This window comes from Candoia aspera, chromosome 4 (assembly GCF_035149785.1).
Source record: "Candoia aspera isolate rCanAsp1 chromosome 4, rCanAsp1.hap2, whole genome shotgun sequence".
Taxonomy (NCBI): Eukaryota; Metazoa; Chordata; class Lepidosauria; order Squamata; family Boidae; genus Candoia; species Candoia aspera.
The window spans coordinates 81970423-82032892 of NC_086156.1; the positions used below are offsets into that span (position 1 = coordinate 81970423).

General features: G+C 39.4%; 1 protein-coding gene across 2 annotated transcripts; it reads right to left on the reverse strand.

Moving 5' to 3' along the window:
• Positions 1–31751: 31751 nt before the first annotated feature.
• Positions 31752–58141, reverse strand: COPZ2 (COPI coat complex subunit zeta 2). Of its 2 annotated transcripts, XR_010067810.1 has the most exons (10): positions 57844–58141; positions 56608–56676; positions 52434–52515; positions 51202–51293; positions 50717–50772; positions 48255–48332; positions 46907–46958; positions 46664–46791; positions 36364–36402; positions 31752–31823 (listed from the first exon to the last, which is right to left on the reverse strand). XR_010067810.1 is itself a non-coding variant. In XM_063300783.1 (9 exons), the coding sequence occupies exons 1-9, from the start codon at positions 57979–57981 to the stop codon at positions 31776–31778; spliced, it is 654 nt and encodes a 217-aa protein (XP_063156853.1). In that variant the 5' UTR covers positions 57982–58140; the 3' UTR covers positions 31752–31775. The 2 variants fall into 2 exon arrangements, 1 of the variants encoding a protein (XP_063156853.1); XM_063300783.1 differs by lacking the exon at positions 46664–46791 and having other exon boundaries at positions 57844–58140.
• Between the last annotated feature and the right edge of the window lie 4329 nt (positions 58142–62470).

A 62470-nucleotide genomic window follows, 5' to 3' on the forward strand; every position in this document is an offset into this window, starting at 1 on the left:
TCTAAGCTGTAGCTTGTTTAGTTATATCTGGCCCTAACCAACTGCCTACCCTGGGGTCACATCAGAGATTGAGGCTTGTATGGCACAGTAGATTGCTCTCATTGTGACAAATAATGAGGTACAGCTCACTAACTATTGTATTGCTTTCTCTGTTTTGTCCTGGTACAAGGGACTATAACTTCAGTGTCTCCTCCCTCACTCTTTGCCATCCCAATTCTTTGCCTCCTTCCTTGCTAGAAGCAGAGACAGTTTTTTCAGCAATAAACTGCTAGGGCAAAAGAAACACTACAAGAACATGTTTGTGTACAATCTTTCCCTGATCTTGTACTTATCTTATGCATCAAACAGACTTTTTTTTGTAAAAAGCAGCAAATGTCATGTACTGTACATGTAGTTGTTATACATTCCTTCTTTGATTTTCAGGAAAAAATAGTAAGCATTGATAACACACTTGTAAAACCCCTTCAGGGATTTGCACATATGTGTGATGGTGATACACAAGTGCTAGCCAATAGGTGCTTTCCCCTGCTGAACTTACTTTCCCATCCCAGCTGAACTATTGTGAAAACCCACATAACTAATTTTGACAGAATTCCCCCCATGAGAGAAAAACATATGTTTGTTCACAGAACACCAGAAGCACAATCAAATCAACTCCACTCCTTTTAACATTTTATGATTGTATTTATCCTTGGACAGGCATAAGAGATAGGAAGGCTTTTTTATTCCTTTAAAAAAAAAAAGGTGAGTTGCTTTCTCTTCCTTTCTATACTAACAAGAGTGGATCTGCTGTGCTTTGCTCAAGTAAGATGGGCTGCTATACACAGTGCTGGCCCCAGAGGAGGAGAAAACTTCACCTGCTCGGAAGCAATTAAATTACCAATTAAGAGCCTTCCATTTGGTTGAGACCTGCCAAGGAACATGCACTATACTCTAATTGCATTCCTGATAACAATTTCACACAATTAGTTGCCCAAACCCAGCATAGCACAATGGACTTGGGGTCCCACTGCAATCTGGCCATCTGGGTATTCAATTAAGTGTTCCACTCCTATCCACTTTTCCCCCTCCCTCTGAAACTGTATGGGTGAGTGAAAGGTTCATATTTATTCATTTATTCTTACTTCTTTCTTTCATTAAGGTTTTGTATCTCTCTTTCTCTTTCCCTCCCTCCCTCCCTCCCTCCCTCCCCTGGATTTTGTTTAGAATAGTTGGCATCCTCTGGTTGTATCCTTTCACGATTATCAGCAAAGACTTTTTTTCCAAAGGTTTTAAAAAATGTATAATTTTACATGGAATTTATGAGCACACTAGCTGTTAAACTAGATGGTATCCTAACCTAATGTCATTTCAGAATGAATCTCTATAAGGAAGAGTAATATATGTTGCTTCAGGTTCCTTTGACATAGTTGATGCTGGTGCCAGAACCTCTAGCAAACCCGATAGTGTAGCGCTGGCTTTATGTCATGTCTAGCCCCCAAATAATCTTCTGCAGTCCTTCTTGTTCCATAAAAATAACTAGGTTTTTCTCCTTAATCTTATATCAAACCTTGATGTGTAAACTTTATTGTACTTCCCACCCAACCCCACTTTACAGGAAGATGTATTCATACAACCAGGCCAGTCTAGTTCAGTCATTTTTAGATTCTTGGGAGGTGCCTGTATATTATGCAGGGGAGTCAGTTATTTATTTGCTAATGATCTTCAAAATATTCCCTTCACCCCACTATGGAAGCCAACACATTTCAGTAGTCAGCCAGGACAGCATATAGAGTCAGGCAGCATATTGCTCTTATATTGAGATAGCAAGGGCTGAGTTATGCTAAGAATCCCTAGGAAGAAATTCCATGCTTCTCTTGTGATTATTCCAATATTCAGACTGTGTTTTGACATTTCTCATCTATCATAGTACAAGTTCCACTAATATTGTGTGAGCTGTATGGAATGTGGTTGTGCAAGTGTCACAGGTTCATATTGGATGCTATCAAAAAAATCAGTTCCTCCCTTTTTTCTGTCTGTATCATTATCTAAGCTTCTGTATTTTTAAAAATTAAATAGATTTATAGCATTGACCTCATACACTGGATTCTTTTTCTTCTAAAAATTAGTACCCATTCTTGGCAATGGGATATATTAATGTATGCTCCCAATGGTTGTTCTGGGCCTTGAATTGTCATGACACAAAGCTGGTATAGACATTTAAAATGCTTGAGGAACATGTTTATTCTGCAACAGATCTATGTACGAAAATGTGTCTTCTTTGTGAAAGTACCCCAAGCAATCTCACAATGCTATGCTTTGTATTCAATACCTGATATTGCTAGTTAGAGCATTTACTGTATGTCTCAAATGGGTAAGTCACAGTATTGAATTAAAAGAAGGAATGAACCAACTTCACACACAGGGAGTTGGCTAAGTAATTTTTGACCCTATACCGTAATTGTCTTATCCCCCAATCCAGCCTCCCCCTTATATATAGCCACATATATTTCTTGGTTGTAAGCACATGTTTTTCCCCACCCATCCCTGCATTCTTTCTTCTACATTCCTAATAGAACAGATAAAAAAAAACTTGCTTGCCAAAATTAGGTAAATATATACATTTTAAGCATGATATTTTCCAATTTAAACTCAAATTATTCATGATTACAGAAATAAAATCAAATTGGTTTTACAGTCCTGTTCTAAACACATTTTTAACTTTAAAAATGTAGTTTTCTATAACAAAAAGTGCTCATTCCTAAGTAAATGTGGTTTTGAATAAAAGATTTTACTCATGAATACGGAAATTTTTGTTACAGAAAGTAATGTATTTCAAGAGAAAATAATAAGGGTATCTATCTCCACCTAATAAATAACATATTTTTAAGATACCAGTGGCTTCTGCCATATGTATGACAGGCAAAGAGCAGGTGCTAGATCTCTGTCTTCATTACCAGCTACTCCTTAGATAGTCTCTTGTTAGGTTTCTTGGTTGCAGGTCCCTGAACTTCAGTCCCCTGTAATCCCTAACTGTAGTACTGCACAGATGCACATTTTATATTTCTGGATTGCAGCAGTAAAAACAGTTTGGATAAATGAACCTCCCCTCCATACTAACAAACATTTGCTGGAAAAGCTAGCAACTTCATCTGTCTGTGTTTCCTATTCAGAAAGCAAAATGATCTGACTTGCAACACTTTGCAGGCTACAGAGTTGATGGGAGAGAAAGGGACAAGAAAAAAATATAGCAGCTGTAAAAGAATCAAATAAATAGAAAAAAAGGAATCAAATACATTTCCAGCACTTAACAACTACCAACTGTATATATTTATAGTTTCTTATTTAGAAAAAGTTGCTTATATCTAGCAATGAAAGCTCACAAGGATACCTTTATTCCTACAGTACTTCTGGAACTACAAGAGTCAGATCTCTTCTCTGTCTCTTACACCTCCTTCTCAACATGGTTTATTTCCATTGCCTCTCATCTTGCCCCCCTGGTAACATTTACTTTGCCTTTGCTTTCTTAAGCATATACAGTGCAGCTGCTTAAAGATCTCTAAATCTCTGTGTTAAACAATACTTAACTGCTCAACAGATGCCCCAGTGCACCTTGGGACAGCCGGATTGCAAAATACAGTCATGGCCATAAAAGCAATGGAAGTCAGCATCACTTTGAAAAGTTTATTCTAATGCATATATTTAGCACCCACCTCCCAAGTGTTTTTTAAATAGATAGATAATAAGAAATTTGCTCCTCATAAGAAATAAAATCAAAATTGTGTTCAACAAATATTTAAAATTAACAAAACATGAACATGCTTCAACTCCTGTACTTATGTCATCAAAAGAGAAGTATACTCCTCAGTGGCTACATAGTCCATCAAAAGTACCGAGAACCTTGTGCAGGTGAATTCAACCTTGTTTAAAACTGTAATAATTAGGTTTCCTCTTTCGACTGGAATATGATTTGGAGAGTGTTGTGGATAACCTTCATATAATTTTGCCAGTGGGAGAATTGAGAACCCTTCAATGGAGAGATCTATTAATTCTTTAACTATTTATTAAAAATTTAAGGTTCATATTCTAGGCTAGAAGTACAAAAATGCAGTCTGGGGACTGCATGAGATTTAGAAAACTGTCTAATGTGGCCTATGATGTCCACATTGCTGAATCCTCCACTCAGTCCATCTAATGATACTATTTAGTGATGGTTAAATCTTTTTGGGAAAAAAAACAAATATGGAAGGATATATATAAATAAATAAAACAAAATACTATAATTTTGCATTATCTTATAGGGAAAGAAAACTATTTAAAATGTTCATTAAAAAATAGACATGGCACCATCTACTATGGGCCTTGGCTGAATTTGCTTTTGGAGTTTGGCCCTTGACATGCCTCCAAGCCAATGGAAATAGGGCACTCCTGTGGTAGGCTTAATCCCCACTGAATTACTTTTAGGGGGAAATGAAAGAGCACACTGAAGCCATCTCAGATAGCTCTGAGAAAGTTTTTGGACAAGACAGGAGAACTACTACTACTACTACTACTACTACTATTATTATTATTATTATTATTATTATTCTTTTAACTTTCAGGGCTGAGCTCTAATTCTGAATGTAAGTTCAGGAATGAATTTCTAGGTCTAATTAATCTCCAGTAATCATCAATCTTCAATTAAACCTCAAGATCCACCAGGTCTCTATAACTTTCATGACAGGAATCAAACCAAGGGGACTTTTTTTCTGGAGCTGTAAGAGTTTTTATCAGTTAACTGGATGTTTTCTGCACACCTTCCACACACAAGGTATTTCACAACACATATCCCAAATCCTGAGTAAAGCTGAAGTGGCAGAGGGTCAGTCTGGAGGAAGAATACAGAGGGTGAAGAAAAAAAATCAACAGTCTACCCTCTTTTATTCTCACAAATCTCCAAATTTAAGTTGCTTTTTAATAGAAGCAGCAGCCGTCAATCTTCTAATTAGGCCTTGACCCTTGTCAAAATTGGCCTGTGTATCTCCAAAGCCAGTAAGGTAATGCTCAAGATCCTGCAACGTAGACTTCAGCAATTCATGGAGAGAGAATTGCCAGATATACAAGCTGGGTTTAGAAAAGGTAGAGGAACTAGGGACCAAATTGCCAATATCCACTGGATAATGGAAAAAGCCAGGGAGTTTCAGAAAAACATCTATTTCTGTTTTATTGACTATTCTAAAGCCTTTGACTGTGTGGACCATAACAAATTGTGGCAAGTTCTTAGTGGTATGGGGATACCAAGTCATCTTGTCTGCCTCCTGAAGAATCTGTATAACGACCAAGTAGCAACAGTAAGAACAGACCACGGAACAACGGACTGGTTTAAGATTGGGAAAGGAGTACGGCAGGGCTGTATACTCTCACCCTACCTATTCAACTTGTATGCAGAACACATCATGCGACATGCTGGGCTTGAGGAATCCAAGGCTGGAGTTAAAATTGCTGGAAGAAACATTAACAATCTCAGATACGCAGATGATACCACTTTGATGGCTGAAAGCGAAGAGGGACTGAGGAGCCTTATGATGAAGGTGAAAGAAGAAAGTGCAAAAGCTGGCTTGCAGCTAAACCTCAAAAAAACCAAGATTATGGCAACCAGCTTGATTGATAACTGGCAAATAGAGGGAGAAAACATAGAGGCAGTGAAAGACTTTGTATGTCTAGGTGCAAAGATTACTGCAGATGCTGACTGCAGTCAGGAAATCAGAAGACGCTTAATCCTTGGGAGAAGAGCAATGACCAATCTTGATAAAATAGTTAAGAGCAGAGACATCACACTGACAACAAAGGTCCATATAGTTAAAGCAATGGTGTTCCCCGTAGTAACATATGGCTGCGAGAGCTGGACCATAAGGAAGGCTGAGAGAAGGAAGATCGATGCTTTTGAACTGTGGTGTTGGAGGAAAATTCTGAGAGTGCCTTGGACTGCAAGAAGATCCAACCAGTCCATCCTCCAGGAAATAAAGCCAGACTGCTCACTTGAGGGAATGATATTAAAGGCAAAACTGAAATACTTTGGCCACATCATGAGAAGACAGGACACCCTGGAGAAGATGCTGATGCTAGGGAGAGTGGAGGGCAAAAGGAAGAGGGGCCAATCAAGGGCAAGATGGATGGATGATATTCTAGAGGTGACGGACTTGTCCCTGGGGGAGCTGGGGGTGTTGATGACCGACAGGAAGTTTTGGCGTGGGCTGGTCCATGAAGTCACGAAGAGTCGGAAGTGACTAAAGGAATAAACAACAACAAATCTCCAAAGCACACAGCTTTCAAAAGTTTATTTTAGCAAAGAGAACTGAATATTTTATTATCTGGTGAAGCTATATTACAGCATTGTTTCTTAAAGTCATAATATATTTTTATAAGTATGTATAGTTTTCTGGCTATTAGCATATCAATTACATGCTTTCACTTTCTTAAGCATATACAGGTAAATGAATTTGGAATACTTCCAAAACATTTATGTTTTGCGATTCATACTGATATTTATAGACTGTATATTAATGGATTTTTTTTTGGAATTGCAATGATTGCAGATAATATTCTGCTTTTCTCTGAAAAATAGGTTACAGAGAATGCCAACTAAGTAGCATTTACTCTGGGTTCATCAAAGCTGGCCAATATCTGAGCGTTCTTTGAATCAGCCTGCAAGTCTCAGCCCACAGTACACTGGGTTATGAATTAACAAAAATCTCTTTAATCCATCTCCACAGCAAGAAAATAACTTGATAATATCCATCTCACCTCCTGAGCCATGCTTTATCTAAATGTACCTCTGTATACCTAGTGGTTTGCAAGAAAAAAAAATCTTTGGAGAATGCATGGTAATGGCAAGTGATGGTTAATTTTAAAAAATGTAAAGTAATACTGATGAAATAAAATGTGATGATATAGCAGAAAAGTGCAAGGAGCAAAACTGCCCTCTGTACATGGCATTTATTGATCTGACTAGGGCTTTTGATACTATAAATTGTACCGCTCTCTGGACCATCCTTTCGAAAATCAAATGTCCTGATAAATTTGTGAAAATCTTGTGACTGCTCCATGATGATATGATGGCAACAATCCTGAATAATGATGGCTCTTAAAGCGATCCATTTAAAGTGGGATCCAGCATTAAACAGGGATGTGTTATTGCTCCAACCTTATTCTCTATCTTCATTGCTATGATTCTATGCCTTGTTGAAGGGAAACTTCCTATTGGTGTAGAAATTATATATTGAACAGATGGAAAGCTTTTTAATCTTAGTAGGCTGAAGGCAAAAAATAAGGTAACTACAACCTGTGTTATGTAACTCCAATATGCTGATGATAATGTAGTCTGTATGCACTCAGAAGGAGATCTTCAAACTAACCTCAACATCTTTGCAGAAGCATACAATAAGCTCAGCCTCTCACTTAACATTACAAAAACCAAAGTGCTTTACCAGCAAGTTCGAACTAATCCCTCCGCAGCACCATCAATTCAGCTTGAAGGTGTGTCACTGGAAAATGTCAACCACTTTCCTTATCTTGGCAGCCATCTATCTATAAAAGCCGATATTGACGCTGAAATTCAGCATTGTCTAAGCTCTGCCAGTGTAGCTGTCTCTGGAATGAAGCGTAGTGTTTGAGGATTGGGACATCCGCAGGGAGACCAAAATGCTTGTTTACAAAGCCATTGTACTACCAATCCTATTGTACACCTGTGAAACCTGGACTTTCTACAAATGCCACCTCCAACTTCTTGAAAGATACCATCAACGCTGCCTCCGTAAAATTCTGCAAATTACTTGGGAAGATAGGCAGACTAATGTTAGCATATTAGAAGAAGTGAAGACTACCTGCATTGACACAATGATCATCCAACATCAACTTCACTGGACCGGCCATGTTGTTCGAATGCCTGATCATTGTCTTCCAAAGCAGCTACTTTGCTCCCAACTTAAGAATGGAAAATGGAATATTGGTGGACAGTGAAAGAGATTCAAAGACGTTCTCAAAGCTGATTTTAAAAAGTTTAATATCAGCACTGAGAACTGGGAAGTCCTAACTCATAAACATTTAAATTGGAGATCAGCCCTTATTAAAGGCACTACAGACTTTGAAGAAGCATGAGTACAGGGCAAAAGGAAGAAGCGAGCTAAGAGGAAGGCATGTCAAGCAAATCCTCATCATTACCATCTTCCACCTGGAAATTTATGCCCTCATTGTGGGAGGCTATGCAGATCCAGAATTGGCCTTTACAGCCACTTACAGATCCACTGTTAAGATTTTAATCCTGGAAGACAATCACACTCGGCTACAAGTGATCGCCAACGAACAATATAGCAGATGTTGCATGTAGAAGCATGATGGTAAACTTGGATGCAAAAGACTTTTCAAGTGGTTGAAATCATAGAAGTATGCTTATAAACCTGCATTCAGAAGTCTTAAGTGCAGCAAGTATTTGTGTGAGAAGGGGAGGGCGGAAGAGTGTAAGTATATCAGCTGTAAAAATGTATATCCAACCCAGTGATATTTTTAGCTCTATAAACAACATGCTGGAGAAGAGGATCAATTGCAAGTACTCTACCTATGCTGATATTTGATAGAAAGAAAATGAAGTTCTGCTCTGGAGCCAGAAGGCAAGGTGTGGTCAAAAATCCCTTCCATGAAAAATATACTGCCTCCATGGGCTGCAGAGACATTACAGAGTATCCCAAGGTAGATGATGAAACATTGGATTAGAAACAGGACGACTTTGATATCATCAAACTGGCCAGTAGGTGGGACATTCTGTTAGCTGTTTAAAAAACGATACCGAGAAGGTAATGAGGGTGATATGCCATATTTGGAATTATTCCACATTTCAAACAGGAATTTAAAGTGTTTGTTTTGTCTGCCGCTATCACCTTGACCCCAGTGCCATGTAGCAAACATTGGAAATGGACTTTTCCTGGGACAGCCTGTGTTTTTCCTTCCCCACCTCAGAGCTGCTCAGGTAAGCAGCAAGTAGAGACAGCCCTGCTGCACAATAATTGTGCTTTAATTGCTTCTCCTTCCTGCTCAGCCACCATGCTCTATAATCATTTCTCCCTCCCCCCGTCTGAGTGTGGGGAAGGCTGGCTGAAGATGCTCCGGATAAAGCAACCGGTCCCTTGCGCCATCCAATTGTTGTCTCAACTATCAATCAAGTGTGGCAGCTTGAAGAAATGTGCAGGGGTGGGGTGGGAAGAATAGGGGTCTGCTTGCATAAACAGCCCCAATGCTTTCCAACTCTCCCTCTCTCGCTTGCGCTTTCTCCCCCCTCCTCACTAGCCAAAAATATATGGCAAGATGGAGTCCAGCCCATTAATCAAGGCAGCTGGTTGAACAGCCTCTCCCTAGTGTTAATAAATACATTTCCCTCCCCTTTATTGGATGCTTGTCCTAATTTGTTTCTCCTCTGGATTCTCCCCCACCTCCTCTTTCCAAAAGTGAAATCCTTGCCCATTTCCCCCTCATCACCCCCCCACCAACTCCCAGCAGCCCTTGAGAAAGCAGATGTTAGGCAGCCAAAACAGAGCCAGGCCGAGGCTGGAGTGGCCCAGTAGGCCTTGGTTGCCATGGCGACTGAGGAGACCGCCTGCTGGCTGCGTTATGCCTCGTCTTGCTGGCTCAGTGATTATCTCCATCTCAGCAGCCCTCGCCATACGGCCTGGGCTATAATCAAATCCCCCCTGTTCATCCCCTCCAGAGAGCCACACACCGATCTCACCGCCTTCTCTGTGCCCCCACGATCAGAATGCAGATACATGGAGCAAGCCTTTATTAGGAGCCTTTATTACTCTAGAGTTTCCATTCGAGTTGGAGAGGAAAGGGCGGTAGGCAGGCAGGCAGGAACAAGCCGTAGAAGACCGTGCCCATGCTCTTGGCTCTGTATCATTTGTTCTCCTGGCATCCAATGTGGATCTGGCTGGGGAAAGGAAGGGTGAAGAATCAAAGTCCCTGCAAATTCCTTGTGGGTCAGGTCAAAGTCCCTGCAAATTCCTTGTGGGTCAGGTCCTGAATTTGGTTTCCAGCAACAGAGAGCGAGACCTTTCTAGAAGTGGACAATCAAGGGGAGGATCAGTCTCTCTATTTCTGTTCTCTGTAAAGTCTTTCCAGCCTGATGGTCTTCAGCCATATCAGAACTAAAACCCATCATCCTCAACCTCAGTCCTTTTCTCATCAAGAAAATCTATCTATGTGGTCCCTAGGAGTCAATGCATGGTGGTACAAGGTGGAAGATTAAGGGAGAAAGCCCAACACATCTGGAGGGTGACACTGGATAGAGGCTGACATAGAGGTTTGGTTAGTTTTTCCTGTAAAAAATAATAGTTTCTAGAGTTGGAAAGGTAAGGTTGTTAAAGATCATCAAGAGGAACCCCATGCCGAATGCAAGACACCCACTTTTACAGCATCCCCACCAGGTGGCCATTCAGCTTCTGCTAAAAAGCCTCTGAGAGTCTACCACCTTCTGGGACCATCTGCTTCACAACTCACACAATTAGGAATTTCTTTCTAATGTTCAGGCAAAATCCTGCTTCTTGGAATTTGAACTTGGTAGTTCAAGTTCTATTCTCTGGGGCAACAGAAAATAAATTTACTCTATCTTCTACATAATAGCCCTTCAAGTACTTGAAGGTGGCTGATATATTGCCTCTTAATTATCTCTTCTTCACACTAAGCATCCTCATCTCTTTTAGCCATTCTGCGGAAGACTTGGTTCACATAAAAGCTCAACTTGTTTCCTGTTTTAGCATTAAACCCTCAAGGAATGAAAAATGCTATATTGTGTATTTTTTCCAACCTGATACCATAGTTAATACCAACCTGCCACAACATGGTATCCAGTATTGATTGATTGTTTTACTGTATATATGTGTCTTATCTCTCCACGCTGATTTGATAGAAAAGAAGATAAGGTTTCTGCCTTTGAATACAGTATAAAAGAGTTGGCTTTGATTGGTTCAGTTTATAAGTGCAGCAGGAGCAAGAATGTTGGATGCTAAAATATTTTTCACTAAATAGTCACTAACAACAACAACCTATATACACAAATATTCTTTCTTTTTTATATAAAAGGTGAAAGCACCTTTGAATCAAGCTCAGTTCTTAGTGATACATTGACACAAACATTAAACAAACAAACAAACCCCCTAACATTGGATCAGCTGTCTAACACTTACAAAATGCCAGGAATCCCAGTGTACCAATTAAATATTCATGCCATACAAAAAGGCAGTTCTAAATTTTATTGTTTTTCACCAACAACTTGAAAATTGCTGGGGATTAGCAGACCATTCTTTTGATCCACATATAAAAGGAGGTACATACAATATACACACAAACACATGTGCGCGCATGCATGTGCACACACTGTATTTATAATACAGTAACAAGAATATAAGCCAAGAACAAGAATATCATTGTCAAAACCAGCACCATATTATGATATTTGCAGTCTCCATATTGGCCTGTTTAACATTTCAGACCTGATCAAAATAGCCTCTGGCATTGTTAGAAAATTGCAGAACCAAGTATAAATATTTTTGAATTGTCATCATCTTTTTCAGGAATCACTTGAATCAATTTCAAAGAACACCACTTGTCCACAGACCATAGCTTAAGAACTTGTACCTCAGGATGTTCTCTTTATTGTAGAAATTTTGATCTGCATCTGATAAATACTAATAAGTTAACGTTGGTTTTTTTAATGCTCTTTGCATTTTTGACATGACCCAGCAACATTATTGTGTTTTGCTATGTATCAGAAGCCCTCACAAAATAACTACTGTGTGATGATAACCACTTAAAAACTGTGTTTTGTGGTAAAAGACTGCTTTAGGTGGTGAGTCTATACATGCATCAACCTAGATCAAAGGCATCAAACAATGTTTTCCCTATTGCACTGCTAACTACTAAGACGGAATGTTTTGTGATTACATAAATGCAAATTAGCAAGTCTCCAGCTAACAGAAATGTAATTTCAAGCAGTGACTGCATGGCAACTATTTTATGACAAGCAGGCTTTAATTCATTTATTATGGGTTCTTGTCATTAGCATTCTCAGGATGTTTGAATGCCTGAGGAAGAAAATCCTCTAGAGCTTTCACTAATCCACTGTAACAATTGACTGGGATCTTTTGCTGAAATGAGTAAGAATTTTGTGCTACTGATTTCCTGTCCTGCACAGCTCAGAGGGACCCAAGCAAAAGGCCACTGGATTTGATTTTGTTTTGGAGGCCCAAGATAAACATACATGCAAGCAAGTGGAGCCTGCAAGTGCATTCCTAGTAGTAATAAAAAGCCTTTGTAGAGCCTCCTGTTTTAAAACAAAACAGATTTTGTGCTGTAATTGTTTTCATGTGCCTACCACTACTAGCAACAATTTTATTTGATAAAATATCATTATGCTTCATATACGGAAGGATTTCTATTGTAAATTCTACCCAATGGTTGGTTATTATTGACTAGGGCCAGAGTAGCGAAATATTCATCCAAATGTTGTCAGTGTTTCTATTATATTTCTCAAATCACAAAACACCCACCCTTTTTGGAGGCACTTGGTGTCCCCCAGGGTAGAATGTGGGATGAAAGGGAAACTGCTGTCAACATGATGCCCCCATCCATGACAGAAAGGCTACCCCACCAAAGCCCCCTTTGGTCTCACATGGACTTGATGGGCCTTTTGTACAACTCTTTCTTGAGTCCATTGACTGTAGCTCTGTCTTTGTCATCCTGTCAGGCGGAGGTTGAAAAAAGGATGGGGGAGGCTGCAAGGAGAAGACTCGCATATTAGGTTACAAGCGTTAGCAGCAAAGAAAGGAAGAAAAGATTCAGCAATACATAGGTTGCCTTGGGGTTTCTGCCCTCTGTTTCTCTTCAGTCTTTGTTCTTTACATGCTTTTTATACAGGGAGTCTTATAAGTGTTGCCAACAGATGTCTTATTGAAAAACCAGAGTAGAAAAGTCTTTTGTGTGCCCCAGATAAGGATTTTTTTCCCCAAATGGGAACAGTGGCAACTTCTTTCCATTTTCCCAGATGTTCTTTCACTGTATTTTCTGGAGAAAGGTGGCATAATCAGCTGTGAAGATGTATGCTGGTGCAGAACTGATTTGCACAAATGTAGAGCAAGTGCACTGTCCCTGGGTCATCTCTATCATACAATCTATTACTTACCCTATTTGTCTTTTTACAGATCATTCATTCATTCATTCATTCATTCATTCATTCATATATATATATATATATATATATATATATATATTCATATTCTTAGAACAACAGTAATTGGGTAGAGGTAGGAGAAACCAGTGTGGAAGCACTGTTGGAGGAGGATGCCATACTAACTGTGATACATGGTCAAAAGTGCACAATTTCAAATATCTCCCTTCCTATTCAGTTTCTAAATATGCCTTATAGCATTAGGATATGGAAACTGAGCTGACAATGCTATTGTGATTCTGAGCAAGCTGGCACCTGCCTACATAAATGTTATGTTAATAATCGTCAATATCTCATCTGATATTTCATTACCTTTTATACCCAAGTCAAGTGCTCCTATCGCTAATAGCATCACTTTATTTGATACATTGATCAAAGTATGCAAGACAGATTTAAAACAGAGATCAGGCAATATGCATGCCAAATCCGTTTTTGTGGCCTCCAGAGACCCTCCAACTAGGCTGCTGGAGGTCCCTGGCATCGTCACTGGAAATCAGCAGTGTGATGATTCCATGCTATTTTGATAAATAAAACCCATAAAACTGGCTTAATACAATTTAAAAACAATTCTTCCCCAGACAGAAAAAAGTAATTAACTCAGATCTTTAGTTACTTGATATATTAAATGTATATGTTGCTGATTATCAGCCTAGCTGGATGGCAGCTCCCAGCCAATCCTGGGTGAAACAGTAAGCAACAGGGTCAAACCTGGTTAGTGTAGGAAATACAGTAGAATAGACTGGGAAGTAAATAAAATGGCAGGGTCTTTCCATAATGTCAAGAAAACTACACGTATGTATCATGAAGTCACCAGGAGTCAAGCTCAACTCATTGAGTCTACATTTACTTTTTACCATGGCATATCACTATTTTCCATCTATCCATTTTGACAAGGGAAAATATAATAATTTTTTTTTTTGCACATGCGGTGGAACTACCTGAAGATAAAATTATTTTCGACCAGACCGATGGAAAAAAATTGGGTTAGACTCAGATTTAAGAGCAATACAAGATTTAGGAACAATACATGATTAACTTAAGCCTCATTGATTTCATTAGGTCTGTTCTAAGTATGGTTAAATGTTACACAATTCACTGCACACTCTATTTTGTACTGTTTTTATATAACGGGGTTGGTTGGAGGTCTTCTTGGTTGCCATACTATCTTCTGTTCTTGTTTATTGTTTTTCTTTTTTTTAATCCCGCCTTTATTATTTTTATAAATAACTGAAGGTGGCAAACATACCTAATACTCCTTCTTTGTCCTATTTTCCCCACAACAGCAACCCTGTAAGGTGAGTTGGGCTGAGAGAGGGAGACTGGCCCAAGGTCACCCAGCCAGCTTTCGTGCCTTAGGTGGGACTAGAACTCTCATACCACGCCTGATTGGCTCTTGGGCTGAGAGGGAGGGACTGGCCCAAGGTCACCCAGCCAGCTTTCAGGCCTAAGGTGGGACTAGAACTCTCAGTTTCCTAGTTTCTAGCCTGTTGCCTTAACCACTTTGTTAGCCACCCAGAGTCACATTGGTGAAATGGGTGACCAGTTAAACATATTTAAATAAATAAATAACCTCAAATTATTGTTTTCATAATTTTCTAAAAAAGTCAATCATTTGTTTCTATAGTTAGATGACCAGTATAAGCAAATACGTTCCTTATTTTATGGGTGGGTTCACATAGCATGATAAACCATAATCCATTTTTAACAAAATGTAATTCCTATGTTCACATAACATGCCATGCCCAAAGAAATGAACCATATTATGACTTGATGTGATGGCTCACTTCAGCATTGTTAAAACAATGGACTCTCACAATGCATTGAACCATCAATTGCCAAACCCAGTTTTAGCCTATCTTAATGTATTCTGTCAACCCAGCTATCAGATAACTGCCTTTTTCCTTAGCTTAAATAAGTGTTAAAAACTAAAGAATGTTTTAAACTAATTATTTGATTAACAGAATGTTATCCCTTTTAAGATTTTAATATTTGTGTTTCTGAAAGTTCCTATGTTAAATCCTGCTGGCTGAATTTTATTGATGCAATTTTTTAAACTGTAAAGGCTATGTAAATGTGAGTAAACAAAGTGTGGGTATGCCAGATGAAAAATTATTATGGAAGCATTCCAAGTATGTCTGTATTCTGCAAACAGCTTCTGAGTGGAGATATTGTAGAAGAGGAACATTCTCTCTGGGCAGTGAGAATTTAGCATTTCACCAAGAGTATCCATGGTAAATTGTAACTTGCAGTGGTTTTTAATAAACAAGCAGCAATCAACTGGTAATTCTTGCATATGTTTACTTTTTTTACTTATACTGTTTCCCAGAGATTTGAATATCTGCATAGCTATCAGATATGGGAGTGGAAGAAGAAGGATCGAGTTATAGAAGTCCTGCCAAGGATCTGGTGCCAAAGTGAAATAGCACTGAAATATACAATAAATCAGATTAACCATTCAATGAAGAAATAATCTCTCCTCCATTTGATAGTATTTAATACAACTAAGAGACCACTTTTACTATACTTTCATTTTTACTATTCATAAGTTACTAAAAAGTTTGTTTCCCTACCCTTACTCTCAGTTTATCAAATTGTATTCTATCTTTATGTTTTTGAATATTTATTAATACTGTACCTTTAGTAAAGCCATTAAGTGACAATATTTAGATCCGTGAGCTAACTTCTGTTAAATGTAGAGTAGTAAGCTATTTCAAGCTCTTTCTTCCCTTGCTATATACAGAATCAAATGTGTTTATAATGCCTTGTAATTAATACAGCCACATTGTAATTATGCTATTCTATTTCTCATTTTAGTTGATGGGAATCCTGGTTTGGAGGTTTTGTTTTGGAGAGTGGGCGAGGATCATTTCTTTTTGGAGTGCTTTTGTGTTTCTTCACTACTTTTCCCTTATTGTTTTCCTTAATACTCAAAATATTTAAAGATAAAAATACAGAATATTTGCAGTCTTTTGACTAGTAGCATTAATAACTGTTTGCTTGGAAGTAGCCCAGTGTTTTTGTTGTTGTTCAGTCATTAAATCATGTCCGACTCTTCGTGACCCCATGGACCATAGCACGCCAGGCCTTCCTGTCCTCCACTGTCTCCTGGAGTTTACTTAAATTCATGTTTGTTGCATCAGTGATGCTGTCTAACCATCTCATCCTCTGCCATCTCCTTCTCCTTTTGCCTTCAGTCTTTCCTAGCATCAGGATCTTTTCCAGTGAGTCCTCTCTTTGCATTAGGTGGCCAAAGTATCTGAGCTTCAGCTTCAGTATCTATCCTTCCTATGAACAGTCAGGGTTGATTTCCTGTAAGATTGACTGATTTGACCTCCTTGCAGTCGAAGGGACTCTTAAGATTCTTTTCCAGCACCACAATTCTAAAGCATCAATTCTTCGGCGCTCAGCCTTCCTTATGGTCCAACTCTCACAGCCATACATTGCTACTGGGAAAACCATAGCTTTGATTATACAGACCTTTGTCAACAAGGTGATGTCTCTGCTTATTAATATGCTGTCTAGGTTTGCCATAGCTTTCCTCCCAAGGAGCAAGTTCCTTTTAATTTCACGGCTGCAGTCACCATCTGCGGTGATCTTGGAGCCCAAGAAAAGAAAATCTTTCACTGCTTCTATTTCTTCCCCTTCTATTTGCCAGGAAGTGATGGGACCCAATGACATGATCTTAGTTTTTTTAATGTTAAGTTTCAAGCCCAGTGTTTAGTCACACATAATTATATATATGCATTTAGTAAAGGATGTCATTTTAAATAAATAAATGGGGCTTTAATCCTTTTCCTGGTATATCAAAATCTCGATGCCCTCATACTGTTGCTTCTTGGATCTTGGATCTGGACATTACAGTATTCTCTCAGCCTCTTGCTGTCTTTTATCAGCTAGTAGTCTTCAGATGCCCTCTGTTGGCAAAAGACATCATGCACCAAGAAACACCAATGAACATGTTTACCAGAATAAGACACCTTCCCTTTCTGAAATTGTAACCACAAATATTATTATCATTAATGACTCAGATGTCAGTTTTGGCATGTAGAAAAGTCTAGCTTTTCTGCTAAACAAAAATGTACTATTTGAAAAACCTCTCAGACATATTTGATCAGAAGTGGGACAGAAGAAACATATGGGTTGGATCTACACATAATCATATCTATGGTAAATCCACTTAATGAACTTTTAATTAGCTAAGTTAATGGATCTATTCTAAATGTGGCTGTACAGCAAGAACCTAGATCAATTATCACTGGCTGACATCCTTCCATAATCTTTAAGAGAGTTGTCACTGATTTGATATAGATGGCATTTTCCTTGGGATATTTTTATTTCTGTTATCTCATTGTTCCCTCTGATTAAACATGCTACTTCCTTCTTCCTTGAGTCAAATTCATGCAAAATTAGGCAAATTGTCTTTGTTCTGATCCTTATTCTTCATTCTCTGTTGTTTTTAAAAGTTGAATAGCCACATATGCTATAAGCAGAGATCACTACATCAAACTTTCAAATTTTCTTCTGTTATTTCTCTCATTATTTATTAACCCCTTTTTTTCAGTCTTTACTTTTACAGTCTCTTCCCAATTATAGTTATTTATGGTCAGTTATATATAAAATAGTAAGTCCCCATTTCCCTTTATCTCCCCCTCCATCTCCCATGTCAATGCATGTGATAAGCATAAAGTCTTAGGTGTTAAATAAATCACCTATAATTATTATTTTGCATTGAATGATCTGCCTGTTGAAAGAAAGAAAGAAAGAAAGAAAGAAAGAAAGAAAGAAAGAAAGAAAGAAAGAAAAGAAAGGAGTCCATGTAGCATTCTGAAAAATGTCTCTCCTCCCTCTTTTGTTTATGAGCTGAGAACTGTGAAAGGTCTCTTCCTTTGAAGGGACCATCCACCTGGGCAGAATGATATCTTTGGCAATAACAGTGCCCCTGTAACGGAGATAACTGGGTTTTGGTTAAGCCTCCTTTCACAGCTATGTACCATAGAATAACCAAGAGAAAATACTGGAGTAGGATTTATTTAAGATCATATTCATTCTTAATACTGTTTCATTCTAAAAAGATACGTGATCACTCAAGAAACTTTCAGAAAATATGGGGACCATCCAAACAAATACCCTCTTCTGATGTTTTTGTCATTAAGAGTTCCTATTTTTCAGCAAATAAAAGAATAATTAATAGTTGTGTTTGTATAAGCCTTCCCATGCCCTTCATTTTTAAAAGCACTTTAAACTAAATTTTGTACCATTTCTCCCCACAAACCAAGTATTATTAACTATTTTATGTACTCCATGTGATAACAACAATAGTTTTTAGCAAAAATTGCTGGTCAAGAGAATTCTTCAGTAGAAATTACTTGAGTTAGGAGCTAGGAGACACAGGATTTTCAATCCGATGGTATTTTGGTATAGGTTGGTGTAGTTAAATAAATAAGTTTTGAGAGGGTGAGAAGTTGCATTTAATCTTACTGTATATGCATTCAAGTATGACTCTTAAGTACTGTGGTCTCTCCAAAACTGAAATCTTTCCTTCCTCCTCCCTTCCCACAAAAGAAATCAGAAATGAAGCCAACATGTATTGCTAGATATTGCTAAGCCTGCTTAAAGAAAGCAGGCTTAAGCATGAATTGTTTCTAATTCCAACAGCTCTATAAAGACTGTGAGTTACCACTTGGGCTGCCCAATTTGGTATGGAAATATAAAAGGTTTGTCTGTACATGTAACCACTGGTTTTTGGGGGCTTTGTCAGGATGCAATCTACTCTAATACTTCTCAATTCCATCCATGTAGCAAGGCTGGGCCATGCCCCCATTTCCTAGATCTTATAAATTATTTTTATAATTATTGGTTGTGTTTGTGTTCTGTTTTTATTTCATTTTAAGTGTCAGCTACACAGAGTCATGTATGTGAGATGGGTGGCCATATAAATGTATGAAATAAATAAATCTGGCTGTAGAAACCTGTTCCTACATAGATTGATTTGGTTTGCTGATCTGGAGCATGCATCACACCAGTGCTGAGGGGGAAAAAGGGATCTGATGCAAAAATGGTAAAGCTACATCAAGAGAAACCACAAGGGATGTGAAGTGGCAAAGGCTAATATGCGTCACATAGAGGCTGAAGACAGAAAAGGGCAAGGGGTCATTGCTCCCACCTTGATTCTTTGAAGAACTCCATCCATTGATTTGAGACCTTTTCTACTGCCTTGTCTTGGGAACATGTATCAGAAATGTGTGAGGGGGAGAAAGTGAGGGATATATGAATAAGGCTACTGATTTTCTCAAGGGACTGTAAACCGCTTAATTAATTGTCAGGCTTTTTCGGTAGGCATAGCCCAATCACGAAGACAGCCATCCATCATAGCTATACCAAGGGCCAATCTGTGAAAAGAAGTCTTTCGGACTGTTAGCCAATGGCAGAAGTCTAAGCTGAAGGTAGAAAGTATAAAACTAAAGAGTCTGCCAGGGATAATTTATTGGTTGACTTCCTTAGTCTTGGAATTGCCAAAAACAAATTGAAAGGAAGAGACTACATTTTTACTTTCAGAATATGGAAATTCTTATTCTGTTTTCAGAATTCATGCCAACTGTAGGTAATTTTCAGAATTCATGCCAATTGTAGGCATTTGGAAATGAGAACCTTGCAAAATCTGAAATTAAATTGTATTTAGCTATTTATTTTGTGCCATCCTGCATATTACCTGTCTTGGGAATCATCGGAATAAAAGGCTATAGACATATATACAGTACACACAAATATATAACTTTTTCAAGTATGTTAATGGTGAAATCATATATCCATGTACCTGGACTAAGCCCGATTAATCTCAAGGGAGCTTATTTGTGAGCGGACATGTATTACTGCATTGTTGGAAAAGCTACAGTTCAGATGTCAATAGCAATAGGGGACACAGAGGGATTATTCTGAAAGGCTAATTCAGATTTTTTGGAGAAAATAAACCTCCCAAATTTCTTTCTCCAAATTTAGATAAGCATAATTTAAATATTACCTAAAACTCATACATGTTTTGGTAGCAATACAATTCATTTAGAAGAAAAAAGCTTGATAATACTTCAGCAATTCAAAATAGCCTTAAAAATAGCTTTTAAAATATTCTTATTACTGCTATGGATACCACTGAATGATTTAATACCCTCCCATGGTTACCTGACAAATTATATTTATTAACAATTTATATTTATTAACTCCAAAAACAGGTTCTCAAGAATTTTAGGTGGGTAAGTTGAGGCATGGATTTTAAATGCAACATTCAGTAGTCTTCAGAGATGAGGTTTAAGAGGAAATGAAAAAAAGAGGTGCTCCTAGAGATCAAATAGATTTCCCTTTCTATTACATGAGATAGGGCCCAGGAATTAAAAGTGTGATATTTTCTCATATTTTTCTAATGAGGTTTAATTATTTTGGATTGAAGCACAGTATCTTAATTAAACATTGTCTTTGAAATACTGCAGTACAATTTTTGTACAATGTATTTTAGTGAAATATATACCATACAGGGCTTTTGGGGGGGAGGGGGAGAAATGGATTCAAGCTATAGTAAGAGACTGCACACAGCAAATCATACTGTAAATGTCAGAAATTGGAGACTGTCAGCATTCCCCAGTGAATGCAGTCAATCCCTCCTCCAGGAATTGTCAACATTCACTGGTAATTGTTTTTCCAGCGAATGCTGACAGTGCCAATAATCTCATGTTTTTGATGTTTGCCGTTAATATAATGTTTGACACCTAATTATTTTATATGACATGTTGCATTTCTATACTGCCTAAGAGCAAAAGCTCTCTGACCTTTTCACAAATAAAGGTAGGCAATGCACAATACTCAAATATAACAAATCACAATGTAACATCTAAAATAGAATAATTACTGAGTAATTCAAATAAAGCCAACAGCAGCAAATAATAGAAGTGTGTGGCTTTACAGCCATTTGCACATTTCAGAAAACGAAACATGTTATTCTTCTGCACTTTTTTGAGAAGATAGTAGAAGTTAAGAAAGATGCAACAGGCACGTTCTCTAATATTTTTCATATTGTGAGCTGTCAGCTCACCCTTCTTCATCCAGTGGCGTCCTATCTGCTATCAAAGGAAAGCAGTTTAACTATATACTTTGTTTCTTGGGCATATCTATCACTCCAAAGTTATACAGAATAATTACTACAACCTGTGAGAGCCAGTTTGGTCTAGTGGTTAAGGTTCTGAGCTAGAAACTAGGAGTTGGTGAGTTCTAGTCCCGCCTTAGGCATGAAAGCCGGCTGGGTGACCTTGGGCCAGTTGCTCTCTCTCAGCCCAGCTCGGTGCAATGTAGACTAGCCTCCTTGGGTTGCACCCTGGGCAACGTGACACTTGTCATGGCTAAATAGTCTACACATCTGGCTGCTGGATCTCAGAAGGATTTCCCAGGAAGAAAAAAAGCAGCATGAACACGGAACTGCTATGCCATATGATTAAAAACAACAACAACTACAACCTGTTTTGGAGCTTACAATTACAGCTAGTTATTTTGCCCACCACCACCACCACACTCCATATGGTCTTTGATTTGGCAAATCCTATAGAGATGGGATGTCTGTGGACAGAGGAGTGTGTGTTTTATTGAGAATATGACAGAAGAATATGGTGTTTATATCCCATATATGCTGTCATAATTATTGTGCCATTCGTAGACAAATGGGGACTATCTTTGTAATCTTGGTTCATTTTCATATAGGGCACCAAGTCTGGGGGTCAAAATCAGGCAGAGGGTTGTCCTCCAGGTATGTTGGACTACATGTATCATCCCCAATCATTCTGACCTAAGATCTGTCAGTAGATCTTAATCTACTTTTATCCATCTCTGCTCTATGAGATGCCCTAGAATGGTTCCTAGTCCTTTTTTTCCCCGCAGGAGTATGCATCAAGCTTATTTATAGACACTAGATCATGTTACCTCAATTAAATAACAGAATACTCTATCTGTAGTTAGATCATACCTTTATTGGAAGGATACAAAAAATGTGCAACTTATTCATCAGACAAAGTAGTAATGGAAAGGAGGAGCTGACCACCATGATTGACAAGGCATTCAGGAGAATCTTAATACTTCCACATGATGTTCTTGGTTTTAATAAAAGTCTTACCTCATTATTGATTTTGGATTCTTTTCCCCCTTGGGTACCAACATGGCTGCTTATTAAAAACCATACTCTGTATCTGTGAGCAGTTTAGATGGTACCTTCAGCCAATCTTGGCTGAACTTTAAAAAGTTAAGCAGAATCAGATGAATTGTTGCTTGGCTGGGGGACCTCCTGCAGGCTAGACTGGAAAGGAAAAAGGGAAAAGGGAAAAAGAAAAGAAAGAAAACATCCCAGAAGGCAACAGCAAGCACTTTTGTATTGTTGCCAAGACACTTTAACATGTAATCACTAGGATTTAAGCTAAAGGGAGACTTTCCCTTTTCATGGGTATGAATGATTTGCAAACTTCTTAGAAAGACTGGGGGGAGCATAATTCTGTAAGTATTCAAAATGTTACAGGATATTAGTAGTAGTACTGATTACATTTCTCTATATTCTCTATTTTTTAGTCTTCTTGAACATATTTGCTAGTTCATGTTAGATGTGACTGAAGAACTTCAAATAAATCCTTGAGTGGTTTTGAAACTATCTGCTGTTGTGAACTCACTTTGACAAATCAAATCAAATCAAAATTTTATTCATGGTCCAAGACCAAACACTACCTTGATAAAGCTTCCACAAGCAACTTACTTTCAAACTGCAATGATAACTTCATAGCCATATTGTATTTTTTTTTTCTTCTCCATACCTGCCCCACAACAAGAGTGGAAGAGAAAGGGAATCGACCAGAATACGGGGTGTTAAATCATCAAGAGATGGTCCCCTCATTTTCCCCTAGCTCTGGTCGATCCCCTTTCTTCATCAACAGGTCAACCAGAACTAGAAGTATGTGAATGCCTCTACTGACAGTCAGTAGTAAATAGATCTGGTTTGGGCCACTGTGCTTGAAGAAGAGATTGCCTGGGAAACAGATGTGTTGCTATGTGATTTGCACTCACTCATATTTTCTTTCTCTCCAGGTATTAATTTTGGAGAAATACTGCTATTCTTCATAAATAGTCCAGCAAATACTTTGCTATTGAGTGTTGGGTGTTCGACTCATGAACAGTTTTGACATACGAGTCCCTCTCTTTGGGGGGAGATGGGCGGTAATAGAAATTTGAATAATAAATAAATAAATAATGGATCGTCAAGTCTTACACATGGAAGTCAGGGATTTGATCAAAATTATGTCAAGCTTTCTTCATAGCTGGCCATGAGACCTAGTCCAGAACAGCAGCACAATCCAAGGACTTTGAATTGTAGCCTTTTTTAGCTGCACATAGTTCCATCTCAGTTCCTGGGACTTCTGTCATGACTAACCTATCTTCACTGCTTTCAGTAGAATGCAATTGCAATGAGTTTAGTTCAGATCAAATCCGTTATAGCTAGATATCAGAAGGGACCATTTTTGCTTGTGGATGGGATATCCCACCAGGTTTCTAAAAGAAATGGCCATATGTGAAAGCTTCTTCATTAATTCACTCCTTCCCCTAAAAATATACTTTGGTTTAAGCCTGTGTAGATGCTCTTCCCAGCTTGTGAATGCCGAGTTTCCCCTTACACACAGCTAATGCAGAAGCCAGGTGTTGTTACTCATGGTGAGAAGAAAATACTTTGTGTGTATTCAGAACCATTGTTTTTTGAATGCTCCAGGGATAATGCTTAGCCATGAGAATCCTTTCCCTCAGCTCAGAAGGAACTCCTGTAATTTTGATACTTGACATACAGAAATTCATAGACTCAATCTTAGAAGGGGCTACAAAAACCTCTGAAACTCTGGAGAGTTTCTGATGATCACTGTTGAAAAAACAGACTGATCAGTGGTTTCAACAATGTGAATTTCCATTTTTAAGATATCTATATTGTGAAACAGCATTACCAGTTATTGCCAGTAGGTGGAGATGCAAGATCACAAATTATTCTCAATGCCCCAAGCTAAGTTAGGACAATTTAGACGGGTAATTTTAAGGGAAAAAGAACTGGGGGTGGGGAGGGAGAGAAAAAAGTGAGCAAGGCTAATCAATAAAGATAATAAAAGAGCTGCTTATGATGGGTAAATTTTCTACAGTGAGGGGAAATGTAATATTGTATCAAATTCCACTGCAAGCTGGGAAAAGGATGTGAAATTATGTCACTTAGAAATAAGGTGCTTCCAATTTGTTCCACTTTGGCTTCATCATTCACAGTGATGACATCTCTTCAACAACAACAACAAATCTTTATTTCAGTCATAGGCCAGTATAAAGTACAAACAAGGAAAATTACATCCATTTTAATAATACTACCTGAAACTTATGAACAATGAAAATAACTAAAACTTAGGCTGCTGACACAATGCTATAAGATTTGTGATGGTGAAAGGTCCCCTGTGCAAGCACCGAATTGTGTCTGACCCTTTGGGGGGATGCTGCTTTCGCGAAGTTTTCTTGGCAGACTATAGCGGGGTGGTTTGCCGTTGCCTTCCCCAGTCGTCAGCTTCCCCAGCAAGCTGGGTGCTCATTTCACTGACTTTGGAAGGATGGAAGGCTGAGTCCACCTGAGCCGGCTACCCAAGAGAGAATCCAGCTTCCGCTGGGATCAAATTTGGGTCGTGGGGAGAGTTTCGGTTGCAATGCTGCTGCCTGCCACTCTGCGCCACACGAGGCTCTGCTATAAGATTTAAGACACTAAAGTATCTCTATAAAAATGCTTAATATTAACACTAAGACTATAGACTAAAGGGGGCCACAAAAAAGATGTTAAAAACCAATAAAGATCAAAAATAAATACATAAAATAATTCTCAGTAAGTTAACCCATGCCCAGTACACTTAATGATCTCTTTGTGAACGTTAATTGCTGCCAGGCAAAATCAAGCAATGTTGTATGTAATAAATGGTTCCTTATCTGAGAGGAGAAAAAAACGTTCATTATGACTTATAACAGGTGTCAATAAGGGAAGGCACAAAGTTTCTCGACTACACTGGGGCAGTGCAAAAGCACAAGTGTGATGGTCTCAGTAGGGCTTGTGCTACATATCAGGTTCTGATAAACTTGGGGACTCTTATTAAGAACTGCGGAAGGGAAAACATCAAGCCTGGCTCTGAGAAAGGCTCTGCTGTGCAGGGAAGCTAAAGGGATTCTCGGTTCCCATCTCATACAAGCTGTTACATGGGCTGGAATATGGCTGGCCTCATTCCGGAATTCTGGAATTCCGTATCTCCAATGCCTCTTTTAGCCTGAGCGTATCCCCAATGAAGCAGTTGCTCAAGTGGCAAGCCATAATGGGTACGTTTCCCCAGAACTGCTTGTTGAAATTGCTGTATTAGGAATGGAATGGAATCAGTCCTGATGGGAAAAAGTGGCATTTGAGCTAATACATGAATATTAGCAGCCAAGGTCTCATCTCCACATTTTGTTGTCCTGTCTCCCTTCATTAGATACACATCTAGGCACTTGAAAGACATCTCTTTGGGATTTTGTGCTCTTTCCTCCAGCCTCCCGCCGCACCACCAACCCTAAATCCAAGGGTTCCACCCCAATTACTTTCTTCCTAGCATTTCCCACAGCTTTTTCTGCACCTCAATATTTTTGGTTTCATGAAACAGAAAAAATTCTCCCCAGGCTTTAATCCGAGTCTAGTGATTTAATGAACTAGCAAGTGAATAGGTGCTGTTAATCAAATTTTTTAAAAAAGCATCTCAAGTTCCTAGCAAGAGTTAATAAGGGGCGAGTGGCTACTGCAGATCTCTCTCAGCAACCAAAGTCTCTGATGTCTGCTGGCAGATGTCCTCTTGGAGTGTGGCAGAAAATGTTGCCAGTATTCTCCCTCCTCATTAAGAGGTAAAAAGTGGCACATTGGGTTTTGTTTAAAATGGTTGACCCCGCAAGATTTCCTCAGAAAGACTGAAAAAATACACCTAGAAAAATAAAAAGGGGGAAAAAACCTTTTTAATTTTTAAAGCTTCTATTGGTTAAAATCTGTTTAAATTTGTGTTCAAATAATCCAGTGCTTTTGAAAGGGGAAAAACATTTTCTTTGGGCTGTTCCTCGTACCTGATCCTGCCATAAACATGTTCTAGTATCCCCTCCCCAACCCCCAACCCCCACCTCCTCATGGCTTTGTCTTCATCTCAAGCCCAGCCTGTGAATAAGACAAGTTATCCTTGGCTGGGCTGATGTTAAAGTAGTATTTTTGCCTTATTCAACCGCCATCCAAGGTGATTGTCAAGGTTTGTCTTTGTCACCCATTATCTTGGAGGGAAGTTAGGTGATTCAGTGACTTCAAACAGAGACACTACAGAGGATAGAGATCCGATAGCAAATTTCATGCCAGTATAATTGTCTGCCAATTCAAGGATGGCTGGGTAGCAGTTTCACTCGGCAATGGAGAAAGGCCCTTTGTGTGCTTCCAGATGGATAGCTCTTCATGCTGCTAATCAAAATACATTGTGCAGCTAGTCTGTCTTTTCCTCCTTAATCAATTTTTCCAGAGCAAGATGTGCTTGGCTCTAGCAAGCATGTATCTTTGGAGCTTGCGATTTACATCCCACATGTCATCAAAATTAAATTCCAATGTGCTTTACAGCAGGCACAGAAGAGATACTCCATCCTGTGTAGAGAAGAAACTAATTTGCATTTAACAATAATATTAAAAAAAATAATCTGATCAACAGGCAGGTCACTCACACTTTCTACAACAGAGAGTTTAAACAGATAAGAGAGAAGGATGTTTCTACAGAGCATCCTTCCCCAATCTGAGTGCCCTCCATATCTGAAAATTAACTTCCATAATTCTCCAGCTAACAAGGTCAGTGTTAAGAATCCTTGGAGTTGAAGGCTGGGAGGAAGACATCTGAGATATGCCTCTCTTGTTGATTTGGAATTTTTGCCCTCTATCATTGGAGGGCAAAATCTGATCTATCCTGAGGTCCTTAAGATACCCTCACAACCACCATAAGATTATGCCAGACATAATGCAGTTCTAAATATGAATATGCTCCACAGACAGACAAATTAGTGTTCCCCAGCCTAAAGTTCTCTACATGTATTGGTATTACTATTCCCATTGATCCCAGCCAGCATAATCACTGGGAATTCTAGACAGCAGTTCCAACTCATCTGCTGGATGCCAGGTTGGTAAAGTCTGATATATGACATATTTTTAAAAGTGCAGGTTCAACTGGAGAAGAGAACCTATAAAATATAGTGCCTTGCACATCTGGGGGGAAGGAGTACTGCTTCCAGAAATATTTTTTGTCCCAGCACCTATTTTTGCTGTAAATTAAACCCCAGATGACAGAAAAACAAATGCAGATGTTGACTCTTTAATTGTATACATCTAAGATTCCTTTTCTTCCTCTGTATCAGAGTGTGGTCAAAAAAGTCAAGATGGCAATTGTGATGGTGTGATCAAAGCTCTGCCCATCTTTTATGCACGATGCAATCATCCATGCTATAAAGAAGCCATTAAAGGCTGCATCCTATTATAAAAACAACAAAAGTCAAGCTCCATGCTGCATGGAGTAGGCCCTGGAAGAAAAATATTTAACCATGATAAAGATGCCTCAAGTTCAAGAAGCAGGGGAATAATTTCCACAAGATTTATAAACGTTTCTGAAATCAAGGCCTATGGCATGGTGGGGGGTATGGGTGGAAACAGTGATTTAAATACAATTCCCTGTAATTTGGGCAAGAGGAATGCTATGTTTGCTGCTGGCTTAGGATTTTGAGGGCTCTTGGGTACAGGATCCTCATGCCACGCCCCAGCATGGAAAACACGTTCTGTGCAAATGAGAATTCTTCTAGATAGCATCTAACCGTGGATGCTCAGTGCCAAGCCAAAATGGTAGAGCTGCTAGGGTAATGGGCTGAGTACTGTTTTGGGGGCCATATCATCCTTTGAAGGTGACTCTCACTACTGTTACTCAGCTTTGCAACCCATTGTAATTGCTTGCAGCTCATGACATAAAATACATGGAAGCAGCGCTGCTGGCTATATCCTTAACTGCAATCTGACGCACAGAACTTACACAACAGATCATTTTTCATGCTCTGCATAAAAAAGTTGGGAGTCTTCTTCTCTTTACATTCAACATCTAAAGTAAAGCACAAAGCAGCTAGAAGGAGGACCTTCTCATTTATCGACCTTCTCTTTCTTAGGGATTCTTTCTCTAGGGAAACTGTCTAAGGCACTTTGATGTTTTCTGGGTGCCTGATTCTGATCTTTTTTATTTGCCTGGACTCATAATGCTTGAGATAATTATAACAAGGGTAATTTTCAAACCACCAATTTTATATTTTGCCCTATTTCATCTTTATGAATGTAATATTTGTATACAATACATACATAAAATCTGGCCTGGAAATATTTATATTGAAGGGTGGACATAAATCCATACTATATATAAATAACATGATGGAGATTTTAAATGCTTATTTTTTCTCTCTCTGTTTCAGTTAAAAGTATGGGGCTAATGGCCTTTTAAGAGGGCAGTGGGAGCAATCGCCCTGGGCTGCAGATTATTTTTTGCAGGGGTGGGGGATATGGCTCAATAAGCTGTCTGTCAATAATCATGAATTTCAGATTGTGGTGCAGGAAATTATTTTGCCTAGAAACCTCTTAAACTGAAATTATAAAACCAGTAGCCCAGTCCCAAACAGCTAAGTATCAGAGCTCACGCAAACGTCCTGTATTATGTCTGGACAGCATAAGGCTGGATGCTGTAGGACACAGCTCTCGTTCCCACATTTAATGAAGTGGCCATTGTCGCTGGTCTTTCACACAGAACATGGGATTTCAACCAGAGGTTCAAGGACTTGTTGTAACCTTTGACCTACTTTTGGGCCACCCTCAGCCATTTGGAATCTCTGTTGCAAGGATGATACAAAGATTACTAATAAGAATAATCTGTCCTTCCCAGCTGCTTGGGAAGGGAAAAGAAGCCAGAGAAAGGATGAGAGAGGGAAAATGGAGTGTCAGAAAGAGAACAGATATCCTACCCTGCATCTATTTTTGCTTCTAGACCATAGCTGACTGGGGAATTCTGGGAGTTGAAGTCTACACATCTTGAAGTTGTCAAGGTTGAGAAACACTGGGCTAGACCAATATACAGCTTGTTTCGGCCCTGCCCAGCATTAGCATGTTTATTTCCCAAAAAGAAAGACACCTCAGCAATGTTGGTCACTCTGGTGTAAAGGAGCCTTCCCTAACCTTGTGCCCCCCAAAAGTGTGGCGCTCCTATAATTCTACCTTCTCCACCCCTAACCTCTATTTCTGCAGTACCTGCCTGATGACATGTTCTGGAGAATGCAAAGGCCCACACACATTTTTGTATTAATTTGACAGTCCTAATAAAAATATTAGTCAACTATTTTTTTTACCCTGTAATTCTAACCAGTAAAGCCATTACAGGCTAGGTTTAAACAGTTTCCCTCTAAAGGGGTGGAATAGATGATTGTTGTGTTCCTTTCCAACTCTACAATCCTATGGTCTTATGATAAGAGCTGAAATCCAAGACATCTGGAAAGAGCTGGATTGGGGGAAACTGCGTAGACCAGTCTATGAAGGCACAGATCCTTTATGAAAGCAAGAATCTCACTGTTACACAAACAAATTGGAAATAATGAGGGATGAATATTATGGGACTGCAATGTTATTTTATCCCAGACGAGGTCAGGCTAAGAAAATAGAGCTGACAATTTTTAGGTGTTTTAGAAGTGGCAGTGCAAAAATACTTAAAACAGTAAAATGTTGGTGCAGAGGGCTCTTCTGGAATGGGGTGCTTTGCAACATGAAATTGAATCAAGCCCCATGCTGATCGCTTGATGCCATCACTGCATGCTTCCCTGTCGTGCTCTGCCCAACTCTCTTCAAACCTTAATTGTGAGGTTTTGGCAAATTTCCATTTTGAAGCAGCAAGTCTCAGGGCAAAGGAGCAGCAGTTTGAAATGTTTGTCTTGTGCAGGACATTCTGCAGAGCCATTCCAGGGGATAGTTGGCTCACCTCAGTTCCCAGCCTCTGTAAACTGCCCCGGCAAAGAGATTGCATAGCTGTGTCAAGGAGTCCAAATACTGACTGGTCATGACAGGGGGTACCCCATCATGATGAGCCAACAAGAGGTTTACCATTGTGTTTTGCTTTGCTTTTGAAGAATGTGTGGTTTGGTGTGAAACGAGGGGTGGAGATGAGAAACTTTTCACTGGTCAGCAGATGGCTAGATGGGCTGAAACATTTCTATGCCAGGAATGCAAGTTCTGACCAACTGACCGATGCTTTATGATATTATACAGGTAGTCCTCAACTTACAACTACAATAGGAACTGGAAAATTCATCGTTAAGCGGTGTGGCCACTAAGCGAGGCATCACACAACCACACCCAATTCTATGACTTTTGCAGTGGTTGTTAAGCAAATCACGTGGTTCCCCATTGATTTTTGCTTGTCGGAAGCCGGCTGGAAAGATTGCAAATGGTGATCACGTGATCCTGGGACACTGCAATTGCCGTAAATACCAGCCGGTTGCCAAGTGTCTGAATTTTGATCACATGACTCAGGGGGATGCTGCGACAGTTGTTAAGTGCAAGGACTGGTCATAAGTCATTTTTTTCAGCGCTGTTGTAACTTCGAACGTCACTAAATGAATGGTCAGGACTGCCTGTAGATTCATCATCTTTCTCCAAGCCCAACCTATCTCATAGGATTGTTGTTGTGGAAAAAAATGGAAGGAGGAGTGCTATGCATGCCACCTTCAGCTCCTGAACAAAAGGCAGGATGTAAATCTAACAAATAAATGAACAGGCTTGGTCTCATGACATGCTAGTAACCTTATATAGTGAGAATGAGCCATTTACCCTGCTTGGTTTTATTTATGCATTCAGAAGTCCTGGGTAATGGAAAGAAAGGCTAGTTGTCTGAAAGTGCTCTTAAATTAGTACACCTGTTTTGATGTTTCACATTTATCCTACTGCTACATTTAGTCTAAGCATAGCTTCTTTTTAAAAACTGTAACTCTTCTTCCAGTCCTCTAAGGAAACATGAACAAATGGAGAATCATGCCAAATTGCAGATCTCTTTGAACATCATTTTGAAATTGGAAATTGAACACCGTGCATTTTGGAATACTATTCTAGCAAATCTGGATGCTTCCTGACAAGACTTTTAGTACACATTTTCCCTTTGACATCACAAAGTCTAAAGCAGATTTCCAGTTTGTTGTTGTTGTTGCTCTTCATGTATAAACTCCATCTATGACCACCTCTCTAATAAACAATACATGCTTGTGATTAACTGAAAAAATTAAAGAGGTGGCCTGTAGCAAGTGGTCTTCTCCCAACTGATCTGAGTAGCCATCACACACCCCATTGCAAGGTTTTCATTCTTTGGAGGAAACAGAGCAATGTGAGAAACTGAAAATGTTCCAAGACAAAGTTTGGGATGTTTTATTTTAATAAGGACCACTTAATTTGTTCTTTGGCAGATTGCAGCACCTACAAATAAGCAAAAGGAGAAAGACGTGAGAACCATTTCTTTTCTCTGACATTCTGCCAAAAGATCAGGCATAACCCTTCCACTCCTTTTGCAGAAAATCCCATGCCAACTTCTTTAACCCATCTCTTATGCACAAGAGGGCTCAACCATGCTGATATTCATCTCAAAGGTTCAGGTGCTTCTTAACTGCATCAAGCCATGTGTGCCACCATGAGTGGTTAAGACTTCAGTTCTGTTCTCTGTGGATGATGGGAGTTCTATATCTATCTATCTATCTATCTATCTATCTATCTATCTATCTATCTATCTATCCATCCATCCATCCATCCATCCATCCATCCATCCATCCATCCATCTATCTATCTATCTATCTATCTATCAAATTTTTATCACTGCCCATCTCCCCCCACAAGGAGATGTGCGGGGAGTGTATCTGAAGTGTATCTGAAAAGCATCACGGTGGAAAAGGTTGGAAAAGTCAGGTGTAGATCCACATCAGGCAAGGACTCTCACTCCATAGGATGTACTATGGGTGAGAGTGGTTTTGTCTTGCTCAGCATTCAGTTTGTTAATGAGAATGGGACTACTCATTTCAGTACTACATTATCTGCTGCCACTGCTTTGCTCTTAAAAATCTATTGATGAAATTTGTTCTTAAATGTTTTGTTGCATACTGCCCTCAGGCCGTTATTTGAAAGGCACTATAAAAATAGTTCAGCCAGCCAGCCAGCCAGCCAGATCACGTTCTTGAACTATGCAAACAACAGAAGCCCAAAATCATCTTGGTTAAATCTTTGACTAAGATTGGCAAATTGCATCCAGCTGGAGGACCAAGTTGCCCCCAAGGACATACCTGCATAGCACCTGGGGACACTGTCCAGCAAGTCCTCCCTCCCTCCCTGCCAAACTCAATTACACATGCAGCCAAAGCCTTTTGTGCCTTTTCCGTCATGGCCCCCAGTGTTCCTCAACACATAAACTTAATTTCTAAATCCTGGTGAACTTTGGTGCAAACTAAGGCTTTGGCTTTTTTAAAAAAAATCAAGCCTGTGAAATTTTAGAAATATTTGAAAGACTTCCCTAGATTAGCTGGCCCTGGTCTTCCCATTCCAAACACTAGATGGCAGATGTCTCTTTTGGATGAAGAAGCAACGCTGACCAGAAAAAGTTCATTAAATGAAAAACAGGGTTTGAAGCAGTGGCAATATTTTGTGAGACCCTGGGTAAAAAGATGTCAGAACACCCCCACTCACACCCATTCTACTCTTTTCAGTTGTCCATTTGTAATCTATTAAATCCTGATGATAAAATTCAGGCTTCACCCAAAAGTTGCTCATTTAAGTGATTTGTTTTACAGGATCCCATGTAGCTCCAAGAAAGGATTCTTAATACAGGCCTACAGCAGGTGTTTTCTGGCCCAAGGGAAGAGAAAGAGCTCTGGAGCTTGCATTGAGCTCAAGAAACCAGAACACAATTAATGCATGTGCCAGAATACAATGCCTCGACTCATTTACTTTTTTATTCTTTATCTTATTTTTGATTAGCCCAGCCTTCTAGGAGGATTGTCTCAGGACGGGTAACAAATCTTTTCCAAAAACAAAAAAAAATCTACTAATTAAAAATACTGAATCTACCCCTAAAAGCACAGAAAACAAACCTAGCTTTAATAGTCTATATACATACATACATACATATATGTATAGTCTGCTGGCATCAAACAGCACTGAAAAAATCACTACACATCTAAAAATGACACTGGAGGAATTCTTAACAGGATGTAATCCAAATTAATTTAAATCACTTCATAATCTCTTGATTTCTGTGAAACTGATAATGCTGAGCAGTCTTTCAGGGAAATTAAACACTTTCAAAGGGCTTAATTTTGTCTGGACTGTACCAATGGTGAGTTGATTGTTATTACATACTCAGAATTAATCAAACAGTACTGTAGCCAGAACCAGGTTGCAATAACCCCACACATTTGAAATCGTTTTTAATTCCCCCAATATCAGCAAAATATATTGCACCCCCCCAACCCATTTCTCCTAAACCATTTTGCTGGACCTAGACAAAATGCAGTTGCTAAGCAACTAATCGTCTCACAACATTACTTAGGAGAATTGCTTACTGCAGTTGTTTAACACTAAAATTGCACCTCAATGGGCTGATTCAGATTTAAAAAGGTTTAATATTTCTGGGAAATGTAGTTCTATGAAGAAAGCTGTAATTCTTAAACAGTACTATTTTATCAAACTACAGTTTGATGATTAATGGATACAAAATCCATTTCAAAGTATTGTCTGCAGTCAAGTTGAAATTGTAGTTATACGTCCTGCAAAAAAAAAATGCCTGTCCACCAAACTGTATCCCCCCACCCCAATTTTGGCATTTATTCAGAAGTTACTATAAAACAGAAAAAAATATTATCTCACTCATGGATGGCAGGAAACATTAACTTTCCTTTCATTTGGCTTTGTGGCATCACAAGTTGCAAAGTCTGATTAATTACGTGGATTGCCAACATGGGCATCCAGAGGAACCAATGAAGAAACATATATCGCAACCTCGTGAGCCATGTGACTTAGGTAGTACGCAATGTCAGGATGCAAGTATGAAAGTCACATGGTTTGCATTGTGACACCAAGACACACCTGTCATTTTTACACCATTGCAATTTGTTCTGAATGTCTATGATTACCAGGATGCCTATTTGGAGCAACAGCAATGTTTCCTGCTATTATTTTTATTAGGCTTCATGATGTTGTCAAATCTACTTCCTCTATAATAACTGGATAGCATTACCCTGCTTGCATAATCCCTGGCTATTTTGCACCAATGCTGCAGATCAGAGAAACAAGCAGCTACAAAGAAATGATGAATGAATTCCACCCATACGTGGGTGAAATAAGCACAAGGGGATTTAACTTGACCTGCCCTAAGGCTTTATTTTACCTTGAAAGATAAATTAAAAAGATAAGCAGGACCAGACCTGATTAGTAAGTCTCTGGGCTGTTGGATTCATTGGGAAGTTGAAAAGGATCCCGAAAGAAAGCAGTGGCAAATGACATTTGCGTTATTGTCAAGAAAACAACATGGATTGCCCATGTCACCTCCTGGAGCTGAGCTCAATTTGAGGGAATCTTTGCTCAAAGATTCCCTCAAAATTCCCTTAACACAGGACTGAGACTCACTCGCATTAACTAGGTTAATGCCTTTTTAGAAATCTTTGGACAGCAGTTCCTGGAATGAGTAAAGCATAACATCAGGATTACAACATGGGGAGGTGAGAAATGTGATGCACATGTGTGTACAGTTCTCAATATACAAAACATATTTCTAATTCTGGTAGAATACTGTCTGTTTACAGATAGCCAACTTGCAGCAACAGAAAAAAGGATGATAATTGGCTTCATGTTTGGTATCTTATAGTACTGTTTGAACACATGCTCATGCATATTTAACTTAATAAATGTAGGCAGTATGCAAATGTATGTATTAGAATTCTGATTTTATAATTTTTACAAGGATGAAAGCAAGGAAACTGACCTCATCTCCCTTATTACTTTTTCCATTTTTTTTTCACTTGCAGATTTTCAAATATACATTATAAAGGCAAGCAATATTTGCAATGGGGTTCATACAAAAATGGCAAAATATATATCCTAATAGACAACTAGTTACAATAGAAGAGAATATAAGTAGCTCAGGGTTGAACTGTGGAGTCCTTGGTGCTCTCTGTAGCTTGGTTGTTTGCTTGCAGACATTCCATTACCTGACTAGGTAACGTCATCAGTGCTAGTGAGTGTGGGGTTTGCTCCCTGTTTATATACAATACTTGCCTTGCCAGTGGTGGTGGTGGTATAGTTTTCTCCTTGCTAGTTTCTTGATTAGGGTATTGTTTTCTGATTGATTGTTTATCTGGTGTTAATCCTTGCTTATCTGGGTGTAGGCTGCTGGAGAGGGTGTGTTCTGGTCTTTTTGTTTCCTCATGCTTTTTTAATGCATCTTTTGAATGGTCTGTAAATGTGGTTTATCTCTATGTATCTGTTGATGGATGCTTTGTCTGAGTGCCAGGCTTCCAGGAATTCCCTAGTGTTTTTGGATTTAGCTTGGTTTAGGATGCTCACAGTTTCCCAGTTGAAACTATGGTTGAGTCTGTCCATAGTTGAATAGTTAGTTGAATCTGACAACTGATTATTCAAATGTGGCTTCATTCTTTACAAAGCTAAATCAGCATCATCCATGCACAAAATGGAAGTATTAACAGGCTTATGGGTGTCTCAAATTTTCCAGAACTACGTATCTTTTTAGACAACAAGCTCTAGGGATGGAATATTCAGTACCCACAAATGAGAACGGAACACAGTATCCTTTTAAAAGAGGTATGGTTTGCTAGCTGAGCTCCAGAGAACATCATTCATATAGCAACATTTTGCTGCAGATTCTGCTTATCTGAACAAGCCATCCAACCCAGGCCACATGTGAGAAAGCAACATCTCTCTGCAGAAGCCAAACTTCAGATGATTCAAGTAGTCTTACCTGGGTGACACTGTGCTCTGATAAAGAGCTGTCGTCCACCTAAAATGGGAAAACAGATTCAGATAGTGAAGGAAGATAAAGATTAGCTGGGAGAGGGATAAATAGAATGCTGATAGCTAAGTCAAGAAATCTATAAAAATAAATAAGGTTTATTTAAAAGGGAGAGAGTCTTGACTAAATGGGTTTGGAAAAAAAAAGACACAAAGCCAATATATATTGACAATTCAGCAAAGAAATAATGAATTTGAGAAGCAAATTGCTAATGACGCAAAGACAAAGAGATGATTCCCGATTTAGTCATAGAGTTTTTTTCCATTTAGAGTTAGTCATACTTAGAGTAGATCCATTAAAATCAATGACTTCTAAATTATTAATGATTAACTTATGTCCTACTGAGTCCAATGAGTCTAGTCTAAGTATGCCTAAATCTGGAGTCAATGTCATAAAATTGCCTTGCAGTATGCAATATAATACCCAACTAGATGGCAGTGCCTAGCCAACTTTGGTTGATTTTGAAAAGCTAAGCAGCGTGGGATCTGGTTAATACTTGCATGGGAGTCCATCAGGAAATACCACCAGGAAAGACTCAAGGGCGCCTGCCTTCATGCAATACTATTGTTTGTGGGAATGTGCCTCAGAGACAATTCATTTTTTCAGGTTTCACCTCCAAGTTTACAGAAATTCTGCTCTGAAGGGGAAAATCCAACATCAGAAAACCTCCTCTGGCTCATCCAGAGCTTCTAAGTCATGTTCATTCTAATCCTACGTTACAGGGAATTGAAATTAAGCATGCTGGGAAAGAAACCACAGCTTCTCTGGATTTAATGCTTTCCAAATCCTGGGAAGAAATTTGTAACAGCTATAGAGCTGGCTTATGGGATTTCTTTCTCCCAGCAAGAAAGAAACAAACACGACATCTATTGTTTATTGCTGAAGTCACATCAGCAGGCATGCAGATGCTTGAGAAATTCAGATGTCAAGAGCCTTTTGAGTAAATTCTAGGAAGGCTATGCTCATATATTAGAAGGAATAAGGAAGATTGTGAAAATGTAGGGACAAAGGCTATGAAGATGTCACATCTGAAACACTGAACAATTAAATCAAATGGAATATAAATATAATTTATACTATTTGACAAATTACAAATTAATTATCCAGGCAGACAGCATCCTCACAAATATTCTTAAAGTTCTCAGATGTGAAACTGTTGGGTCTTCTAAAAGTAATGTGCAAAATTAAAATCAAATCTCCTTCAAGTCAAGCATGACCCCTGATGACTTCCTAGCCACTCTGGACAACTTGAGGAAGTGGTTTACCACTGCTGTCTTCTATGATTTTTTTTTCAAGCTTCCCTGTTAATTTTCAAGATCAAAGTGGGCCTGTTATTGCCAAAGCAACACTGAAATCACCCTCCTTTCTAGAGAAATAAAAAAAATTCTTGGAAATTATGGATTTGTAGAAAACCTCAAATATAATAATTTATTAAATTTACATGCTGCCCAACTCCCAGTGACTGGGTGGTTTACAAAATGTTAAAAACATTTAAAAACAAGGAAACAACACAAAAAACACAAAAAGACCACAAAACAGAAAGAACAAGATGGCAGAGAAAACAAACCCAGATGGGAACAAAGAAAACGAAAAGGGGTGTCAATCATCCTCACCAAAGGCCTGGGCGAAGAGCTACATCTTTGGGGCCCTTTGAAATACCAGTAGGATAGGGGCTGTTTGAACCTCAGGAGGAACCTCATTCCAGAGGGCAAGTGTTGCTACAGAGAAAGCATGCTTCTGGGGTACCAATAGATGCCATTGTTAATCAAGGGAACCCAGAGTGTGCCAATGAAAATATTATGGGAGACAGGCAACCCCTCAAGTAACCATGCCCTATGCCACGTAGGGCTTTATAGGTAGTGATCAGCACCTTGAATTGTACTTGGAAGCAAGCTGGCAACCAGTTGTCAGTTGTAGCAAAAGTGTTACCTGGGCATATTGAGGCATGCCAATCATTGCCTGCACCGCTGCATATTGGACCAGTTGAAGCTTCCAGGAGGTCTTCAAGGGCAGACCCATGTAGAGCACATTGCAGTAGTCAAGCCTTGAGGTGATCAGGGCATGAGTGACTGTCTGAAGGGCCCCCTGATCTAGGAAATATATGCAGGAAGGTAGAATCCCAAATAGATAGTAAATTTGAGGGTCTGCCTCTCCCCGGTTATGTCTACCTGTCCCATTAGTTCCAACAGAAGAGGCATGCTCTGGGTTCTGTCTGCTAAGGAATGCCACATGGCAGGGCCCAGGAGGAGAGCCTTTTCCGTCATGGTGCCCACCCTTTGGACCATCGTTCCTTGGAGATCAGATTGGCTTCGCCCCTGTTGGCCTTTCACAAGGACTTAAAAACCTGGTTTTGTCACCAGGTCAGGAGGTGGGGCTGAGCCTGTGCACAGGTTATGTTAACTTGTGACCGATGAGTCTGTTTATGTGTGTGTTTTTCTGTTTCTTATGCTTATACTTTTTAACACTGTTAGTCACCCAGGATCATTGTTCAGTGAGGACTACCTGTACATAATAAGAAACAGAAGATGGGGAAGTACAATCCAGTCAGATAGGATACCTCCATGTGCAGATAGTGGAACAAACTATGAATTACTGGTGTAAAATATATTGGTTAAACTTAGAAAATTAAAATTACCAGCCTCCCTGCTGTATTGCAGCCTACCTGCCCATGCTGCTCAACACCAGGTCTGGCTTGGCAGTGAAATTCCCTAGGCTTATGGTCTAGAGGCATTTGAACCTGTCACCATGGACCTGACCCAGCTTATTATTGAGCCAAACTACAGGGGGTGGTGCTAGACATGAGAGTGGTGGTGTTGTCATCTGCAGTTGTGGGAAATTACCTTCAGTCCCTTATCATGGACAGATCACTCCCTGTTGATCCTAGAGTTTACCGCAACACCCGACCTCCGCAGGGAGACTGGACCTATTCAATCAGTCCACCCCAGGTGCCTAATGGATCCAACTGGGTTTCAGAAGATAGCTTTAGTACACTTACGCAGAAGGGAACCTGAGGAACTATAGGAAAAGATAAGAATTACTGTGAAAACTGAAGCTGAAAATATATTACCAAAATATCAAAGAGAAAAAGATCCAAGTGGTTATGCCAAATAAAGAGGCAAGTTTAAGAAAAGGTAGAGGGACATGAGATCAGATGGCTAACATAAGATGAATAATGAAGAGAACAAGATAATTTACAGAGGTTTACCTTTATTTTATTGACTACAGCAAGACTTCTTCAGCAAAGGATTGTTACCTTGTCGTGGTGCTGCAGCTTGAGCACCTCAATGATGCCATGAGCTAAACTGTGAAGGGCCACCCAAGACGGGAAGGTCATGGCAGAGAGGTCAGACTAAATGCGATCCCTGGGGAAGGTAATGGCAACCCACCCCAGTATTCTTGCCGTGAAAACTAAATGGATCAGTACAACCAGAGATATGTCGGTATACCATTGGAGGATGAGACTCCCAGGTCGGAAGATGGTCAAAATGCTACTGGGGAGGAACAGAGGATGAGCTCAACTAGCCCCAGACGTGGTGACGCAGCTAGCTCAAAGCCGAAAGGACGGCTAGCGGCCGACGGTGCTGGTGGTGAACGGCAAATCCTATGTTCTAAGGATCAACACACCATTGGAACTTGGAATGTAAGATCTATGAGCCAGGGCAAGTTGGATGTGGTTATTGGTGAGATGTCAAGATTAAAGATAGACATTTTGGGCGTCAGTAAACTGAAATGGACTGGAATGGGCCACTTCACATCAGATGACCACCAGATCTACTACTGTGGACAAGAGGACCACAAAAGAAATGGAGTAGCCTTCATAATTAATACTAACGTGGCTAAAGCAGTGCTTGGATACAGTCCAAAAAACTATAGAATGATCTCAATTTGAATTCAGGGCAAGCCATCTAACATCACAGTGATCCAAATATACGCCCCAACCACAGATGCTGAAGAAGCTGAAGTAGAGCAGTTCTATGAGGATCTGCAGCACCTACTGGACAATATGCCTAAAAGAGATGTTGTTTTCATCACAGGAGACTGGAATGCTAAGGTGGGCAGTCAGATGACACCTGGAATTACAGGTAAGCATGGCCTGGGAGAACAAAACGAAGCAGGACATAGACTGATAGAATTTTGCCAAGACAACTCACTCTGCATAACAAACACTCTCTTCCAACAACCTAAGAGACGGCTTTATACATGGACTTCACCAGATGGACAACACTGAAACCAGATTGACTACATCCTTTGCAGTCAAAGGTGGCAGACATCTACTGTATACAGTCGGTAAAAACAAGACCTGGAGCTGACTGTAGTTCAGATCACAAACTTCTTATTGCACAATTTAGGATTAGACTAAAGAGATTAGGGAAGACCCACAGATCAGCTAGATATGAGCTCACTAATATTCCTAAGGAATATGCAGTGGAGGTGAAGAATAGATTTAAGGGACTGGACTTAGTAGATAGGGTCCTGGAAGAACTATGGACAGAAGTTCGCAGCATTGTTCAGGAGGCGGCAACAAAATACATCCCAAAGAAAGAGAAAACCAAGAAGGCAAAAAGGCTGTCTGCTGAGACACTAGAAGTAGCCCAAGAAAGAAGGAAAGCAAAAGACAACAGTGATAGGGGGAGATATGCCCAATTAAATGCAAAATTCCAGAGGTTAGCCAGAAGAGATAAGGAATTATTTTCAAACAAGCAATGCACGGAAGTGGAAGAAGACAATAGCATAGGAAGGACAAGAGACCTCTTCCAGAAAATTAGAAACATCGGAGGTAAATTCCAGGCAAAAATGGGCATGATCAAAAACAAAGATGGCAAGGACCTAACAGAAGAAGAAGAGATCAAGAAAAGGTAGCAAGAATATACAGAAGACCTGTATAGGAAGGATAACAATATCGGGGATAGCTTTGATGGTGTGGTCAGTGAGCTAGAGCCAGACATCCTGAAGAGTGAAGTTGAATGGGCCTTGAGAAGCATTGCTAATAAAAAGGCAGCAGGAGATGATGGTATCCCAGCTGAACTGTTCAAAATCTTGCGAGATGATGCTGTCAAGGTAATGCATGCTATATGCCAGCAAATTTGGAAAATACAAGAATGGCCATCAGACTGGAAAAAATCAACTTATATCCCCAGACCAAAAAAGGGAAACACTAAAGAATGTTCAAACTATCGAACAGTGGCACTCATCTCACATGCCAGTAAGGTAATGCTCAAGATCCTGCAAGGTAGACTTCAGCAATTCATGGAGCGAGAATTGCCAGATGTACAAGCTGGGTTTAGAAAAGGCAGAGGAGCTCGGGACCAAATTGCCAATATCCCCTGGATAATGGAAAAAGCCAGGGAGTTTCAGAAAAACATCTATTTCTGTTGTATTGACTATTCTAAAGCCTTTGACTGTGTGGACCATAACAAATTGTGGCAAGCTCTTAGCAGTATGGGGATACCAAGTCATCTAGTCTGCCTCCTGTGGAACCTGTATAATGACCAAGTAGCAACGGTAAGAACAGACCATGGAACAATGGACTGGTTTAAGATTGGGAAAGGAGTACGGCAGGGCTGTATACTCTCACCCTACCTATTCAACTTGTACACAGAACACATCATGCAACGTGCTGGGCTTGAGGAATCCAAGCCTGGAGTTAAAATCGCTGGAAGAAACATTAACAGTCTCAGATATGCAGATGATACCACTTCGATGGCTGAAAGCGAAGAGGAACTGAGGAGCCTTATGATGAAGGGGAAAGAAGAAAGTGCAAAAGCTGGCTTGCAGCTAAACCTCAAAAAAACCAAGATTATGGCAACCAGCTTGATTGATAACTGGCAAATAGAGGGAGAAAATGTAGAAGCAGTGAAAGACTTTGTATTTCTAGGTGCAAAGATTACTGCAGACGCTGACTGCAGTCAGGAAATCAGAAGACATTTAATCCTTGGGAGAAGAGCAATGACAATCTCAATAAAATAGTTAAGAGCAGAGACATCACACTGACAACAAAGGTCCGCATAGTTAAAGCAATGGTGTTCCCCATAGTAACATATGGCTGCGAGAGCTGGACCATAAGGAAGGCTGAGAGAAGGAAAATAGATGCTTTTGAACTGTGGTGTTGGAGGAAAATTCTGAGAGTGCCTTGGACTGCAAGAAGATCAAACCAGTCCATCCTCCAGGAAATAAAGCCAGACTGCTCACTTGAGGGAATGATATTAAAGGCAAAACTGAAATACTTTGGCCACATCATGAGAAGACAGGACACCCTGGAGAAGATGCTGATGCTAGGGAGAGTGGAGGGCAAAAGGAAGAGGGGCCAATCAAGGGCAAGATGGATGGATGATATTCTAGAGGTGACGGACTCATCCCTGGGGAGCTGGGGGTGGGCTGGTCCATGAAGTCACGAAGAGTCGGAAGCGACTGAACGAATAAACAACAAACAACACAGCAAGACTCAAGATCATGCCAGAATATGGAGTATACTGCAGCTAATAGGTATGTGGAGTGCCAGTTTGGTGTAGTTCTTAAAGCATCAGGCTAGAAGCTGGGAGACTGTGAGTTCTAGTCCCACTTTAGGCTAGGTGACTTTGGGCCACTCACTCTCCCTTAGCCCTAGAAAGAAGGCAGCAATGGCAAACCACTTCCAAAAATGCTGCCCAGAAAACTGCATGGACTAATCCAGACAGCCACCAGGAGTCAACACTGACTCAAAGGCATAAAAAAATAAGAAGGTATGTGAGAACTGTTAATATATTGTTTTCTACTACAGATTAAGGTTACCATGGTAACTAATCATTTTGGCCAGGTGAAGAGGTTGAATTTAATTGTCCCCTTTTCAGATGTGAATTTTTGCACCTGGGGGGAAAGAACTTGCCTGGACTTGTTTTTAGTTTCAGTTTCCCTTCTGTGTAGGCATGTAGAGAGTTAAGCAGCTCTCACTGAGAGCCTGAAAGAATGCAGAAGCTTTTAAATATGTTTTGCTTTCTGTAAATAAAATTATTTTTATAGAAATGCCTGGTGTGTGACTTTTCTGATCTCTCCTGGGCCAAAGGCTTTCCTAGCAATCTGCCAACAAGAACATCTGATGATTCTTCTGAAGAACTCTTGCAGTGAACAGGAACTCAGTTCTACTTCAAAAACTGAGATTGGAGAGACAGTGTAGTTCAGAATAGGGAAGACAGACAAGAATGCATATTTTCTCCATATTTGCATCACTTGTAAATCAGATATATTATAAAAATATCAGAATTGGAAGAACTGACAGTTGAAATTAAAACTGGAGATCAAAACACTAACAATTTCATATATGCAGATGATACCATTTTGTTAGCAGAAAGTAAAGAAGTCTTAGAAGTCCTCATTAAGAAAATAAAAATGGGAAGTGAAAAAGTCTTGGTTAATGTTAAATATTAAGAAATCAAAGGTAAGGTCAACCAGCATGCTCAGTGAACTCACAATTGATGGAAAGAACTGAAGATAGTAGGCAGTTTTATTTCCTTCAACTCAAGAACAGATGGACAGTGTGCTGGAGAAGTAAGGGGGAGATAGGAGCAATGAACAACTTACTGTAGATAAGATCATGAAAGATAAATATATGTCTATGACAACAAAGATCAGCATAATTAAACAATGTTTTTTCCTATGTAGTGTATTTCTGTGAAAGCTGGACATTGAAGAAGAACAAGAGAAAGAATTATGGATTTGGAAATAACTACCAGAAGTATTATGGACTGCAAGAAGAACCATTCATATGGAGGAAATAAAGATTGACGGCTCTCTTCAGGCAATTAGAAAGAAGAAACTCACATACTGATTGATTGTGGACATCTATCTGGAGTTTGATTCTGAGTTGATTTTTGATACTGATTTTGATTTAGGTTTTATTATGGTTTCTTTTTGTTCTGATGTTGTATGATGTCCAGAGTTTTTTGGAACTGGGGTGGGTTATAAGTATTTTAAAATACATACATACATACATGCTTTGGAAATGTGATATAAATGACAACGCTTGGCAAGGTTGAGGGAAGTAAAGCAGGGGAAGACATAGGACAAAGTGGCCAGATGAGATCTGGCAACTCAGTGGCATGTCACTGTAAATGCTGCAGGTTCTTACTGGGAATAAGTTGAGATGGTGGGCATCTGGACAAGCTCCAAAAAAGGACATGAAATAGTAGTACTCTCCTGCTTTTGCTCCCCAGCATCAGGCATTTAGAGGGCTGCTGTTCAATCCATCCTGATTAGTAAGTAAAAGTTATCTAAAAATTTTCTGAACTGCTTTAAAACTCTTCAGTTTGTAGTTTACAAGTCACCAAGCTTATCAAATGGACTCCTATAATATAGCTAATGCATGGTAGGCTGGGAATCCATCTGAAATACATTTTCAATTTCAGGGGTTAGGTTGAATTTAAAAAAAGACTCTGAGGCTTGCTCTGGGATCTCTCCAAGATCAATTTCACATCCTCCCACCAACAATGTATCTTAAAACTACTGCAGATAGTTTAGTTTGCACCCAGCACATTCCCAGTCAATCCTTATAACCAGATCAGTGACAGCACACACACCATGCAGTTAAGCTAGCAAAAATATAGGTTGATGTTTATGTATATATAATTTATGTATATCTGCAAACATCAACAAGAGTTAACTGGCAAAATGGGGCAAAAAGCAGGCAAAAGTAGGGAGAGACATGAACAAAGAGTTTACATTAGCTAGGTAACTATCTACAACAAAAAGTCCAGAGCTTTTTCAGAGCCACTGGAAGCAACACCAGGGCCACAACTAGGGGGCGGGGCAACCGGGGCATGTGCCCCAGGCGCCGCGCAGGTGGGGAGCCAAAATGAGTGCTGGGGGGGCGCCAAAATGGGCGCAGAATCCATGTTTGCCCCAGGTGACACAGACCCTAGTTGTGGCCCTGAGCAACACTGTGGGTAATTAGCATGGACAGTCCCAAAGGTAGCCACGTTTGGTACTTCCAGCTTTAACCCTTTTATGCACTCTCTTACGTATGGATTTTGCTTTGTGTCTGCAGTTCTTACACATCTCATGTTGTCCTTAAATAACGTGACTGGGATTGATTCTTTTCTCTTAAAATTTAGCAACAGCTTGTGAAGCCTTACAAGTTCTCTACAAGTTTGTTCTGCAGCACAGTATTTAGTCTCTGTTGATGTCAGAGCTACCAAGCTGGTTTTTAACCCTTTTAGGTGCACCACTGCTGAACAGATATAAAAGTGGGACACCAGGTGATCCCTCCTCTATTCTGCACCATTTAAAGAAAAAGTTGGGTGCACAGGGATGGTGCATCTAAAACCACACACAGGAAAGATCCCACCTAAAGTGTATTTCAGTATGTGAAATGATCAGACAGACCAACACTTTTCTTTCAAGGCAATAATGCTAACCACTTACAATAACAAACTGAACAGTTATTTCACATTTTGGATTTGCCTGCAGACACCCATTTCCTAGGCCTCTAACTTTAAAGTAAAAAAAAAATCAATAACAAAATCAATAAAAACTATAGTGAGAAAAATTACACTGACGCCAGTAGTGGAAAAAAAATCTGTGTAGGGATAGGATTCAAATGAATGGTGTTTCAGAGGCCTAGAAAGGTTTCATTAGTAATATATACATATTCTAAAAATACTTGATTACTGTGAGTTAGCCAAAGATATGAGTTCTCCTGAAAGGCAATTTATATGAATTCATTCATTCATATGTATGAATGGGGAGGAGAGAGTAGATCCCTTTGGTTGTACCCATTGCCAGAGATGTCTAGTTCTTTATGGGAGCTCAGGTTACTTACTTCCTTTTAATTATAGAATTATAGCTCTGTTAGGAAAGGGCCAAAACATTTTTCTGCCTGAACCAGAGCAGCAGGTGGTCCTTCCTCTCTCTCTCTCAGCCCCACCAAGATGCATAGTACTGAGTTGCTTTGTCACCCAAAGGAGAAAATCCAATCTGTGTTTCTCCCTGGGTATTAAAAGCACCTTCATAATAACTTAAAAAACTAACCACTCGGATCTGTTTCATGCCTCTCCAAATCAGCTGCCTGAGGCAACCATCTTATTCTGCCTAATAGTACCAATGGCCCTCCAGTATCCTCTTTTCATACCCTAGTGAGAGCTTCAGGAAGGGTCTGAGGGGTTAAAGAAGAACAAGGGAGGGGATATATCTCTGGACAATCGTAAAAGGTAAACAAATATTTCAACCCAGCGAGTCAACATGCCACACTTAACATGCTTTGAGGGACATGATGTCTTACTTCTGCTTCCCACTTTCGGGGATGTTTCAATATTTGTACAATCTTTCCGGCATAATTTCACTGTGGTCTGAATTACCGGTGATATAATCAAAGAGAATGAAGCCATAAGCTGGAGGCTCAGGATTCGTCTGAGATGGAAAGAGCGTTATGAGGAAGATAAGTTGGAATAAAAGCAAGGATGATGCAAGAATCACCAGAGAGAAAGAAATACAAAAGAAAATTGGAAAAGCACAGTAGACTCACTCTAAAATTCAGCTTCTGGATGACTTGCTGGGAATCACTTTCCATAATCACACTAGAATTAAAAAAAAGAAAGAAAGAAGTTAAGCATCTTAGGAAGAATTTTCAGTCTTATTAATGATGGTGGAAAACCCTGGAAATGAACCTAAGGGTTTCCAGACAACCTGACATGCTTCCTGTGTGGTCATTAACAGTGATCACCTTGCACAGAACTAAGAGGCCCACTGAAGCAATTCTTCTGCAGGGAATTACCTTTCCTTCTAATGCAGTATTTTGTTTGGGTTCTGAGTATTAAAATATCATAAGCACCAATTGGTCAGTGCTGAGCCATCAAAAGTTATGAGATTCTTGGGCAGCTTAAACATTTATTTATTTATTATTCAAATTTAATTACCGCCCATCTCCCCCAAAAGAGGGGATATTTACTTTGTGTTTTTAAAATTCTATCATCGATTTTATTCTGATCTCTCTCTAGCTGTTTGTGGAAGTGTGATCACAGCCTCTGCCTTCCTGTAAGAGAAATGCCCTGGTATTTAGTTATTTTTATTTCTCCCATTTCTTTTCCATCAGTTCAGCTGCAAGCCTGTCTCTTAAAGAGGTGGATTTTCCTTTACTTATGAATCTCATTCTGAGCAATCTATATCCCAGGATGGGCAATTCTCATCCACAAGCTACATGCTGCCTTCAACCTAATTGCATGTGACTAACTTCTTTAATATTCCAGTTGCAATGTCCCCTTTTGCAGAAGCACCAAGACCATTGGGAGGAATGGAAATATATAGACCACATCCACTTCTACTCAGGTCTTGATCCCACTAGCTACAGCTCTTCCCATCACCAGCATCTCCCACCTTAGATTAACTCTGTGGGACTGCAGCCCTTTGTTCTGTTTACCTAGAAAAAAGACCACTGAACTCAAAGAGATTTACTTCTGATTACACATGTAGAAAAATCACTCAATGGCTGTCTCAAGAAAGTAGGGGCAAGCACATTTCAGAAAATAAAGGCACGTTTTGAAACATGAATTAACTTAATCCTTACTTTTACTTTTCAACTGGCTTTCTTTGTGTGAATTATGTGCCCACTGGAGAATCTCTCAACTATTTTAATCTCCATCAGTATGATGAACCATGGTAAATGTTTTTATGTCCAGATTAAAATTTGAAGGTAACTTGATGAACCAGTTTGCTGAGGCTTGCCAAATGTTTTTTATAGTGGAAAGGGATTCTGAGCAATATCGCACAAACTGTATTTAAACAATACTGGGTAGTATTGGTATGAAATGTATTTAAACTCTAGTTTTTTCTGTGATTCTTTGCATATAATGTTCCCCCTTCCACAGAAATCTCACCCGCCATCAACAATCTCATCCACTACAAGAAATGCCCCATCCATGTTGTCCACCAGAGTTCGCTTCTCCACATTCTTTCTAGATACAAGAGAAAATGACACCAATGTTAACACCAGGATGTATTATAATTCTATAAAGGCTGGGATGGGGCAAAAGATCTTTAAAATAGAGAATTCTCAGCACCTCATCAAATTACAACTTCCAGGATTCACTGGAAGAAACCAGGATGACAATTAATCTGCTAGAATTATATAGATTGGTAGTGTAGATGCATCCCAAAGGAAAACAGGAGCTTATTTAAAAATCCCTGGAAACAGGAAAATGTTTCTGGAAATGGGCATTTCTTTCCAAACATAATATTGGTTACAAATTAAAGTCTAATTCAGGAATTAAGGATGGGGAATACATGGTCTAATTGACTTCATTTGCCTAGTTGGGGCTATTTTGTACAACACCTGATTTTTGCTTGTTAGTTATCTATGATCTGGACTATGTGGTCTAATATTTGAGGGTTTGAGGTATAGCAAATAGCATTTTGATGTCCTAGAAGGTCTCAGCTGGAGTGTATGGAGAGGTGGATGTCGAAGATTGGGTTCTGTTCTTTGGATTTTGATACTCTGGGCAGATTGCTATGTTTCTTTGAACTGCAATACCCAGGTGATACACTATTTATTCCCTTCTGAAATGTGTACATCTCTCTGTAATGACCTTTTGGCTTCCAGAAGTAGCTTCCAAGAGAATACAAAATAGCAAAGAATTACTTTTTAAAAAGTCAATAAAAATTCACTTAAAATCATTAATAGCAATGTTAAAAGGCTTGAAAAATAATAGAAAGATTGTCATGTTCACTGTTACAATGTTCCTGGTACATCGTAACGTTTTGCATGTCATTTGCCTGATACGTGTTTGATCTCGGGAGGGAGGAGGATTCCTCTTCGGGGAGTTGTTATCTGTTGGCTGCTGGGTTGGAATGTGTTTGGGTTATCGCATGTGTTCAAGGTTGCTTTCCCAGGATGTGTGGAAAACGGTTACCAGCACCTGGGAGGGGGGTGGTTGCTATGGCCGGGCGAGGGGAGGGATTACGTTTGGAGCCGAGGGTTTTTAGTTTGTATTTGGCGCTCTTTTAGTCATTCTCAGCTTTCTCTGCATTTGCATACTATTCTTTCAATAAATCAGATATCATTAAGTACCTGCTTGTGAGTCTGAGTATATCAGGATAGGCAATCACTACATAAAGCTGAGAATCGTTAAAACTTTACCGCTAACATCCTTCCAGAGCATCTGTGAGGAAATAAAGTTAGTGATGACTGAACCTACTCCTTACTCGGGGGAAAGTGAAGATTCAAGTGTGGGAGAACCGGATTCCATGGTAAAGAGAAGGGAAAGGACCCCCACTCTGGAATCGGAGGACCTATCGGAGACCTCGGGTTCCAGCCCAGCGAAAGGAAAAGCAGTAAAATCCAAAGTGGTTAAGAAAGCAGAAGCAGCGCCGGGTGATCGGATGACGGGGGGTGAGGAACAGGGAACCCTACCAGGGACGCCTAAGACATCTGGGAAGCAGAGGTATCCGCTGTCCCCGAATGTAGTCAGGATTGATAAGAGAGGGTCGGAGGACTCCGAGGCCCCTGAGAAATCACAAGGGTGGGAAGCCAGGATTCAGTGTCAACACGATAGTTAAATCTCTACAGGTTGGATATTCCAAAGTTGGGATATCACTGCCAAAAATAGCAACCAACTCTCTGGTTGCTACTTGCCTTATTTCTATTGAAGTAGCTGGAGAAGAACCTCAGATATTGATCTGAGTAGACACCAATCAGATAGTGATTGGATATTTACTTCTATGTAGTGGGAGGCCAATAATAGAGAGCATAATTCAGAGGACATGTTGAATTTGCATACAAGGAACTCCTTTGGAAAAAAATGATGTCAATCCAACAGAGCCAAGGTTAGATTAGAAGTGATCATTTTCTGTCACAATGGGCAAAATCTCCAGAGAAATTTTCTTGTGCCTTTTCTCTTTGAAAAGAAGAATGAATGTGAGTTGTTCAAAAGCATAGTATAAACCATAGAGGACTATGGCATCTTAGAGACTTTCAGTTTTATATCACATAGATTTTTGTGGATCACATTTATACAATAATAATAGCACTAGTTTTCAAAATGCCAGAGGCACCTGGGGAAAGTATAGATGTTACTCAGGGGGGATTTTCTTTTCTTAGAGCTTTCATGCACAGACTAACCAAAGTCCTTTATTCTAAAGACAGTGTTTCTTGCCATGTACCAGGTCACTATTTACAGAAACACCCAACTGGGATTATCCATATGCATTCATACACAGGAAGATTATGGGTAGATACAGTGCTATTGACCAGAGTTCTGATATTTTGTGCTTCCCATTCTATAATTTTGGAACTTGATAAGGTGATCCTTGATCCCCAACTGGATCAGCAAAGGTAACTCACCGCAGCATATGACTGAGGGATTCAAAGAGACAGGAAAGAACTGACATCAGCATTAACTAGAAAAAAAATAGGATCCACAAAAGAAACTCGTATCAATAACAGTCAAAATCCGGTTGCTAAGCTTACATTTCTGCCTATGCACTGCTCTTCTGAAATCAGCTGGAAGCAGAATCAAATTGCTGATTCCACAGGGCTCTATCATTTAGCATCATAGTATCTTTCTGCATAAAGATGATTTTGTAAATATTTATTCAGGGTCCTGTCCAACCCAGATGCACCTCAACTTTAATCAGAAGTGTCCTCCTTGTACTGTATTTCTTTATTTGCCTCCTATTCAACATTGTCTTGCCCTAGAGATACATTCTGGGGAAAGGAAGCATGCACAAACATCAAACAGAAACTAATATAAATTACAAAGGCTATAATATTCTTTTGCCACTCTTTTTGTTCATTTACCTATGGTTTAAAAATGGTTTTCACATTACCTCATTTTCATGGGAACTCCCCACCACATAAAAGAAAAGATCAATGCTGCTTTTATAGACTATAGTTAAGCCTTCCAAGAAAGCAATCTCACCTGTGGCAGAAAGAGAAAGAATTATTTGAGCATTGAGTTCAAAGTATACAAAAACTGAGAGGATGATGGTTTGCCCTATCTTAATTTGGCTGTACCCATCTAATGTCTGCCTAATTCAGGAACTGTGGCCCAAAAGGAAGCTTTCTACTGACTGTAGGCAGTATTGGTATGGTTTAAAAAACAAAACCTTTCAAAGTTACAGATTTGAGTTACTGGCAAGAAGACCTATGGTTAGTTTGGTAGCCAGTAGAGTTGTACCCATTATGAAAATGATTCAGAATTCTGTGCTTTGGAAGTTGCCCAGCCATGAATATGGCCTCTTTCTGTGACTTGTTTAAGCAGCCCTCTTTTTTTCCAGCTTCCAGTCCTAGCTGAAAAAAAAGTATGCCTACTTTAAGAGTTGTGTTAACTTTAATGAGTCAACTCCTTCAAGCAATTGCACATTTCTCAGGCTTGCACAGAAGCCTGAGAAAAGATTGGATGCTTTAATGAATAGCAAAGAGATGCTGTGTTCATGCTTGTGCAAGGTCCAAAGCACCAACTTTTGAATCATTTTCAAAGCATGCCCAGTCTTGAGCTTAGATGAAAAGTATGTCTGCCCTTCATGATCACAAGCAAATGTTGCTACTAAGGGTTTCCCCCCTTTTGCACCTAACGACAGCACAAATGTGGTTTGGGGGCATATAAGCTTCTGAAAGAGGCCTTTAAACTCTGCCATGTTTCTCTATAGTTTGTGATGTATCTCTTCATCCACTGTTTGCCTCTTTGCTTTTGCTAGACATGGGTTCACATGACAGGCTTAACCCCAAACTCAGATTAACAAAACATAATTGTTGAGATTGCATACATGTCATGCCCCCAAATGTACCATATTATGGCTTAATATGACAGTCTGGTTCACACAATATGCTAAGGCAATGGTTTGGTTTCTCATAAAATTCTGAACCACAAACTGCACAACTTCATTTTAGCCCAGTCTAATCTGTTGAATAAATCTAGCCTATATGTTCTTTGTTATTCCTGGTTGCTTGAAATACATTTTTGTGGCAGAGGAAGGAGACCAGAGGTGCTAGGCCAAGGGTTTCTGTTCAACAGGACAGATTGTCCAGGTGCTAAGTTTTGAGATGAACTCTTACTCACTGTCTGTCTTATGAGTTTTGTTGAAGACATTTCTCTCAAAGCTCTTCTGTTCTTTTGTTGATGAAAATGTGTTGTCATAATACTGTGGATAGTCAGAACAAGAAGTTTAAAATAGAACTGAAACAATAGAGGAGTTGGGAAATAATTTGCAAATAGGAATTATCTTTATCCAAGACCATCATACATATTATACCAGTGGAGGGAACTTTGGCCCAACAGATGTTGCTGGACTCGAGCTTCCATCATTCCTCACCACTGGCCATGCTGTTTATGGACAATGGAGCAACAAAATCTGGAGGGCTATAGGTACCTAACTCTGAGCTACACTTCAGAATGGTACTATCCTCCTGGGGACAAAAATATTTTCAAAAGAAAATATTGGAAATTTGTCTGAGATTACAAAATGTCAGAGAAAAACATCACCTGTCTTTTGTAAAATAAAAAAAGGATTCTAGAGTTATATTCAGCAACATTTCCCTCCAAAACATTCAGATGAAAATAAATTAAACAATTATAGAATTTCCCCAAATATAATTACTTCTTCTTATGATCTTTTCCTGATAATACAAAATGTTCTTCACCTATGTTCATATTTACTGAAGTTAAAATTCCCTAGATGTGAAATTGGTAAAATGTTATTAATAGTTATTGTAGTTATCAAAAGAAATGCCACCAGTTATTGAAATAAATGCCACCATAGCAATAAATGCCAACATGGTGTGTACACACACACACACACACACACACAAATATGATATTCAAAGGTAATGCAGCTTTAATTAGATTAACTACATTCTGAAATAGGAAGTGCAATATCTTTATTTGAATTAATTAAAATATTTGCTTTCACTAACAACATTTCATAAGAGACTAGCCTTCACATAATTTTAGAATTCTAACTACTGGTATATTTAGTCAAGGATAAGGTTGAAAATGCAGCAGTCACACAGAAAAGGCCAAGGATCATGGAAAGATACCCATCTATTTGCCAACACTAGATGATCAGAATGCAACAAAAAACTACAATGAGCTTTTTTCCTATAAGCTCATTATATATAAATAATAGATCTTGAGGATGCTCAACAGAGGCAAGCCATTGACTTCTTACCCTTATCCTTGGCAGGCATTGTTAAAAACAAAATGGTGGATTATACTTGGATCTGACAGAGCAGTTTTTATATTCTCACATTCTTGTGCTTATGTTGTAGTGGGAAATACAGCCTTTTTTATTACTTAAAATCCAGCTTGCCCTCCACCCCAGTTCTATCCAGTGAAAAGAGTAGGTAACAGGTGATATAAAAGACTTTTGCTGCCTAATATTCTATATAATTCTACCTTTTAGAGTAGATAATTCCAGACCAAATGGACAAGTACGTTTTCTTCAAACATTCAGTGATGAATATAAAAAAAAGCTTCCAAGATGCATTAATTAACTTCACATCCTGGATGCCAATGTGCATATTAGCAATGTTTATGTTATAACTGACAGTCAGAAATAAAAAAAAACAGGTCATATATTTGTGTTCAGCCCTTCAAGATAGACCAGGTCAGGAAAACTACTCCACAAAATTTACTGGAACTGTTTATTGATACAGGCTATAGTAACAGAATCCTGAAAGCCTGACAGCATTTTCCTTCCTTCTTATACCAAGGTAGAGCCAGTTTTTTCCTAATGTTCTCTTCCTGTCCTGGGCTTAATTCTTGTTTTAACCACCATCACATAACTTCTCCAAGGTCATCTCTGTGATTCTCTACAATTTGTGATCTATGCACTGGTAATTTTAGATGCTAAACTTAATGGGGTTATGGGGAGACGTGTTATATTTAACTTACGCAATAAAGCAGATGTATATTTTGGAGATTTCCTCAATGGGGTCCTGGACTTCTGTGACCTAAATGCTGACCTTGAGAGCACCATTGCCTGTACATGGGCTTCTCTCCAAGATGACAAGAATCCTGATCAATCAGGACTCCCATTCTCATGGACAGCACTCTGTGCAGATACAACCATAGTGTCTGGAATCCTCTTTAGTCTGCAGTAGGTGACAGCACCTAACTGACCTTGGCTGATCTTGCAAAACTAAATAGAGTTAGTACTGGTTAATACTTGATAGGAGGTCATCACGGAATCCAGGACTATAGACTTGACTGGGAAGTAAAAAAATATCCGAGAGAAGACAATGGCAAACTACCTCCTTATTGTTGCCAAATAAACTATATGGACCTGCCCATGTAGTCACAAACAGCTGAGTTTAATTTGAAGGAGTTCACCTTTATTTTAGACTGATGATGATCAAACTCCAGTAGCATCAGTGAGAGGCAGTAACTGGTGTATTCTTAGAACATTATGGATACCAAACAATGAGTAAGATCTATCATCTGACTTGCCAAAAAGCAATTGCCTATATTCAGTTCCCTACATAAGAAATATAGCCAACCAAACTTATGCATGATTACTAGAAGTAAGGATCACTCCATTTAGCTGGCTAATTCACTTGTACTTTCAGTTGGAGTTAGTTAATGATTGCTTTAGATAATTTTCTTATATTTTAATTATTTATGTTTTATCTTTGAATGTAAAAACACACTAGACAGAAAGATAGTGGATGTTTAATATTAACAGTAATAACAATGACAGTAATGATAATGAGGATTCCAGCCTTAGTTGTAATCCCTGTTGAACACAGTGGGGTTGATTTCTGAGCAAACCATTCATATACTTATCCTATAAGATGGCTAGAATTTAAGTACATCATTATATCCCCAAAGAAGCTATTGTTTATATGTGATCTGGGAGCAATTCTGCTCCCTTGGTCTCTAAAGCTGTGTAGCAGAAGATGCAGAATAAGAGTGACCAGTAGATGACTTTCATTACAAAGAACAGCTTGGACAATTGGGCTTTTTATTATAGGAAGTAGAGAGCTGAGGCAGCTGGGATGCTTAATGGAGCTTTATAAAAACAGCACTGTAGAGGAAATGAATTGAATAGGACATAAGTGATGAATTGAGAGTGAAAATGTTTTCCCTGTCAGAATATTACAGTGCAGAGGCACTGACCAAAACTGACATATAAGAGAAAAGGAATTTCTTCCTACAGTAAGAAGCAATTGATGGAAAGCATAGGATGTTTGACTGCAAGCAGCAAAAATTGTTTAAAAGGAGTAGATGGTGAGGAATTCTCCTGGATAACTTCAGAGGCCCCCAGGGTCATACATAATCTCACAGAAGCCTCCAAATGTATTTTTGGCAAACACAAAATTATACCAGTTTGGTCTAGTGTTTAAGGCAATGGGCTAGAAACCAGGAGACTGTGAGTTCTAGTCCTGCTGTAGGTATGAAAGCTGGCTAGGTGACCCTGGGCCAGTCACTCTCTCTCAGCCCAACTCACCTCACAGGGTTGCTGTTGTGGGGAAAATAGGAGGAGGAAGGAGTATTGGGGATGTTCACCGCCTTGAGTTATTTATAAAAACAATAAAGGCGGAATAGAAAATAAATAAATAAATAAATGTGGCAATAGAAGGGGGAAATTATTAAATATGTATGTGTGAAGGGGGTTATCCTATGAACTATATATATAATTAATTAATCTTAATTTTAATAACTGTTTAAGTTAAAGCAAATACAGTTTTTGTTCTGGTCTTACTCACTTCTTTGAGAATACACCCAAGCATGCCAGTCTAAGGCCAGCTGTGGCCCTAAGTCTAAGAAGCGTTGCCCATTGAGATCTGTTGACCTCCTAGAATTCCTACCTGGAGCCATAAGTAAGTTGCTGTTTAGCTAAATGATCCAACAAAGCACTCCTTAAGTTCTGGGATGTGATCAACAAGCCCATCCCAAAAGTTCAAGGGATTTTAATTTTTAGAATTACTATAAACTGGTCTCATTCTTGTCAGCCTCTGGATTATCCAAGGACCTCAGGTAAACTGTTTTAATTTTTTTTCAAAAGGAAAAGTGAAATGTTTATAAACTACAGATGCCACAGGCAAAATAACTCTAGCATTGTATTCCCTTGTCTCTTGAAATGTGTCTGGCTTCCACTGTGCTATGGAAGCCAAGAGAGAGGGAATCATATTCCCCACCTTAAACAGTTTTCTTAACTCTCTTTTGTCCTTAGGTTTATCAGAACTTCAATAAGTAAGCAAAATTTCAAACAAAATTGCTAAAAGTATCCTACCTTGGCCAAAAGTCGTTGTCCAAAATTGTCCAATATGAAAATTGCTTTAATAGTGTAGAGGGATGGTTCCTAGGTTCAACATTAATTGGTTTTATTTCACTGCAAGACTAAGGGTATTCAGACAACAGCCTAAATAATTAAACAAATCAATCTGAAAGTAAGATCCCTGGTATTCAACCCCTATTCAACAGGCTTTCCTGAAACTTTTGTTTGGATTATTTCAACTAGCATTTCTACATATCCTGCAGTTAACATACCTCATTCTCATTACAACCTATCCTTTTTTGGTTTCTGTACTGATATTCTGAGCTCTATTATGTCTCTAGCCCAGTGTTGCTCAATTTTGGCAACTTGAAGATGTGTGGACTTGAACCACAGAATTCCCCAGCCAGCCATGATGGCTGGGGAATTTTGGGAGTTGAAGTCCATACATCTTCAAGGAAGCTTTCATTAGGCTCAGAGAAAGGTTTCCAGGCAACCAAAATCTTCAGTATACTTGTAAAGTGGTAGACACCAAAACCAGCCCAACAAGGACAAGAGGATGCTGGCTGTGGTGGTGGTGGAGATGGGAAACCAGTTTGAGGATAGAAAGCCATCCTGAACAGCATTATCCCATTTGGTAACATTTGCTACAGATCATATATATGGTCTGATAATCCAGAGCTTTATTAGGGGCCAATAGATTGCTGTCCAATCCCTCCACGCCATTCATATATATATATATGAGTTGCTGCTGTTGTTAATTTATTAAGTATATGCCAATCTGTAGCAAACTTTACATTACTATGATCTTGTCTTGACAGCATAATGAGCAAATAAACATCAAAGCAGAATCTGCCCAAAGAACTTAACAGTGCAGATGTGTGTTGATTCTTTCAACAACACTTTTTTCTCCGAGTCTCCTCCCCTTTCCTTCACAACTCTGTCCATCCCTACCTTGGATAATGCTTTTGGGCTGATTGGTGTTTTCCCCAGGCCTCCCACCTGAGATCCGAAGGGTTACAGTTCAAAAGATTCAACCTAATGGGAACTAGGCTGCCGTCAAGACCACATCGTCATGTTTCTATCCCTCTTGGACAGATTTTCCCCTCCAGGATCCCAGCACCGTTTTTTCTCCCTTGCCCAACGCGTGCCAGAAGTTTATAGCGAGCAAAGTTCTGCGCAGGCATTTGCTGCGATGCCACCCCCTCCCCCGTGGCGCCCGCCTTCCTTGCAGCTGCTTCCCCACCCGCGTACCAGCATCAGACCGGAGGGGATTTCCATGGCTCCAGCCGGCACTCCGGCGGCGCGATCCGCACCTCCTCCTCCTCCGGGTTCCCTAGCCGCGTTCCCGAGGTGGTCGTGCTGACGTGGCCGGGCCTCTGCTTTTTGCATCTCGGATCGCTCAATGCCACAGCTCAGCTCCAACCAGCCGAGCTGCTCCGCCCCACTCGGGCATTGGGTGGGCTGCGACGCTCCCCCGCCTTCCCGGCCACTAAGTATAGATTGAAGGACCACTTCTAAAATGTCCACGCAGGGAAGGGGCGGCGAAAGAGCGGATCGGCGGAAGAGCGGGGCGTGGTGATGGGGGAAGCGAAGTTGTAGTGAGAGGAAGGAGGGCGGCCAAGGGCTTGATCCTGTTAGTTTTCCCCGGAGACACGTTTGAGAAGAGGGGAATCGATTCTCTCTCTCTCTTTCCAGTTGCTGCCATTTACAGGATCTGGAAAAAGGGAAAATACTTCTCAACTCACGATCTTTGCCGTTATTTAAAATGTTTTGTGTAGAAACCTGAAGCCTCACAACAGGCGGCGTGGAGGGATTGGACAGCAGTGTAATGGCTCTTAATAAAGCTCCGGATTATCAGGCCATTTCTATTTTCTTCTCCTCTCCCCCCTCCATCCCCGACATTTGTAGTTGTTGATTTTTCTGGCGTTATCAGGAGTACAGTAAATTTAAACCCAGTATGACTCAACCAGTAAGTCTTTGGAAATGTTTTGAAAGCAAACACTAGGCTTTAGTATTTATCTCCATAACTTTGTAAGATACATCAGTTAGTAGTCTCACATTGCTGATTGCTATATAAAAAGGGCGTAAATTCATCAGGGGAAGACAGATTTTATTAGAGGACATTCTAGTTTAGAGCTTAATGTTGCTTTTCACAGTTTTGCATCCATTTGGTCAGAAGTAAATCATAGAAATCCAGTGGAGACTGCTTCATCTCTTTGTACCCCTGAACCGTTTTGGCCATTAGGAAAAAGACAAGTAGAGGGTAAAGGTTTTCACCCTGTTCTGCATCTGACTGTGATGTGGCTTATTGTTAGTAAAATAAATCCCTGTGTTTTTCTCTCTCTCTTGTCTCCTTTAAGATGTACTATACTGTAGTTTACATAGCAATAAGGCTTTCCTGTCTCATGTTTCTTAATAAGTCTACCTTTTACTTCAAATGTAGTGAATATCTGTTGGCATGTACTGATAGCTGGGCTAAGCCCATACTTTCCATACATGCTGTGAGCTTTTTCTTCTTTTAAAGGGGATGTTCTGCTACTTTGTTCTTCAATATTCTTTCAGTATTCATATTCTTATGTTCAAGAGCACATTCTCTAAGAACAGCTCCTGCTGAACTCAAATCTCCATTTCAGCCATCATTTTGTTGTGGTAGTGTGGGGAACAAAAGGCTTTCTGGGCATCTTTGGGGTTCATTTTCTTTATTATCACTTATGGCATACTGAGATAAAATTCTAAGTTTGAACAGCCGTGAGACTACATAACCGGTTTCTTCATGCCATCTTCCTAATTTTATTGTCCTGATGAGAATTGGAGCTCCCCACTATGCTTATGTGTCTGGAGATCCAATCACAATTTTTCACCATAATATGTATATAGAAAGTGAAAGTGGGTAGTAAGTTTTTCTCATAAGTTATTCTCATAATTCCAGACACCAGAGTTACCTAATGAAGATTGAGAGGATCAATATGGACAAGAAGTACAGTATTTTTCACACACATGGTTAATTATGCAATATGTTCCAAAAAATATGATGGTCACCAATTTGGATGATTTTAAAAAGGATTTACACAAATCAATGGTGAATAAGGTGATCAGTGACTATATACTGACATGCCTCTTGATAGTATTTGCTGGAGAACATACATGGAACAATTTATCACATCCATATTCTGTTTGGAGACCCGCAGCTATCTGCTTGGCAACTGTAGGAAACAGGATGTTAGATGTAGTTGTATCACAGGTCTTTCTATGCTCATACATTAATATATGCAGTATGTCCTTTCCAGAAAAATGACTTCCAACAAGCAAGCAGAAGTAAACAGCATCTATGAGGCTGTATTCAAATAAATAATCTAAAAGTCCAATCTGCTTGAATTCCTGTCTTATTCTTATAGAGATTATACTTCAACTAAGAAGGATTAAGACTGCAAACCTTTGAAGAAGACTCACCTAGAATTGGAATTTTTTTCATAATTTTTCACTGTAAAATTTGTACCTCAGTATTTTAAAAACAGCTCAAATCAAAATGACAACCTTATAAGGGATTAATCTGAAGATGTTAAAACTGGATTATGACAGCTATTCCTTAGTGAAGAGATCTGCAGATGTGGGTTTTCAGCTGAAAGGGAATCAGTGTCCCATTTTAAGATGTCCTATAGATTACAGTGTACAAGGTTGAAATCCCCTTTAAAAGTAACATTTTAAAATCAGACTTGACTCTGGTGGCATCATAGATACATCCATGTGGTTTTCATAGCAACACTATTCAAGTGGTTTGCCACTGGCTTCTTCTGGGATGGTTTTGTCTTCTCAGTCTAGTCTATAATCTTAACTAGGTTCAGCTCTGCTTAGTTTTTCAAAGTCAGTCAAGATTGATGGGTGTTACCACATAACTGAGCAAAATTCTTATTAGATGCTAGCAAATTCTTATTAGTGTCCATGTCAATAAAATGCTGGAGTATTTCCAAACCTGATGGGATTCTTAATGCTGAGCTCTTAGTTATGGAAGGGGCAGAATATAGCTCTTTCTGTGGCATATGGGTGTTATACCCCTTTTGGAAACACTCTAATGGTGTCATCAGTGTTGGGATACTTGGTACAGGTCTGTTCCCCACAGATCAAATGGCCTGAAACTCAGTTCCTAATATTTTTAGAAAATAATGGTGCTGTGTTGCTGTTTGGTATAACAGAGGTAGGGTAAAGAATAGAAAGAAGGAACTGGGATGGAATTGGGGAGAAAGGAAGAATGCCAGCACGGAGGAACTAGGGATGGGGAGAGAAGCTGGAGCACAGAGTACCTAAGGAGGGCATCTAATTTAGCATCCCCTCATTCTTAGCAGCACGGCTTCTATCTGGTATAGAAAAGGCACAGAGATAGAAAATCCAGCCACCTCCCAGAAAACAAACCTCTTTATGAGGAAGAATGTGAGAAAGAAGATCTAATGTCTGGACCACATAGAAGGCAGATTATTCTGAAGAAATAACTTGCAATAACTTTGCAGAATGCTTTCTCCCTCCGCTACAGCTGTATACTTGGCTAACTAATCTGTGCATTCCCCTAGAAACTGTAGCTTAATATTGAATCAGTTCTGAACAATGGATTCCACTATGACATAATCCGTAATCCATGCTCCAATAAAAATGTCTTAACCTAGTACTTTCTAAGTGGATTGGACTTCAGATCCTATAATTCCAAATCCTAATCAGCATTTTCTAAAACTGAAAACTAACATATCTGGAAGGTAGCAGCTGGAGAAGGGTACCCAAAATCCTTGGCTTTACAGCCAAGTACAGGACATGTCCTTTATGCTTTATGAAGCTCACTCCATAATATTATACTGTCACACAAAAGACAAACGTGGAGCCAACACCATTGAAAAGGCCTAGCTATGAACTTAACTGGGTTTGTGAGCACAGCCTAATCATACAGATACATTTAATTGCATTAGTTTCTTTGGATGGCCATATCTGAGCATTGCTGGATTACGATTTAAACATTTTGGAATTTTGATCATCTTCAGGTAAAGCTATGTTCTCAATCTATCCATAATGTGTGCATCTTTGATACTGTTCCAAACATACAGCACTCCCCCCATGGTTTGGGACAATATCTAATCAACATACTAATAATGACTAGTTCATCTGAAGAGGGTCCAGATGCTTTGCTACTAATTGCTTCTGTGGAAGGGAATCCTAAGCATCTACGAGAAATTGTTGAGGATAAGCAAGCTAGTAGAAAAGATTCAATTAGTGCATGAAGGGGGCAGTTAATTAACTTGAATTCTTCACCAAGGTCCTGAAGAAGTTGAGGAAAGAAGAGCTTTGAAAGAACTATAGTTAATTCTTACAGGCTTTGTACATCTAGACAGCTGTCTCCATTTCAGTACTGTAGTCTATTCTGAATTTGTAATAGCATTAGGGCTGCCACTTTGTACATTTGAAAAAAATGTTAGGGTAGATCTACATACCCATTATATCTCCCACCAGTATGATGATTATCTCACTCTTGAACACAATGCATATTCAAATTCTTCCTACTGATGCTATTTTTCCTTCAAAATTTATTTTTTTCCTGACCACTTTTATGATGGATGTATTGAATTATGTGACTTCTGTCACTGGCAAGTAAAATGCATTTCTAAATTACAATAATACTTTCACTTTTACTTGTGGAATACTCCTGTGAAAATATGCATATTGTTTATGCAGTAATAAGTGAAGACAATCCAGACTGGAAGGGGAATTTTCTATCTATATCATGAACCTAACTGCATGATTATGACATCGACTAGAATATGGAGGGGCAATTTGGAAGGGAGCTTTGATAGCCACAGTGAATAGACCAATGATGCATAGTGGGTGGGGTGAACTTTGATGG

Excerpts from the sequence above, each read along its gene's own strand:
- COPZ2 (XM_063300783.1), bottom strand. The coding sequence starts at position 57,981 with ATGCAAAAAGCAGAGGCCCGGCCACGTCAGCACGACCACCTCGGGAAC. Across the intron at positions 52,516-56,607 it reads GACAACGACTTTTGGCCAAG|TATTATGACAACACATTTTC; the intron begins GTAGGATACTTT and ends GACTATCCACAG. Across the intron at positions 51,294-52,433 it reads CAAAACTCATAAGACAGACA|GTGAGATTGCTTTCTTGGAA; the intron begins GTGAGTAAGAGT and ends TTTCTGCCACAG.